The sequence below is a fragment of the Pan troglodytes genome, chromosome 13 (assembly GCF_028858775.2).
Source record: "Pan troglodytes isolate AG18354 chromosome 13, NHGRI_mPanTro3-v2.0_pri, whole genome shotgun sequence".
Taxonomy (NCBI): domain Eukaryota; kingdom Metazoa; phylum Chordata; class Mammalia; order Primates; family Hominidae; genus Pan; species Pan troglodytes.
This window is the reverse complement of record NC_072411.2, coordinates 60860215-60932303: the sequence shown is the minus strand read 5'-3', so window position 1 is coordinate 60932303 and position 72089 is coordinate 60860215. Positions and strand designations below refer to the sequence as shown.

Genomic DNA, 72089 nt, shown 5'->3' with positions numbered 1-72089 from the left:
TTGAAAACTGCTATAATTCATCCTCAAGAAATTACATGGACTGTATTACAATCTCAGATTGACTTTGACATGGAATTTTTATGAATCAATCTCACCTTGATGCTTAAGTTTTTTCTTAACTATTTGTGTTTGTATTGACTCATTTGAAAGCAGCTTTTCAAAATTAAAGTAATTAAAATATTATTTGTTTAATATGAGTGAAGAAGTTTGATTTTCACAGTTCTTGACAAATTTGTAGAAGGCTTGAAAATAGAAACCATAATCCTATTCATTAGTGCAACAGACCAAATGTACGTATGTGTTTGCCTTCTTTTTTTTCTATTTTTGAGACAGAGTCTTGCTTTGTTGCCCAGGCTGGAGGCAGTGGTGTAATCACTGCTCACTGAAGCCTTGACCTCCTGGGCTCAAGTGATCCTTTCACCTCAGCCTCCTGAGTAGCTGGGACTACAGAGGCATACCACCACACCCAGCTATTTTTTTTTTTTTTTAGAGATGGGGTCTCACTATGTTGCCCAGGTTGTTCTCCAACTCCTGGGCTCGAGTGATTCTTCCATCTCAACCTCCTAAAGTGATGGGATTACCTCTGTGAGCCATAATGCCTGGCTTGCCTTTTTTTTTTTTTTACATGAACGTGTTTTAAAGGTATCAATCCATTACATGTTTCCCTTTTTGTCCTGTATACTTTTTTATTAAAAAATTTAAAAATTGACTCAATTATATTGTTGGCTGCTGTGGAGGTTATGATCTTGATGAAATCTTAATAGCAGGGAAGCCAGAGGTGGGGATATTTATGAGGTTTCTGGGGTCTATGTTTAAGGTGGGTCTTTCAATGTCAGGCTTGACTGAGATGGGACAAAGTTCATAATAGTTTAGTATTGGTGAATACAGAGAGGATAGGCTTTTGAAATGAGTCTTCAAACAGTAAACAATCATTTGATAATTTCAGTTGAGCTTGCTATTGCTTTGAGAAGATGCTATTTACCTGTGTTATGTGCTGAATGTTTATGTCCCCCCAATTTCATATGTTAGAGTCCTAGTCCTCAATGTCATGGTACAGTTGACCCTTTAACAATGCAAGAGTTAGGTGCACTGATCCCCCACAAAGTAAAAAAAAAATCTGTGTGTAACTTTCGATTCCCCGAAAACTTAACTACTAGTAGCCTACTGTTAACCAGAAGCTTTACCAATAACATAGTCAATTAACACACACTTTGTGTGTTATGTGTACCATATCCTGTATTCTTACAATGAAGTAACCTAGAGAAAATAAAATATTATTAAGAAAATCATAAGGGTCCAGGTGTAGTCGGTCATGCCTGTAATCCCAACACTTTGGGAGACTGAGATGGGAGGATCACTTGAGCTCAGGAGTTCAAGACCAGCCTGGGCAACATAGTGAGGCTTTGTCTCTATAAAACATTTAAAAAAGAAGAAAATCATAACGAAGACAAAAATATTTACCATTCATTAAATGGAAGTGGGGCCAGGTGCGGTGGCTCACACCTGTAATCCCAGCACTTTGGGAAGCTGAGGTGGGCGAATCACGAGGTCAGGAGTTGGAGGCCAGCCTGACCAATGTGGTGAAACCCCATCTGTACTAAAAATACAAAAATTAGCCAGGTGTGGTGGCATGCACCTGTAATCCCAGCTACTTGGGAGGCTGAGGCAGGAGAATGGCTTGAACCCAGGAGGCAGAGATTGCATGAGCCGAGATGGCGCCAGTGCACTCCAGCCTGGGCGATAGAGTGAGACTGTGTTTCTAAATAAATAAATAAATAAATGGAAGTGGTTCATCATAAAGGTCTTATTCTTGTGGTCTTCACATCAAGTAAACTCAGGAGATGGAAAAAGGGGGTGGTTGGTCTTGCTGTTTCAGGTAGAGGTGGAGGAAAATCTATGTATATATGGACCTGCCCAGTTCAAACCTATGTTGTTCAAGGGTCAAGTGTATCTGGAGGTGGGGCCCTTGGATGTAATTAGGTTTAGATGAGGTGATGTGGGTGGAGCCCCCATCATGGATAGTGTCCTTATCAGAAGAGTACTACACACCAGAGCTTTCTCTCCATGTACACGCACTGAAGAAAGGCCATGTGAAGACACAATGAGAAGGCAGCAGAGAACCAAATCTACTAGCACCTTGATCTTGAACTTCTCATCATCCAGAGCTGTGAGAAGAAGAAAATCTGTTGTTTAAGCCACCCAGTCTATGGTATTTTGTTATAGCAGCTGGAACAGACTAAGACATCCCGCGGAGAGCAAATTGATAGCCTATGTAGAGAAATTGCTATTTCAGGAAATTCAATTTATCTTCTTGATCAAGAATATTCTGGATGAGTAGTGATGTTAATGCAGACAGTAAGCTGTATGACTGTAGACAGTTTTAGTTCTCAATATAGACAAAGTTCAATAAAAGAAAATGATCACTGTCTGCATTTCTTTTTAGACTATCATTATTATTCACTTCATTTCATGATTCTTTCTTTTTTTTCTTTTTTTGAGACAGAGTTTTGCTCTTGTTGCCCAGGCTGGGATGCAATGGCGTGATCTCGGCTCAGTGCAACTTCCACCTTCTGGGTTCAAGTGATTCTCATGCCTCAGCTTCCCACATAGCTGGGATTACAGGCACCTTCCACCATGCCTGGCTAATTTTTATATTTTTAGTAGAGATGGGGTTTTGCCATGTTGGTCAGGCTGCTCTCAAACTCCTGACTTCAGGTGATCCACCCACCTCGGCCTCCCAAAGTGCTGGGATTACAGGCGTCAGCCACTGTGCCCGGCCCATTTCATGATTATTTCTAAAAATAATTTTGTTGTACAGAGGAGGGCTCTTAAAATCTATCTGATTGCCAATTATGCTAGGAAGGCCAGCTAGAAGAATCATATAAAAAGAGCCTATGGCAGTCTGGGGTGGGAGCAGCAGGCCCATGTGGCCCTGGCCTCATACCCTCAAAAGAAAATAAAGTTATAGGAGCCATCCCAGGGATACTCTGAAAGGGCCAAATATTCATCATGAAATATTTTTGATGTGTTAAAAATGTTTATTTGTACACCCACATTCATACCAACATTATTCACAGGAGCCAAAGGGTAGAAGCAACTCAAGTGTTCATCAGCAGATGAATGGATAAACAAAATATGGTCTATACACACAATGGAATATTATTCAGCCTTAAAAAGGAAGGAAATTCTGACACATAATGCAACATAGGTGAACCTCGAGGTCATTGCTGAGTGAAATAAGCCAGTCACAAAAAGACAAATACTGTATGATTTCACTTATCTGAGCTACCTACAAGAATCATATTCATAGAGACAGAAAGTAGAATGGTGGTTGTCAGGGACTGGGTAGAAGGGAGAGTGGGGTGTTATGACTTAATGTGTATAGAGTTTCAGTTTGGACAGATGAAAAGGGTTCTAAAGATCGGTTGCACAACAATGTAAATGTATTTAATGTTTCTAGACTATATACTTAAAAATGGCTAAAAGGAGGCCGGGTGCAGTGGCTCACGCCTGTAATCCCAGCACTTTGGGAGGCCAAGACAGCGGATCATCTGAGGTCAGGAGTTCGAGACCAGCCTGACCAACATGGTGAAACCCTGTCTCTACTAAAAATACAAAATTAGCCAGGTGTGGCCGTGCATGCCCGTAATCCCCACTACTCAGGAGGCTGAGGCAGGAGAATCATTTGATCCTGGGAGGCGGAGGTTGCAGTGAGCCAAGATCGCGACATTGTACTCCAGCCTGGGCAACAAGAGCAAAATTTGGTCTCCAAAAAAAAAAAAAAAAGAAAAAAAAGAAAGAAAAAAGAAAAAAAAGAAAAGCCTAAAAGGGTAAATTTTATGTGAGATATATTTTTTTACCACAATATTAAAAATATTGATTTGTAACATGGAAACATTGATGTCTACCACAATTTGCATAATGCTATTTTGGCATAGGTTTCTTTCTTCTTTTCTTTTTTCTTTTTTTTTTGAGATGGAGTCTTGCTCTGTTGCTCAGGCTGGAGTGCAGTGGCACGATCTCAGCTCACTGCAACCTCCACCTCCCGGGTTCAAGCAATTCTCCTGCCTCAGCCTCCCAAGTAGCTGGGACTATAGGGGCATGCCGCCACACTCGGCTAATATTTTGTATTTTGTATTCGTCTCGAACTCTTGACCTCAAGTGATCCACCCGCCTTGGCCTCTGAAAGTGCTGGGATTACAGGCGTGAGCCACCTTGCCCGGCCTGGCCTAGTTTCCTTTTGAAAAAAAGTTAGCACTGGAGCTAACCTCCTAAGTACCTTTGTGCAGGTGAGAAAAAGCAACTTTTCCTCAGATACTTTGCTGCCATCTGCAAAAAAACGTATCCTAATGCACGTGCAAATCTACAATGACTTCAGTATGAAGGGAGCCCCCTAGAGTTGTGCAGTATACTACCTGCACAGTTGTTCAAAGAGTCCCCAACAAAACACAAGTGCCCAGGCCTCTCTATCTCTGTAAATAGTCTGGGGTGACTGGTGGTGGGAAAAAAATAAATATAAAATATAAAAAAATAAAAATATAAAAATATAAAAAATAAAAAATAAATTTTTTTTTAATATGGAAAGTTTGGATTATACTGGTTGTAGCTGTTGAAAATGCTGTTCTATCAACATTAATAAGCCAAAAACAAAGTCTCCCAAGGTGCCCAGCTGACAATTCAGGAGGTGGCTTTGAACAAGAAGTGGTGGGAATGATGTGTCAGGAAAGAAAGAAGCCACTGCCAGGGTCGGCCTTATTCATGGATAAACAGATTTATATTATGCGAACACTGAAGAGGCCCTGTGCACATTTCTATTCTCTAGTTTTGGGGATGCCTAAAATTCCAACGACTTTCTTCATGACTTATAGCTTGTCAGAACTACAAAGAGCCTTTGACGTCACCTGGTTCTAATCTCCAATTTCTCAGATGAGACACTGCAGTCTAGAAATGTTAAATGACTCAGCCACAGGCACACACTAGTTGGTATTTTGCTTTGCTCTCTACCTGAGAATCTGGCAGGGAAGAGGGTCCTCCAAGAGAAGAGAGAATATCAAAACTGGCAGGGACGTGGTTCTAGAGACAGGGGTGCTCCACTTCACAGTCATTATAATTTCCCTTTTCCCATAATCCCTAAGCCACAGGAGGGGTGAATGGGGAGGGAAAGGCAGAGGCTCGAGAACATTGATAACCCTGAGAAGCATACTAAAGCTTAAGAAGAATCTATAAGTAGTGTGTATTTGACTTTTCATTCATTTATTCACTAAATACATTGAGCATCAACTTAAGACAAGGATTATGTACTTGAGGGTCTTGTGAACTAGTTGGGGAGAGAGACATGTAAACAGATAAATTATAGTAAGACCTGTAATATGCTGATTTAGATGTATGAACCTAGTGCTGAGGGGACCCTGAGGTGGGGACAACTCTTTTTCCACAGAGGCCTTGGGGAAAGCTCTCCAGAGGAAGCAATATTGGAGTGGGTTTTGAAGGGTGAATAGGAGTTTAGCAGGTGGGAAGGGTGTGAGGGAAGGTTCTAAGAATTCCGGGTGGAAATAATAGCCTGTGCCCTGGGGTAGGGTCTAGAGAGTGTGATCCCTTTAGGAATGGCAGGAGCACCCTGTGTTTTAGTAGCACATGGGAGGTGACCTGGGCCAAGGTACCGAGTTGGCATTTTATCCTGTAGCCAAGCAAGTCAACAAAGGCTGTGAAGCAGAGTGTGACAGGATTCCTTGTGGAAGGAGAGAAGGACTCTGGCTTCCAAGGAGGATGAACAGCAGTGAGAGAGAGCAGAGTTGGGGAGACGGGGCAGGGGCTGTGAACACTCAGGCTGTGCTCCATCAGTGAACGAACTTGCCAGGACAAGCCGGGCAGCGGGGTGGAGAATGGCTCAGCCCCAACCCCCTGCAGCCATCTGTTCCTCCACACGCACACTGTGCCTCCTCCCACTCCTGAGCCGGCAGAACTTCTGCCACTGACATTTGAAACAGTGGGGGAGTTGAAAGAGGGAGGCCTGTGGTGAATGCCCCCCACCCCATCCCTCCTTGGGCTTGCTTGGTCTGAATGTGGGATATGATGTATGTGGTTACACGTGTGGCACCTACCTCTAGCAGTCAGGAGGTGAACAAGGAATGTCACTTTATTCCTTCCAATGGAAACGAACTGCCTCTGATTCTGAGCATAGCAGGAGAAACTGAGCATCTGGGTGTAAAGCAGAGAAGACTGCTAGTGGGAGAGGAAAGGGCTTTAGTCTGGTAGTGGCTGGTACCAGGAGAACTACATTAGAGCAAGCCTAAGGTTGTCACCAACTCCTGTAGGAACAGGCAGAGGGTTTGTGGCCAGGTAGTCGGCTCAACTCCAGAGGCTGAGCTGACATATTGGACCCTCAGCCTTTGGGCTAATGTAGCCTTAGTCTGAACCAGCTGAGGACATTTTCTAGCTGAGGGTTTGAGGAGAGTTCCTTGTTTGGTAGCCCCCAGCTCAGCACAATGCCGGGTTCAGTAAATGATTCCTAAATGGAATCAAACTCAAGTGAGGAACCTACTGAGAGTCTTCACTTGTAACTGTACACACCTGTATATAGCCCCATGGCTTGTAGCAACATGTTTTTTAAAAGCTGCACATTGGCCACACACAGTGGCTCAAGCCTGTGATCCCAGCACTTTGGGAGCCTGAGGTGGGTGGATTGCTTAAGCCTAGGAGTTGGAGACCAGCCTGGGCAACATGGTGAAACCCCATCTCTACAAAAAATACAAAAATTAGCCAAGCATGGTAGTGTGTGCCTGTAGTCCCAGCTACTCAGAAGGCTGAGGTGGGAGGGTCACTTGAGCCCAGGAAGTCAAGGCTGCAGTGAGCTGTGATGGTGCCACTGCACTGCAGCCTGGGTGACAGAGCGAGACTCTGTCTCAACAACAACAACAACAACAACAACAACAACAACAACAACAACAACAAATCTGCACACTATTATCTGGACAGGTGAATATTGAGAGAAGGAGGCGCAAAAAGCATGTGGGGGGGCAGGAACCATGAACAGAGGCAGGGAGCAGAGAGAGAATGGTGCTGAGCAGGGTCTTGGAGGCCCCTTGTGTAAACGCAGAAGAGATGTTTAACCTTTAGTTGCCTGACAGAGAAAATGGAATGTTCCAGGGAGCAGTGGTGGTGACAGTGGTAGAGGACACTTGAGGGGCTTGCACACCTAAAGAGAAGTTTCTCAATATTTTAAATAACCACTATGGCCATACTGGTGCATGTGGTTACTGAGGGCAAAAGATGAGGGGGCAGGAAAAGACCTAGGCAAGTGCCACAGCAGGACTTACCAAGACAGCTTCATGGCAGACAGACTGCTGCAGTGTCCAGGGTGGAGAAATTGGGAAATAATAATAATAGTAATACTTTCCAGGTTCTCCACACTTAGGTAAGTCATTTAATCCTCACCACAATTCCATGAAGTAGATACATTAATTTTCCTTATTTTACAGATGAGGAAAATTGAAGAGTGCTCCGGATCATAAAGTAATTGAAGAAAAACAATGGGTAAAACATAAGCCCCCTACTGTCTCGTAGGAATTTAAAAACCATAGCCACCCTATCACAACCTGCTCTCTACCCAAGGTCTCCCATGACTGCGACGCACACCAAAACCTTGTTTGTAACTGATGGATTTGAAGGTGGGAGATTCAAGTAGAATATGTGAGAAATAGCTTTAACATTTTACAACCAAATCAATAAAAGCTAAAAACACAGTTGCCTCTCCCTGTATTAACCAGTGCTGGGAACAGACAAAAATATGTGAGTTGCTTGCTCCCGGAAACTAATAGCCCCGGAAGACAGGAATATGAACCAACCAGCAGCTTGCCCATCGAGACATCCCTCAGGACCCTCATCTCATGGAGCCACCACGCAAAGCTATTATGTCATAAACTCTACCTCATTCCGACCAGTTCCCCACTTTGCAAGACCTGCCTGAAAATCCTCAACACTGGTCCTGAAAACCCGAAAACATCTCTCTGTACTTTCCCGTGATGAGACATTATGAAGACTTTGTCAAGGTGATGTTCTCCCTTAGCTTTGTTTGATCAACAGGTTTTTCTGGGTTTCTTTGGCGAGTTAAGAGTTGACGTTAAGCATGTATTTGACAAGACAGCCCTGGTAACATCGCGACCTTATCAGGGCAAGATATTAAAGCAGTATTATGGGTGTAAAACACACATGTTTGGATCCTTCCTGCTACAGCGATGTGTGCCCCAAAACCAGGGCAGGAGACTCAGACACTGGGGAGCTGAGGGGCACTGTTTCCCCATGACTGAACATGGTCATCACAATGACTCAGGAACCTTCAAGGGCTCAACCACCCTCACAGCCCCTGGAGTTCCTGCCTTCCACCCAAATTGCCATGAAGTGTGTCATGAGACCCTGCCACCCTGGCCATACAGACTGGACCAGAAATGGAGTTCTAACAAAGGCACCTCTAGATGTTATAAGCGAGGACAGTGGAGGCTTTTGAGATGGCAGGATATGAGACATCAGACCAATAGTCAGGGAATGCTAATTAACTCACCAAATCTTATTCTCTCTGGGGGTGAGAGAGAAGCATAGGAAAAATTACAATGGGAACCAAGAGAAGTAATGAGAGAGGCAGCAGGAGAAATAATTGGAGAGTCGAGAGAGAATCTGAGTCATGAGAACAGAGTCACTAGATGAGGGAACGGCAGATGCTCAGTTCTGATGGGACCACAAAATATTGGAGTCAGAGAGCTACTGATGTATCCTGAACAGCTGCAGGTCCTGTTCCCATTCTCCATGAGGCCTATGGCTTTGCTGATGATTTGTTGTAATCATGATAAGATAATAAGTAACATAAGTTATTTTACAGCAATGTATTATTTATTTATTTATTTATTTTTTGAGACGTAGTTTTGCTTGTTGCCCAGGTTGCAGTGCAATGGCACGATCTCAGCTCACCACAACCTCCGCCTCCTGGGTTCAAGCGATTCTCCTGCCTCAGCCTCCTGAGTAGCTGGGATTACAGGCCTGCACCACCATGCCCAGCTAATTTTGTATTTTTAGTAGAGGTGGGGTTTCTCCATGTTGGTCAGGCTGGTCTCAACCTCTAGACCTCGGGTGATCTGCCCACCTCGGCCTCCCAAAGTGCTGGGGTTACAGGCGTGAGTCACCGCACCTGGCCGTCAATGAATCATTTAACACAACAATATGCACAGATCTTAAATGTTCAGTTCTACGAATTTTGGAAATTATATACACCCATGTAACCACCAACGAAAACAGGATAGAACATTTTCCTGATCCCAGAAAGTTCTCTCGTGCCTCTTTCCAATCAATCCTTCTTGTTACCAAAAGCACCAAAGGTTAACGTGGCCTTTCTTGTGCTTCATCTGCAATGTCCTTTTTGTGTCTAGTTTCTTTCACTCAACATAATGGTTTGGAGAGTCATCATGTTGCAAGTACCGATAGTTGTTTTCTTATTATGACTAAGTAGTATTTCACTGTAGGAACATGCTGCTATTTGTTCATCTTTTCTCTGTTGAAGGGCATTTGGGTTGTTTCTACTTTGGGGCTACTAAAAATAAGGCTGCTACAAACATTCATGGACAAGTGTTCTTGAGGTTATAACTTTTAATTTTCTTGGATAAATACAAGGAGTGTAATTTCTGTTTATAGGCTTAATGTGTGTTTAAACTGATGGAAGTGCCAGGCCGGTTTTCAAAGCAATTGCACCTCTTTATACTCCTACCAGCCAGGTCTGAGAGTTCCAGTTGCTCTGCTTCATTGCTGATGTTTAGTGTTATCAGTCTTTCTTGATTTTAGTCATCCTATTGAGTGTGAAATGATGTCTCACTGTTGCTTTATATGCATTTCCTGGATGAATAATGATGTTGAGCACCTTTTCATATGCCTTTAACCATCTGTATATCCTCTTTTCTGAAGAGTCTGTCCAAGTTTTGTGCCCATGTTTTAAATGAGGTGATGGTTTTTATTGTTGAGTTGTGACAATTCTTTATATATTGAGGATATGGATTCCCTCCAACTTTTTTTTTTTTTTTTTGAGACAGGGTCTTGCCCTGTTCATTTAGGCTAGAGTGCAATGGTGTAATTATAGCTCACTGCAGCCTCAACCTCCTGTGCTCAAGTGATCCTCATGCCTCAGCCTCCCCAGTAGCTGGGACTACAGTCACAAGCCACTGTGTCTGGCTAGTTTTTTTTTTTTTTCCAGTAGAGATGAGGTGAGGTCTTGCTATGTTGTCTGTCCTGGTCTTGAATTCCTGGGCTCAATCTTCCTGACTTGGTCTCCTAAAGTGCTGGGATTATGGGTATAAGCCACCACACCTGGCTTTTCTTTTTCAGATGAATATGCTGTAATTTTTTTTTCCAATCTGTGGTGTGCCTATTAATTTTTTTTGTTTTGTTTTGTTTTTTGTTTTTTCACTCTTGTTGCCCAAGTTGGAGTGCAATGGCACAATCTCAGCTCACTGCAACCTCCACCTCCCGGGTTCAAGTGACTCTCCTGCCTCAGCCTCCCGAGTAGCTGGGATTAGAGGTGCATGCCACCACACCCAGCTAATTTTTTGTATTTTTAATAGAAATGGGGTTTCACTGTGTTAGCCAGGTTGGTCTTGAATTCCTGACCTCCGGTGATCTGCCTCGGCCTCCCAAAGTGCCGTGATTACAGGCGTGAGCCACCGTGCCTGGCTCTTCATGGTGTTTTTTGTTGAAAGAACTAACATTGTTTTGAGTACCAGCCACTTAAAACATTAAGTGCTTTACCAGCATTATTTCATTTAATCTCACATAAAATTAAAAGTTGGATATTAATCTTCCCTTTTTACAGATAACAAAAGGCCAAAGGAAGTTAAATAATTTGCACCCAGCTCAGGGATGGGCATATCAACATTTGAATCAGTCAGTTGTTTTAGCCTGAGGTTATCTTTTTAAACCTCTCCGGAGGTGGAGAGAATGATATTACTCCCAATATCACAGGGGGTGTACACCACCCCTGTTTGATATTGTTGGTAATATTCTGTTTGTCAGAGGATGATGTTACCTCCAATATCGCAGAGCGTGTAAACACCCGCTGTGATATTGTTCCTAATGGCCTGTGAAAGAGAAAATATTACTCCCATTATCGCAGGGGGGGTTCAGCCCTGATGATACTGTTTTCTAATATCCAGGGAAGGAGAGTATGATATTACTCCCAATATCGCAGGGGGGGTTCAGCCCTGATGATACTGTTTTCTAATATCCAGGGAAGGAGAGTATGATATTACTCCCAATATCGCAGGGGTTGTACACCTTTTGTGATATTGTGCCCAATATCCAGGGAAATAGAAGATGATATTACTCCCAATATCACAGAGGGTGGACACCCCCCTGGGATATTCTTCCTAATGTTCCAATGGGGAGAGGATGATATTACTCCTAATATCGAAGTAATTGTACAGCAACCCTGTGATGTTCTTCCTAATATCCAGAAAGGAAAAGAATATTACTCCCAACAGCGTAAGAAATGTATACCTGCACTGTGATATTTTCCCCAATATCCAGGTGGGGAGAGGATCATATTACTTCCAATGTCGCAGGGTGTGTACACCCCCTCTGTGATCTTGTTGCTAACATCCAGGTTTGGGGAGGATGACATTACTCCCAATATCGCAGGGGGAGTACACCCCCCATGACCTTGTTAGTCATTTCCTGGGTGGAGAGGATGATATTACTCCCAATATCGCAGGGGGTGTACACACCCTGTTAAAATCTTCCTAATACCCAGAGGGAGAGAGGATGATATTACTCCCAGTACCACAGGGGGTTTACACAGCCCTGTGATACTCTTCCTAATATCCACAGGGAGAGAGGATGATATTACTCCTAATATCGCAGGGGGTGTACACAACCCTGTGACATTGTTCCTAATATCCAGAGCGAAAGAGGATGATATGACTCTCAATTTCGCAGGGTGTGTACACCCCTCCTGTCCTATTGTTCTCAACACCCTGGGAGGTAGAGGATAAGGTGACATTGAATATTGCAGGGAATGTACACCCTCCCCCTCTGATACCCTTCCTAATGTCCAGGGGAAGAGAGGAAAATTTTACTCCCAATATCACAGAGGCAGTACACCCCACCTGTGATATTGTTGCCAATATGCAAGGGGGGAGAGGATGATACTACTCCCAATATCGCAGGGATGTTCACATCCCCAGTGACATTTTTTCCTAATATCTAAGGGAGAGACAATTATATGACAGCAAATGTCGCAGGGTCTGTACATCCCCTGATATTGTTCCTAATATCCAAGGGGGAAGAGGATGATATCAAATATCAAAGGGGGTGTATACCACCCCCCTGTGATACTGTTAATAATCACAAGGGGAGACGATGATATTACTCCAAATATTGCAGGGGTTGTTCACACCCCCTGTGATATTGTTTCTGATATCAAGGGGGGGGAGAAAATCATATTACTTCCAATATTGCAGGTGGTGTATACCCCACCTGAAATATGGCACCGAATATCCAAAGAGGGAGAAGATGGTATTAATACCAATATCGAAGTGTGTGTACACACCCCTTGTGATACGGTTTTTAATATCCAGGGGGCGGGAGGTTGATATTAGTCCCAACATCCCAGAGGGTGTGCACTACCCCTGTGATATTGTCCCTAACTCCCGGAGAGGAGAGGATGAGATCACTCCCAATATCTCAGAAGTTGTACTTCCCCCGTGATATTGTTCATCATATCCAGGGAGGCACAGGATGACATTCCATTGAATTTCGTGACAGGCGTACATGCACAGTGTGATATTGTTCCTAACATCCAAGAAAGGAGAGGATGATATTACTCCCAACAAAGCAGTGGGTATACATTACCCCTGTGTTATTGTCTCTAATATCCGGGGCCGGGGGACAGGGGGAGAGGATAACATTCCCTCAAATTTAACAGATGGTTTGACGCCCCTTGTGGTGTTGTTAATATCCAGCGGGGAAGACAATAATACTCTTTTTGATAGTCTGATTCATCCGCTCCACCTTTCCGGAACTCTGAGGCCGGGAGGCGGCATGCAGTTTCTGTGTGATCCCCAATACCTTTGCCGTCTTCTGTACCAAGGCAGCCAAAAACGCAGGCCCGTTATCTGAGCCAATCCGTAAGGCCAGTCGAAATCTCGGAATCAGATCTCGAAGAAGCACAGGAGTTACTTCACGAGCTTTCTCAGTTCGTGTTGGATAGGCCTCCACCCACCCAGAGTAGGTATGTGCAAGAACTAGTAAATACTTGTTACCTCCACACTTTGTCATCTCTGTGAAGTCTACCTGGAGATCTTCAAAGGGGGCTGCTCCATAAGCTTGTATGCCGGGCGGAATGGCTGGACCTTGCCTCGCATTATGCTGTCGACAGGTAACACACTGCTGCTTCACCGTTTTGGCGAGGGCTGACAAATGCGAGATGTAGAAATACTGGCCTAACAATTTTTCCAGTGACTCCTGACATTGATGGGTGGTTTCATGCACAGCCAGTACAACTGCAGCTCCTCGCAGCTGTGGCACAGCTACTCTCCCATCTGGTAACCGAATCCATCCTTCCTCCATCACTTGTCCTTCCCTCTACCTGGAGAAAGTCCTTTTCTTCTTTAGAAGAAGTAGGTCCAAGATCAGGTGCTTGAGGGAGCAGAGGAGCTGTGACTGATGCCTGGAAAGGGGCAGATGCTGCTTTTTGAGCCTCTGAGTCAGTGCGGGAATTCCCCAAACCCAGCAAGGTGGAAGCTCTCTGGTGTCCTCTGCAATGCATAACTGCCACCTTGTGGGGTTTCCATACTGCTTCTAATAATTGCAAGATTTCTTGTTGATATTTTCTGTCTTTTCCCCCAGAGTTCAATAGGCCCTTTTCTTTCTATCATGCTCCACGCACTTGAAGGGTTAAAAAGGCAAACCCAGAATCAGTGTAAATGTGACAGTCTCAGCCTTACTGAGTTCTAAGGCCCGAATGAAAGCAATGAGTTCAGCTTTCTGGGCTGAAGTGCCCTGGGGCAACCATTTGGCTTCAGGGTTACCACTGAATACCCTGTGCATCTCTCTCCTTGTGGGTTGAAGAAGCTGCTCCCATCCACGTATAGTTTCCAGTCTACTGATGCCCAAGGCTGGTCCTGGAGGTCAGGTCTGCTAGAGTCAATTGAGTCCAACACTTCTACACAATCATGCTCAACAGGGCTCTGTGATACCGGGACCAAGGTGGCGGGGTGTAGGGTGTTACAAACTTCAATGGTTATACGGGGATTTTCACAAAGCAAACTTTGGTACTTGGTAAGTCTAGTATTCATTAGCCAATGATGTCCTTTAGTATTCATTAAAGTCACCACAGCATGGGAGGCCTTTATGTTCAGGTTTTGCCCAAGAGTCAGCTTATTTGCTTTTTGTACTAGTAGGGCAGTTGCTGCCAAGGCCTTCAAACAGGGGGGCCATCCTTTAGAAACCCCGTCTAGTTGTTTAGAGCGCTAGGCCACCGGCCTCAGCCAGGGCTGCACAGTTTGGGTTAAAAGTCCACCTGCCATCTTTTCTCTCTCTGACACATACAATGTAAAAGGCTTTGTCAGATTGGGTAGCCCCAGGGCTGAAGCTGCCAGAAGTTTTTCCTTTAACTAAGGAAAGGCTTGCTGTTGTCGGGGTCCCCATTCTAAAGATTCCCAGTCCCCACCCACTCTGTGACCTCTTACAAAGTCTTGGCTAATACTGCAAAGTTTGGGATCCACAGTCTACAAAACCCCACAGCTCCTAAGAATTCTCTCACCTGCCTTCTGCTCTTAGGCTCTGCTAGATTGCAAATGACCTGCTTTCTTTCTGATCCCAGGCTGTGTTCCCCCTGTTGGATAGTAAATCCCAAGTAACATACCTGCTGTCGGCAGATCTGAGCTTTTTTTCTTGGACACCTTATACCCGCAGACCTCCAGGTGCTGGTGTAGGGCATCTGTTCCGTTGGCGCACCCGACTGCCGTGGGGTGTCCCAGCAAAAGATCATCAACCTACTGGAGCAACATGCAGCCTAGGTCTCTGGTGGGAAACTTCTGGAGGTCTCGAGCCAATGCCTCCCCGAAGATGGTGGGGGAGTTCTTGAACCCTTGGGGAAGCCCGGTCCAAGTGTGCTGAGTAGAGACACCTAACTCTGGATCTTCCCACTGAAAGGCAAACAGATTCTGCCTCTCAGGGGCTAATCTGATAGGAAAGAAAGCGTCTTTCAGGTCCAAGGTGTCCTCAGCTGGCAGCAACCCCAACAATGTGGACTGGTTAGGTACTGTTGGATGTAAAGTCAATGTAGCTTGATTAAGCAAGCGCGAATCCTGTACCGGCCGGTAGTCCTTGGTCTGTGGCTTGGGAACAGGCAGGAGGGGAGTGTTCCATGGAGACTGACAAGGAACAATAATTCCAAAAGTTCTTAGGTGCTTGAGATGGACCTGGATACCTTGAAGAGCTTCTCTGGGGACTGGGTCCTGTTTTCGCCTAACCAGCTGGGCCCCAGGCTTAACTTCTATGAGTACAGGGGCTTGGTTGACTGCCAATCCCAGAGGGTTGTCTTCTGCCCATACTCTTGGCCACCGCTTACTCAGAGCTGGTCTTCCCTCTTGGCCCGGCTCAGTTAAGAAAAGTCTCCATTCCTTCTCTTGGGGGACCATAAGGGTCATAATGACTCCCGTTCTGGGTAACTTTAGTAGGAAAGAGCCATGCTCTGTCAAACAGATAGTGGCTCTCAGCTTGCTAAGCAAGTCCCTTCCCAACAAGGGCAAGGGACAGTCAGGCATGTACCAAAAGTGATGAATGACTTTATGTCCTCCCACAGTACAAGTCCGAGGCAAGCAGGAAGCTTGCTTTGCTGAAACCCCTGTGGCTCCGATGATGTCAATAGTCTTTTTGGATAAGGGGGCGACCGGGGCGGTTACTAGCGAATGTTCAGCACCGCTATCTACAAGAAAGTCAATGTCTCTACCCCCAACTGTCATTCTGACCAGAGGCTCTTTGGGGACGCTTGAGCCCAATAACCCTTCTGCCAGGTTGAGTAGGGCCCCTTCTTCCTTGTCTGGGGCCTCCTGCTTGGAGTCACCTTGTTTTCTTTTGAGCTGAGGGCATTTGTTCTTCCACTGTCCTATTTCTTTCCAATAAGCACACTGGTTACGCTGCAAACTCTGACAGCCAAGCTGAGTTTCTTTCCCAGGGCCCCCCTTCCCTTGCCTCTTTGGGGGGGCCCCTCTGATTGCTGCAGCTAACAAACAGGTCAGCATTTCACCGGGCCTGACGTTCATTCTCTTTGCCGTTTTCCTTATGGCCTACTGCATCCCTGTTTACAAACACCTGGCTAGCTATTTCTAGTAATTGTGATGTATTCATCCCTGCAAGCCCAGCCTGTTTCTGCAGTTTTCTTCTCATGTCTTCTGCACTTTGACAGACTAAAGCCATGTTAATCATGTGCTGATTTCAGGGCTATCGGGATCAAAGGGAGTATACATACCATAGGCCTCACACAGTCTCTCGTAGAATTGTGCTGGACTTTCTTCTTTTCCCTGAATGACCTCAGAGACCTTGCTAATGTTTGTAGCCTTCTGAGCTCCCCTCTTTAATCCTTCCAAGAGAGCTTCCCTGTCTCCGTGTAGCTTTTGTATATCCTCTCTTTCATGTGGGTCCTACTGCCGGTCGGTTCCTGGTAACTGGGTCCTTCCATACTCTTGCGGGTTTTGATAATCAGCTGGTGCATGTTCCTCTAGCCACTTAGTTGCCGCTTGGAGCACGCTCTGCCTTTCATCTCTGTTAAAGAGGAACATAAGCAACTGGTGGCAATCAGCCCAGGTGGAGTTGTGGGTCTGGATAACAGTTTGGAGCAAGTCAATTAGAGCTTGTGGCTTTTCGGTATAGGATGGGGTATTGTTTTTCCAGTCAAGAAGGTCGGCAGAGGTGAAGGGCTGGTACCTAAAAACACGCCTCTCCACCACGTTACCATCCTCGTCTATCCCAGTATACCGCTGCTCTCTCAGGGGCATTTGTATCCCCGTTTTGAGTCATAAATGAGCTGCCAAGGGAGGGGTTTCTCCTGAATCTTCACCTCCTCTCTTGTCTACTCTGGGTAGCCTAGGGATATGCTTGTCTTGCAGAGGTGCAAGCACTGTGGGCTCAAGAGTGGGGAGCCTCTTTCCCTGGTAAGGGGGGGCACCACTGGGATCTCTGGTGCCATCTCCTGCAATGGATCTTCTGACATTGGGTCAAACAGAACTTCAGGAGTTGATTTCCCTGGGTGGGTGGAGAGGGATCCTTCCTTAGCTATCTGTCCCTTTGCTACTAGTATTGCTGCTGCCTGCCCTCTTAGCCACTGTGGGGGGGCTAGCACCAGCTGTCACCAAGTGTCTATGTATGGGAACTGGTCTAGGTATCCTTTACCAGTTACCTTGTGCGACACCTTGGAAACAAGGGACCTGTCCAGGCTTCCTTCTGATGGCCAACCCACTTCTAATGTTGGGCAATCTATTTCCTACAAGATTCTAAGTTCCCCTGGTGGTCTAGTGCTTAGGATTTGGCACTCTCGCCACCGCTGCCCACGTTCAATTCCCGGTCAGGGAACCAAGAAATGGAGCAGGACTAGCCACGGACAAAACCCCTCAGATAGCGGAATAAAGAAGGAAGAAGTTTTTTAATTTGGCTGGGAGCGTCGGCACACTTGCATCTTAAGAGTCAAGCTCCCTGAAGGAAGACAGAGTTCCTGGCCTGTTTAAGGGCTTACAACTCTAAGGGGTTCCACGTGAAAGGGTCGTGATGGATTGAGAGCACATGTGCTTAGAGTGGGGGAGGGGGTGGTTAATATTTTCACCTCAGGCGGGCTCCTCAGTGCCACCGGCTGGTCTTGCCACTGACTTCATTCCTGTTGTTTTTCAACTTTTACTTCCTCCTCCTCTTCAGAGACAGAAGGCAGTAGAGAAATGGCTTCTCTCCTCAGGGCGACAGGATGATATTACTCCCAATATCGCAGGGGGTGTACACACCCCTGTGAAACTCTTCCTATTATCCAGAGGGAGAGAGGATGATATTACTCCCAGTACCCCAGGGGGTGTACACAGCCCTGTGATACTCTTCCTAATATCCACAGGGAGAGAGGATGATATTACTCCCAATATCGCAGGGGGTGTACACAACCCTGTGACTTTGTTCCTAATATCCAGAGCGAAAGAGGATGATATGACTCTCAATATCGCAGAGGGTGTACACCACTCCCGTAATATTGTTCTTAATACCCTGGGAGGGAGAGTATAAGATTACATTGAATATCGCAGGGAATGTACACCCTCCCCCTCTGATACCCTTTCTAATATCCAGGGTAAGAGAGTATAATTGTACTCCCAATATCGCAGAGGCAGTACACCTCCCCTGTGATATTGTTCCTAATATCCAAGGGAGGAGAGGATGATACTTCTCCCAATAAAGCAGTGGGTGTACTTTATCCCTGTGTTATTGTCTCTAATATCCGGGGCAGGGGGGAGAGGATAAAATTCCCTGAAATTTGGCAGGTGGTTTGGCACTCCTTGTGGTATTGTTTTTAATATCCAGCGGGGAAGACAATAATACGACTCTCAATATCACAAGAAATGTACATCTTCCTGTGATATTGCTACTAATATCCAGGGGTAGAGAGAATGACGTTACTCCCTATATCGTCAAAGTGTCCACCCCCCTTTGATATTGTTCTTAATATATGGAAGGCAAGTATGATAAGACTCCCAATATGGAAGGGGGAATACACGCCCTTGTGATATTTTTCCCAGTATCGAACTGGGTGTACATCCCTTCTGTGATGCTGTTGCTAATATCCAGGTGGGGAGAGGACAGTATCAATCCCAATTATCCAGAAGATGTAGACCTCCCCTGTGATGTTGTCCCTAGTATCTAAAAGTGGAGAGGAAGATATATCTTCCAATTTCGCAGGGTTGTACACCACCCCTGTGATATTGTTTCTAATGTCCAGGGGTAGAGAAAATGACATGACTCACAATATGGCAGGGGGTGAACACCCCCTCCATGATACAGTCCCTAATATTCAGGGGGAGAAGAGTATGATACTACTCCCAATATCACAGGGGTTGTACTCCCAATATCCCAGGGGGTGTATAGTATCCCGACCTCGGATAGACTCCGCCACCATGCAGGTAGTAATATCATCCCCCTCTCCTTCACTGGATATTACGATACACATCGCAGGGGGGCAGGCGACCAGGGGGGCAGGCGACCCCCGCGATGCGGGGAGAAATATCACCCCCCCACCCCCGATATTACGAGCCACATCGCAGGGGGGTGGACATCAACAGTGACGCGGGGAGTAATATCTACCCCCCTTCCCCATGGATATTAGGAGCTACATCGCAGGGGCATGGGCACCCCCCACTGATGCGCAGGTGTCCTCTCCCCGCCTGGATATTAGCAACAACATCACAAAAGGGATGTACACTCAGTTCGATATTTGGAGTAATCTCATCGTCTACCCCTGGCTGTCAGGAACAACATCACAGGGGGGTGTATATTTTCTGCGATATTGTGAGGAATGTCGCAATATTACGTATCACAATTAATAATATCATTATTAATTGATACTAATAATTATCAATATTAAAAACTGATAATATAATTTTAAAAATCAATACCGATAATAATAATTAATATTAAATAGTTATACTAAAGATAACAATAAATGATTAATATTAATGATAAACAATGCCCGAAATTAATAACTGATACTGATCTTATTCATTAGAAAACAGTAATAGTAGCTCCTAATAATTAATACTAATATTAATAATCTGATAACTTTATTAGCAATTATTTCTTAATATTAATATTGGTTATTCATAGTCATGTTACTAATGAGTAATAATTAATACTAATATTACGCCTAATATCTCAGTGGGTGTACACCCACGTGTGATATTGTTCCTAATGACCAGGGAGTGAGAGAGCATGATATTACGTTCAATATCGCAGTAGGTGTACACCCACTCCGTGATATTGATCCGAACATAACATCCAGGGGTGGAGTATGACGTTACTCCCAATATAGCAGTGGGTGTACATCCACTCGGTGATATTGCTCCTAATATTCACAGAAGAAGAGAATGCTTTACTCCCAGTATCGCAGGCAGTGTACACCCCTTCTGTGATATTGTTCCTAATATCCGGAGGGGGAGAGGGTGATATTACTCCCAATATCGCAGGCTGTGTACACCCACCCTGTGATATTGTTCCTAATAGCCAGGAAGGGAGAGGACGATATGACTCCCCATACAGCAGAAGGTGTACACCCATCCTGGGATATTATTCCTAATATCCATGGAGAGGAGAGGCGGATATGACTCCCAATATCGCAGGGGGTGTACATCCAGTCTGTGATATTGTTCTTAATATTCAAAGGCAGAGAGGTTATTACTCCCAATATCACGGAAATTGTACAAACCCGTGTGATATTGTTCTTAATATTCAAAGGCAGAGAGGTTATTACTCCCAATATCACGGAAATTGTACAAACCCGTATGATATTGTTGATACTATCCAGAGGAAGAGAAGATGATATTACTCCCCATATCGCAGGAGGTTTACACCCACTCTGTGATATTGTTCCTAATATGAAGGGCGGGAGAGGATAATATTCCTCTTAATACGGCCGGGTGTGTACATCGGCCTGTGATACTGTCCTTAATATTCCAAGGCGGAGAGGATGATCTTACTACCAATACCGCAGAAAGTGTACACCACGCCACTGATATTGTTCCCATGATCCATGAGACAAGAGGATATTACTTTCAACATCGCATGGGGTGGACACGCCCCCAGTGATATTTTTCCTAATTTCAACGTGGGAGAGGATGATACTACACCCAATGCCACTAGGGGTAGAAACACTCCTGTGATATTGTTCTTAATATCCAGAGGGAAGAGGATGCTATTACTGCAAATAGTGCAGAGGATGTACACCCGTCTGTGATATACTTGGTAATTTCCAGAGGTGGAGAAGATATTACTGAGAATAACGTGAACAGGCTACGTGACCACCCTGGATCGTAATATCCGGGGGGGAGGGGGGCGTGATATTACTCGACGCATCGCGGAGGGCGCCCGCCCCCCTGCGATGTGGATCGTCATATCCGGGTGGGAGAGGGGGGTGATATTACTCCCCGATTTGTCCTAGGATCTTTTCCCTACTGCCACCCTCGGTTCACACCCTGGGACATTATCTTCCATATTGTAGCAAGATGCGGCTGCTAAAGTCACAGAGGGTATACACCCTTCAATACTATTCCTAATTTTGTAGGAGAATGTTAAACCTGATGTCACAGGACTCTGTACACTGTGATGTTATTCCCAATATCCTAGCTTTACCTTAATAATAATGTCACATTGTGTGTTCACCTTGTGGTGTTATTCTTATTCTCCTAAGGGGAGGTTGCATTTATTGTCACATGGGGTATGTTCCGTTTGATATTATTCTTAATATCCTAGAGGGATGTCACTCCTTATGTCACAGGGTTTGTACACCTTGTCCAGTTACTCGTATTATCCTCATAAGATGTCACTCCTCATATCACAGAGGGTGTACACTCTGTGATCTTGTCGTCATATTCTAGGGAAATGTTACTTTTAATGTCACAGAGGGTGCACACCTTGTGAAATTATTCGTTATAATTTTGTGGGATGTCACCCCTAATGTCACACAGCGTGTACACACAGTGATGTTACGTGCAATACGCTATGGAAATGTTACTCGCAATTCACAGGTCCTGTACACCCTTTAATAATCTTCATAATCTTAAAGGTTGCTCATTGCAACCACCTCCGCTTCCCGAGTTCAAGTGCTTCTTGGGCCTCAGCCCTCCGAGTAGCTGAGACTACAGGCACGTGTCACCACGCCCGGCTAATTGTTTGTGTTTTCAGTAGAGACGGGGTTTCACCATGTTGGCCAGGCGGGTCTCGAACTCCTGGCCTCAAGTGATCCGTGCGACTCGGCCTCCCACAGTGCTGGGACTACAGGCCTGAGCCACCACACCTGGCCAAGATTTTGTTTTTTGTTCCTACATAGAAGTGAGGACATGAAATATTTGTCATTCTGTGCCTGGCTTCTTTCACTTAATATACAGACCTGCAATCTCATCCATTTTGTCTGCAGTGGAGAGGATTTTGTTTATTCCTTTTTTGGCTGAATAATACTTCATTGTGTGTGTATACCACAGTTTCTCAATGGAAACAAATTTCTAAAAAGCAAATATTTTTAACATGTCTCGGACGGTGAAACTTCAGGGATACGGTGCCCATTTTATTCTTTTCTATTTCCCATCTTATGTATATGCAAGTGTATAACAAAGCAGCAATCAAAGTGTGTATAAATCTATAATTTCAACAAATGTAAAATGTAAATGCTAAGTGGTGGCTGGGCGAGGTCGCTCCCGCCTGTAATCCCAGAACATTGAGAGGCGGAAGCTGGCGGATCACCTGAGGTCGGGAGTTCAAGACCAGCCTGACCAATAGGGAGAACCACTGTCTGTACTAAAAATACCAAAAAAAAAAAAAAAAAAGAAAAAGAAAAAAAGAAAAAAAAGAATCAGCCGGGCATGGTAGCGCATGCCTGTAATCCCAGCTACTTGGAAGGCTGAGACAGGAGAATCGCTTGAATACGGGAGGCAGAGATTGCAGTGAGCTGAAATCATGCCATTGCACTCCAGCCTGGGCAACAAGAGTGAAACTCTGCCTCAAAAAGAAAAAAAGAAAAAAGAAAAAGAAAAAAATAGAAAATGCTAAATGGTAAGAAACAACCGCATAATAAACATTGGTATGGTGTTGATGGACAATGCATTTGAAGATAATATTTGAAGAAATCATATTACAATTAACTTCTGTTCTTACTCATTGGAGCTTGATGCCTCTAAAAACTTCGTCACTGCAACCACCTCTGGTGCTTTAAAAAAAAAAAAAAATCCACATACTCACACAGCTGCAAGGAAATCAGAACCTCAGGTATTGAGACCCAGGCCTCATCATTTGTAAGCTCCCCAGGTGATTTGACTCAAAGCCAAGATTGAGGACCGGTGACTTGGATCTCTACACATAACCTGCCTAAATTGATTCTCTAGAAGCAGTTTATAAAGAAATTCCACATGAACTCTGGAAGAGGATATGAATTTGATTTACAGTATGTCCTCACTTAACATCTTTGAAAGTCTCTTGGAAACTTCACCTTTAAGCAAAATTAGATATAGCGAAACCACTTATTCCTCACCAACAGTATAACTACACAACTTTGAAAACACCAATGGTGTTGCAGGACCTGCTGTACATTGTTTCCATAAAGTCAATTTTCAGGGAATTCCAAAATGAAGAGAGGACTTCACATATATAAAAAGATGGTTGTGATTCCACCTGGATGACAGGGTTATTGCTCAGAAACTAAAGGAGGCCGCCTAGGTATAGAGGATTCTGTCATGAGTTTCCTGCTAAACAGAGGATCCCAGAATACTCACCCATTCCAGTTAAAGGCATAACGAAGAAAGCAATGTTCACAAAGGAAATGCAGAAAGGAATAAAAGCCATCAAGCCACAGAAAGAATGTGACTAAGGGGCAGGATTTGCAGATGTAGGGATTTAATGTGGTTGCCCTTTCTCACCCACACAAGAAAAAGGATGGAACAGATCATGAGATTCCACTGTTCTTCTGCGCAGCCTCCGCAGGGCACTTTGAATGTCCCTGTTTCTCAGGCTGTAGATGAAAGGGTTCAGCATGGGGGTGACCACAGCGTACATCACTGACGCCGCCACACCATTCCTGGGGGGTGGTGACACAGCTGAAGTCAGGTACATGCCAATGCCTGTTCCATCAAATCAGCAAACAACTGCTAGGTGAGAGCCACAGGTGGCGAAGGCTTTATACTTCCCATCTGACGATGACATCCTTAGAATGGAGGGGACAATTTTATAGTAAGACAAAGGATCCCTGAAATGGGAAGAAAACCAAACATAGTACTATCGAAATATATAAATATGCTATTGATGACGGTGTCAGAACAGTCAAGGTTGAGAAGTTGAGATGGCTCACAGACAAAATTAGCGATTTCCACATTATTGAAGAAAGTGAATTGTAACACAATCTAACTGTGCAGCTAGGAATCCAACAGGCTAAGGAAAAAGGACACCAAAACTAAGAAGACACAGAGGTGAGGATTCACAATGACTGGGTAGTGCAGAGGGTGACAGATGGCTACAAAGCAGTCATAGGCCATCACAGTCAGGAGCATGTCTCCTATACATGCAAAAAGGACCAAGGAAGACATCCGTGTCAGGCAGCCCGCATGAGAGATGACTCTGCTATGCGACTGCATGTCCACGATCATCTTGGGAACCATGGGCGAGGTGAAACCGATGTCAGCCCAGCACAGGTTGGAGAGGAAGAAGTACATGGGGGTGTGGAGTTGGGAGTCAGAGCTGACAGCCAGGATGCTGAGCAGGTTCCTCAGCACCGTGACCAGATACATGGACATGGACAGGGACAGGGACAGCAAAGCGAGGACCGGCTGCAGTTCTGGATCCTCTGAGAGTCCCAGAAGGAGGAATTCTCAGACACCTGTGAGATTCCGTGGCTCCGTGTGTCTTGGACACCTTGAGAAGGAAAGAGGATTGGAAAAATAAAAGATAAAAACCAGCCCTTAATGCTGTGTGTATATTTTGGATGCAAGCAATTCACAAGGAACATTTTCACACTTGAGGACCATACGCCATCAGCAATATTTCTCAGTTGTGACAAACCCAAAAATCTCAGAGTTATTACATGATTTACTTTTTTGCTATTCAACTCCTTCTGTACATACTACTTTAGAGAAAATCCACTGAAGAATGTTGGAAGACCAAAACTTAATATATAACAAATCCGTGATCTCAGTAAAATACGGCCTACTCTTTTCAGAAAAAATAAAATGCAATGAAAATGTCCTTCTCTCTTTAAGAAAAAGATCTCAGTCTAATTGAAAGAAATTAAGAAGCAGTGAAATACGCTCTATTTTATTCTGACACCGTGCTACAAATTCCTTTGACATAGAATATGTAAAAGGACGACACAAGAGCTAGGACCCCATTATCTAAAAACGAAATCGAACCTTAGAGTTCTCAATCGGAACACCTTTTCACATGCCTGTTACTTTTCATATTTATTATCATCCTTAGGTTTTCTGACATCATTTCTTCATAGAAGTACATGCACACTCAAATATGGGAGTTGTGTTTCCAAATTAATTGAATATATAACTCTTGGCCGAGCGCCATGGCTCACACCTGTAATCCCAGCACTTTGGGCGGCCGAGGCCGACGGATCACCTGAGGTCAGGAGTTCCAGACCAGCCTGACCAACGTGGTGAAACCCCGTCTCTAGTGAAAATTAAAAAAAAAATTAGCCGGGCGTGGTGGCGGGTAACCCTAGCTACTCAGGAGGCTGAAGCAGGAGAATCCCTTAGAACCTGGAAGGCAGAGATTGTACACCCTGTGATATTATTTTGGATATCCTGGGGAGATATTGCTCCTGACAGCGGAGTGAGCGTACACCCTGTGATATTGTTTGTAATATCCTAGAAAGATGTTGCTCCTAATATCACAGTGGCTGCACACCCTGTGATATTAATTGTAATATCCTACAGAGATATCACTCCTAATAATACAGCGGGTGTACGACCTGTGATATTATTCATAATATATTATGGAGATACGACTCCGAATATCACAGTGAGTGTACACCCTGTTCGTACACCCTGTGATATTATTTGTAACAACTTAGAAAAATATTACAGCTAATATCAAAGTGGGTGTACACCCTGCGATGTTCTTTGTTATCTACTCGGTAGATATTACTCCTAATATCACAGTGAGTGTACACCATGTGTGTACACACTGTGAAATTATTCCTAATACCCTAGGAAGATATTACTCCTAATATCACAGTGGGTGTACACCCTGTGATAGTATTTGTAATCACCTACGGAAATACGATTCCTAATATTACAGTGGGTGTACACTCTGCGATGTTATTTGTAATGTCCTAGGAAGATATTACTCCTAATATCAAAGTGGATGTACACCATGCGTGTACACTCTGTGATATGATTTGTAATATCCCAGAGAGATATTTCTCCTAATATCACAGTGGGTGTACACTCTGTGATATTATTCGTATTATCCTAGAGAGATATTGCTCCCAGTATCACAGTGGGGGTACACCCTGTGATATTATTCATAATATCCTAGAGCGATATTACCTCTAATATCACAGTTTCTGTACGCCCTGTGGTATTATTCATCATATCCTAGGGAGTTATTATCCCTAACATCACAGAGCGTGTACACCATGGGTGGACACCCTGTGATGTTTTTCATCATATCCTAGGGGGACATTACCCTTAATGTCACAGTGGGTGTTTACCATGTGTGTACGCACTGAGATGTTACTTGTAATATCCTAGGGAGAAATTACACCTTGTGTTGCAGTGGGTGTACACCATGTGTTTATGTTCTCTGATGCTATTCGTAATATCTTAGAAAGTTATTAGTCCTAGTGCCACAGTGGGTGTATACCATGTGTGTACACTCTGTGATGTTATTGGTATTATCCTAGGGAGATAGTTCTTATAACATCACTGTGGGTGTACATCATGTATGTACTCCCTGTGGTGTTATTGGTTATGTCCTGGGTTGATATTACTCCTAATATCACCGTGGGTGCACATCATTGGTGTACATTCTGTGATATTATTCGTAATATCCTAGGGAGATATCACTCCCTGTGTCATAGTGGGTGTACGGCCTTGGGATATTATTGGTAGTATCCTTGCGACGTATTACTCCTGTTATCACAGTGGGTGTACACCCTGTGATAGTATTTGTAATATCCTAGGGAGACATCAGTGTATACCCTGTGGTATTATTTGTGACATTTGAGGGAGCTATTTCTCCTAAAGTCAGAGTGGGTGTACACCCTGTAATATTCTTCCTAATATCACAGTGGGTGTACACCATGAGTGATATTTTTTCTAATATCCAGCGGGGGAGAGGATGATATTGCTTCCAATATCACAGAAGGTGTACACCCCCCTGTGATATTGTTCCGAATATCCAGGGAAGGAGAGGATGACATTATTCCCAATATCACTGGGGGTGTACCACCTCCCGCCAGGATATTGTTCTTAATATCCAGAGGTGGAGAGAATGATGTTACTCCCAATATCCCAGGGGGTGTACACCACCCCTGTTTGTAAACACCCCCTGTGATATTGTTCCAAATGGCCTGTGAAAGAGTCACTATCACTCCCATTATCGCGGGGGGTGTTCAGCCCTGATGATATTGTTTTCTAACATCCAGGGAAGGAGAGTATGCTATTACTCCCAATATCGCAGGGGCTGTACACCCTTTTGTGTTTTTGTGCCCAATATCCAGGAAAATAGAGTATCCCAATATCGAAGTAATTGTACAGCACCCCTGTGATATTCTTCCTAATATCCAGAAAGGAAAAGAATGATATTACTTCTAACAGCGTAGGAAATGTATACCCACGCTGTGATATCTTTCCCCATACCCAGGTGGGGAGAGGATCATTATTATTTCCAATGTCGCAGGGTGTGTACACCCCCTCTGTGATCTCGTTGCTAACATCCAGGTTTGGGGAGGACGACATTACTCCCAATATCGCAGGGGGAGTACACTCCCCCGTGACCTTGTTAGTCATTTCCTGGGTGGAGAGGATGATATTACTCCCAATATCGCAGGGGGTGTACACACCCCTGTGAAAATCTTCCTAATATCCACAGGGAGAGAGGATGATATTACTCCCACTATTGCAGGGGGTGTACACAACCCTGTGATATTGTTCTTAATATCCAGAGCAAAAGAGGATGATATGACTCTCAATATCGCAGGGTGTGTACACCCCTCCTGTCTTATTGTTCTGAATACCATGGGAGGGAGAGGATAAGGTGACGTTGAATATCGCAGGGAATGTACACCGTCCCCCTCTGATACCCTTCCTAATGTCCAGGGGAAGAGAGGAAAATTTTACTCCCAATATCGCAGAGGCAGTACACCCCACCTGTGATGTTGTTCCCAATATGCAAGGGTGGAGAGGATGATACTATTCCCAATATCGCAGGGCTGTTCACATCCCCAGTGACATTTGTCCTAATATCTAGGGGAGAGACAATTATATGACAGCAAAGGTCGCAGGGTCTGTACATCCCTTCCTGATATTGTTCCTAATATCCAGGGGGGAAGAGGATGATATCAAATATGAAAGGGGGTGTACACCCCCCACCCCTACGATATTGTTCTTAATATTCTTGAGGAGAGACGATGATATGACTCCAAATATCGCAGGGGTTGTTCACACCCCCCTGTGATATTGTTTCTGATATGTGGGGGGTGGAGAAAATCATATTACTTCCAATATTGCAGGTGGTGTATACCCCACCTGAAATATGGCACCGAATATCCAAAGAGGGAGAGGATGGTATTCATACCAATATCAAAGTGTGTGTACACGCCCTTGTGATATGGTTTTTAATATCCAGTGGGCGGGAGGATGATATTAGTCCCAACATCCCAGAGGCTGTACACTACCCCTGTGATATTTTCCCTAACTTCCAGAGGGGAGAGGATGATATCACTGCCAATATCTCAGAAGTTGTACATCCCCCATGATATTGTTCGTCATATCCAGGGAGGCAAAGGGTGACATTCCATTGAATTTCACGACAGGCGTTCACGTGCAGTGTGATATTGTTCCTAACATCCAAGAAAGGAGAGGGTGATATTACTCCCAACAAAGCAGTGGGTATACATTACCCCTGTGTTATTGTCTCTAATATCCGGGGCCCTAACTTCCAGAGGGGAGAGGATGAGATCACTCCCAATATCTCAGAAGTTGTACTTCCCCCGTGACATTGTTCATCATATCCAGGGAGGCACAGGATGACATTCCATTGAATTTCGTGACAGGCGTACATGCACAGTGTGATATTGTTCCTAACATCCAAGAAAGGAGAGGATGATATTACTCCCAACAAAGCAGTGGGTATACATTACCCCTGTGTTATTGTCTCTAATATCCGGGGCCGGGGGACAGGGGGAGAGGATAACATTCCCTCAAATTTAACAGATGGTTTGACGCCCCTTGTGGTGTTGTTAATATCCAGCGGGGAAGACAATAATACTCTTTTTGATAGTCTGATTCATCCGCTCCACCTTTCCGGAACTCTGAGGCCGGGAGGCGGCATGCAGTTTCCGTGTGATCCCCAATACCTTTGCCGTCTTCTGTACCAAGGCAGCCAAAAACGCAGGCCCGTTATCTGAGCCAATTCGTAAGGCCAGTCGAAATCTCGGAATCAGATCTCGAAGAAGCACAGGAGTTACTTCACGAGCTTTCTCAGTTCGTGTTGGATAGGCCTCCACCCACCCAGAGTAGGTATGTGCAAGAACTAGTAAATACTTGTTACCTCCACACTTTGTCATCTCTGTGAAGTCTACCTAGAGATCTTCAAAGGGGGCTGCTCCATAAGCTTGTATGCCGGGCGGAATGGCTGGACCTTGCCTCGCATTATGCTGTCGGCAGGTAACACACTGCTGCTTCACCGTTTTGGCGAGGGCTGACAAATGCGAGATGTACAAATACCGGCCTAACAACTTTTCCAGTGACTCCTGAACTACATGGGTGGTTTCATGCACAGCCAGTACAACTGCACCTCATAGCAAGTGTGGCACAGCTACTCTCCCATCTGGTAACCGAATCCATCCTTCCTGCATCACTTGTCCTTCCCTCTACCTGGAGAAAGTCCTTTTCTTCTTTAGAAGAAGTAGGTCCAAGATCAGGTGCTTGAGGGAGCACTGATGCCCGGAAGGGGGCAGATGCTGCTTTTCGAGCCTCTGAGTCAGCGCGCGAATTCCCCAAACGCAGCAAGGTAGAAGCTCGCTGGTGTCCTCTGCAATGCACAACTGCCACCTTGTGGGGTTTCCATACTGCTTCTAATAATTGCAAGATTTCTTGTTGATATTTTCTGTCTTTTCCCCCAGAGTTCAATAGGCCCTTTTCTTTCTATCATGCTCCATGCACTTGAAGGGTTAAAAAGACATACCGAGAATCAGTGTAAATGTTTACAGTCTCACCCTCACTGAGTTCTAAGGCCTGAATGAAAGCAATGAGTTCAGCTTTCTGGGCTGAAGTGCCCTGGGGCAACGATCTGGCTTCAACAACAGTGTCCAGGGTTACCACTGCATACCCTGCATCTCTCTCTCCTTGGGGGTTGAAGAAGCTGCTCCCATCCACATATAGTTCCAAGTCTACTGATGCCCAAGGCTGGTCCTGGAAGTCAGGTCTGCTAGAGTCAACTGAGTCCAACACTTCTACACAATCAGGCTCGACAGGGCTCTCTGATACCAGCAGCAAGGTGGCGGGGTGTAGGGTGTTACAAACTTCAATGGTTATATGGGGATTTTCACAGAGCAAAATTTGGTACTTGGTGAGTCTGGCATTCGTTAGCCAATGATGTCCTTTAGTATTCATTAAAGTCACCACAGCATGGGAGGCCTTTATGTTCAGGTTTTGCCCAAGAGTCAGCTTATTTGCTTCTTGTCCTAGCAGGGCTGTTGCTGCCAAGGCCCTCAAACAGGGGGGCCGTCCTTTAGAAACCCCGTCTAGTTGTTTAGAGAAGTAGGCCACCGGCATCAGCCAGGGCCCCACAGTTTGGGTTCAAAGTCCAGCTGCCATCTCTTCTCTCTCAGATGCATACAATGGAAAAGGCTTTGTCAGATCGGGTAGCCCCAGGGCTGGGGCTGCCAGAAGTTTTTCCTTTAACTCATGAAAGACTTGCTGTTGTTGGGATCCGCATTCCAAAGGTTCCCAGTCCCCGCCCCCTTTGTGACCTCATACAAAGGCTTGGCTAATACTGCAAAGTTTGGGACCCAGAGTCTACAAAATCCCACAGCTCCTAAGAATTCTCTCACTTGCCTTCTGCTCTTAGGCTCCGCTAGATTGCAAATGACCTGCTTTCTTTCTGATCCCGGGCTGCGTTCCGACCCCTGTTGGATAGTAAATCCCAAGTAACATACCTGCTGTCGGCAGATCTGAGCTTTCTTCTTGGACACCATATACCCACAGTCCTCCAGGTGCCGGAGTAGGGCATCTGTTCCCTTGGCACACCCGACTGCTGTGGGGTGTCCCAGCAGAAGGTCATCAACCTACTGGAGCAACACGCAGCCTAGGTCTCTGGTGGGAAACCTCTGGAGGCCTCGAGCCAACGCCTCCCCGAAGATGGTGGGGGAGTTCTTGAACCCTCGGGGAAGCCCGGTCCAAGTGTGCTGAGTAGAGACACCTGACTCCAGATCTTCCCACTGAAAGGGAAACAGATTCTGCCTCTCAGGGGCTAATCTGATAGGAAAGAAAGCATCTTTCGGGTCCAAGCAGGTGAAGCAGCTGTCCTCAGCTGGCAGCAACCCCAACAATGTGGATGGGTTAGCTCCTGTTGGATGGAAAGTCAGTGTAGCTTGATTAAGCAAGCGCAAATCCTGTACCGGCCTGTAGTCCTTGGTCCATGGCTTGGGAACAGGCAGGAGGGGAGTGTTCCATGGAGACTGACAAGGAACAATCATTCCAAAAGTTCTTAGGTGCTTGAGACAGACCTGGATACTTTGAAGAGCTTCTCTCGGGACCGGTTCCTGTTTGTGCCTAACTGGCTGGGTGCCGGTCTTAACTGGCCAATCCCGGAGGGTTGTGTTCTGCCTGTACTCTTGGCCACCTCTTAGCCAGAGCTGGTCTTCTCTCTTGGCCCGGCTCCGTTCAGAAAAGTCTCCATTCCTCCTCTCAGGGGACCATAAGGGTCATAATGACTCCTGTTCTGGGTAACTTTAGCAGCAAAGAGCCATGCTCTGTCAGAGATAGTGGCTCTCAGCTTGCTGAGCAAGTCCCTTCCCCAAAAGGGCAAGGGGCAGTCAGGCATGTACCAAAACTGATGAATGACTTGATATCCTCCCACAGTACAAGTCCGAGGCAAGCAGGAAGCTTGCTTTGCTGAAACCCCCATAGCTCCGATGACATCAATAGTCTTTTTGGATAAGGGGGCAACCGGGGCAGTTACTAGCGAATGTTCAGCACCGCTATCTACAAGAAAATCAATGTCTCTTCCCCCAACTGTCATTCTGACCAGAGGCTCTTTGGGGACGCTTGAGCCCGGTCTCCGTCAGTCCAATAACTCTTCAGCCAGGTTGAGCAGGGCCCCTTCCTCCTTGTCCAGGGCCTCCTGCTCTGAGTCACCTTGTTTTCTTTTGAGCTGAGGGCATTTGTTCTTCCACTGTCCTGTTTCTTTCCAATAAGCACACTGGTTATGCTGCAAACTCTGACAGCCAAGCTGAGTTTCTTTCCCAGGGCCCCCCTTCCCTTGCCTCTTTGGGGGGGGCCCTCTGATTGCTGCAGCTAACAAACAGGTCGGTGTTTCACTGGGCCTGACCTCCATTCTCTTTGCCATTTTCCTTACGGCTTACTGCATCCCTGTTTACAAACACCTGGCTAGCTATTTCTAGTAATTGTGATGTATTCATCCCCGCAAGCCCAGCCTGTTTCTGCAGTTTTCTTCTCATGTCTTCTGTGTTTTGACGGACTAAAGCCATGTGAATCATGCGCTGATTTCAGGGCTATCGGGATCAAAGGGAGTATACAGACGACAGTCCTCACACAGTCTCTCGTAGAATTGTGCTGGACTTTCTTCTTTTCCCTGAATGACCTCAGAGACCTTGTTAACGTTTGTGGCCTTCTGAGCTCCCCTCATTAATCCTTCCAAGACAGCTTCCCTGTCTCCGTTTAGCCTTTGCATATCCTCTCTTTCATGTGGGTCCAACTGGGAGTCGGTTCCTGGTAACTGGGTCCTTCCATACTCTTGGGGGTTTTGATAATCAGCTGGTGCATGTTCCTCTAGCCACTTAGTTGCTGCTTGGAGGACTCTCTGCCTTTCTTCGCTGTTAAAGAGGAACATGAGCAACTGGTGCCAATCAGCCCAGGTGTGGTTGTGGGTCTGGATAACAGTTTGGAGCAAATCAATTAGGGCTTGTGGCTTTTCGGTAGAGGGCAGTGTATTGTTTTTCCAGTTGAGAAGGTCGAGGGAGGTGAAGGGCTGCTACCCAAAAACACGCCTCTCCACCACGTGACCATCCTCCTCTATCCCAGTATACCGCTGCTCTCTCAGGGGTATTTGTATCCCCGTTTTGGGTCGTAAAAGAGCTGCTGGGGGGGGGGGTGGAATGGCGCAATGTGACTTACCGCAATTAATCATCTCAATTATTAATTGATGCTAATAATTATCAATATTAATAACTCATAATATAATTTTTAAAATCAATACCGATAATAATGATAATTAATATTAAATAGTTATACTCACGATAACTATAAATGATTAATATTAATGATTAATGACGCCTGATATTAATAACTGATATTGATCTTATTCATTAGAAAACAGCAATATTAACTTCCAATAATTAATATTAATATTAATACTCTGAAAACTTTTTATTAGCAATTATTTCTTAATAGTAATATTAATATCAGTCATTCATATTCATGTTAATAATAAATGAGGAATAATTCATACTACTATTAGGCCTAATACCTCAGTGGGTGTACACCCACCTGTGATATTGCTCCTAATGTCCAGGGAGGGAGAAAGCATGATATTACGTTCAATATCGCGGTAGGTGTACACCCAGCCGGTGATATTGATCTGAATATCATCTCCAGGGGGTGGAGTATGACGTTACTTCCAATATAGGACTGGGTGTGCATGCACCCGGTGATTTTGCTCCTAATATTCACGGAAGAAGAGAATGCTATTACTCCCAGTATGGCAGGAAGTGTACACCCCTTCTGTGACATTGTTCCTAATATCCAGAGGGGGAGAGGGTGACATTACTCGCAATATCGCAGGCTGTGTACACCCACCCTCCGATATTGTTCCTAGTAGCCAGGAAGGGAGAGGACGATATGACTCCCCATACAGCAGGAGGTGTACACCCATCCCGGGATATTCTTCCTAATATCCATGGAGAGGAGAGGCTGATATGACTACCAATATCACAGGGGTTGGACATCCAGTCTGTGATATTGTTCTTAATATTCAAAGGTGTAGAGGTTGATATTACTCCCAATATCACAGAAAGTGTACAGAACCATGTACTATTGTTGCAATTATCCAGAAGAAGAGAAGATGATATCACCCCCCCATCGCCGGAGGTGTACACCCACTCTGTGATATTTTTTCCAATGTACAGGGCAGGGGAGGATTATATTCTTCTTAATAGCAAAGGGTGTGTACAGCCCCACTGTGATATGGTCCTTAATACTCCAAGGCGGAGAGGATGATCTTACTCCCAATACCACAGAAAGAGTACACCACCCCAGTGATATGGTTCCCATGATCCAGGAGAGAAGAGGATGATGTTACTTTCAATATCACACGGGGTGGACACACCCCCAGTGATATTGTTCCTAATTTCAACGTGGGACAGGATGATACTACACGGAATGCCCCCAGGGGTAAAAACACTCCTGTGATATTGTTCTTAATATCAAGGGTGAAGGGGATGCTATTACTCCAAAGAGTGCAGAGGATGTGCACCCGTCTGTGACATAGTTGGTAAATTCCAGAGGCGGAGAAGATATTACTGACAATAACGTGAACACGCTGTGTGAACACCGTGGATCGTCATATCCAGGGGCGGAGAGGGGGGTGATATGACTCCCCGCATCGCGGGGGCCTCACCCCCTTGCGATGGGGGTCCTAAGAGCCAGGGGGCGATAGGGGCTGGCTCTTACTCCCCGTACCGCCGGAGGGGGGGGTTCCTCAGCCCCTGCAATGGGGCTCCTAAGAGCCAGGGGGAGAGAGGGGCTGGCTCTTACTCCCCGTACCGCCGGGGGGTGGGGGTTCCTCAGCCCCTGCAATGGGGCTCCTAAGAGCCAGGGGGAGAGAGGGGCTGGCTCTCATTCCCCGTATCGCAGGAGGTGTGTACAACCGCTGCGATATTGGGAGTAATATCATCCTCTCCCCCGAATATAAGAAACAATATCACAGGAGGATGTACACCCCCTGCGATATTGGAGGTAACATCATTTTCTCCCCCTCGGGATATTCGGAACAATATCACAGTGGGTGTGAACAGCCCCTGCGACATTGCCGCTAGTATCTTCCTCTCCCTGCCAGGATATAAGGAAGAATGTCACAAGGGAGTGTACACCCCCTGCGATATTGGCTGTAATATCTTCCTCTCCCCTGCTGCCCTTTAGGAGCAATGTCACAGAAGGGGTGTACACCCCCTGCTATATTGGGAGTGATATCATCCTCTCCGTCCCTGGATATTAGGAACAATATCCCTAGAGAGTGTCCACCGCCTGCAATATTCAGACTAATATCATCCTCTCGCCGCCTGGATATTAGGATCAATATCACAAGGGTGGTGTGCACCCCCTGTGAAGTTGGAAGAAATATCATCCTGTCCGCCTTTGGATGTTAGGGACAGTATCACGGGGGAGGTCTCCGCCCCCTGCGATATTGGGAGTCATATCATCCTCTCCCACCCAGGATATTAGGAACAAGATGACCGAAGGGATGTACACCCACTGCAATATTTTCAATAATGTCATCCTCTATCCCCTGGCTATTGGGAGTAACATCATACAGGGGTGTACACTTTCTGCGATATTGGGAGTAATATCCTCTCCCTCACGGATATTGGGAACAGTTATATTAATTATTAATATTAATAAATATAATAACAATTAATAGTAATCGATATTAATAATTACAGTAGAGACAGTAAAACTTAGTACGGATGAAAAATATTAAGGGTTATTATTAATTAATAGCAATATCACTATTAATAATAAAATAATTGTATCAGTAATTAATGTTACTTCAATCAATCATAAGTGATGTGGGTAATAAAACAATAATTAATATTAAGAATAATAACTAATATTAAAAGTGACATTAATATTAATAATTAATTTTAATCACGCATAATCATATCTTGAAAATAATCGTTAATGATTAATAACGTTAAATTATTAATTAATATTACCATTGATAATTATTAACCAGACTGATGTTTAATAATTCATAATATTATTACTGCTAATAACGCAGGGTGTGTACACCTACCTGTGATATTGTTCCGAATATCCAGGGATGGAGAGCATGATATTAGTTTTCATATGGCAGTAGGTGTACACTCACCCTGTGACACCGATCCTAATACCCAGCGGGTAGAGTATGACATGACTGCCAACATAGCAATCAGTGTACAGCCACCCGGTGATATTGCTCCTAATATTCACGGAAGAAGCGTATGATATTACTCCCAAAATCGCAGGGAGTGTACACCTCTTCTGTGATATTGTTCCTAGTATCCCGAGGGGGAGAGGATGATAATAATTCCAGCATCGCAGGCTGTGTTCACCCAGCCTGTGAAATTGTTATTAATATCCTGAGAGGGAGAGGATGATATTACTCCCCATAATAGATAGATATGACTCCCCATAATAGAGCAGGAGGTGTACACCCACCCTGTGATATTCTTCCTAATATTCAGAGGCCGAGAAGATGATATTACTCCCAATATCACAGGAAGTGTACACCCCCTTGTGAGATGGTCCTCAATAATATTCGAAGGCGGAGGGGGCGATATGACTACACATAGGGCAGAAAGTGGACACCCCCCAGGGATATTTTTCCCATGATCCTGGAGGGAAGAGGATGATATTACCTTCAATATCACAGAAGGTGGACACGCCCCGACTGATATTGCTTCTAATTGCAACGTGGGAGTGGAGGATATGACACGCGATATCCCAGGGAGTAGAAACACCCCTGTGATACTGTTCTTAATATTCAGGGAGGAAGAGGATGACATTACTCCCAATAAAGACGGGTGTACACCCTCTGTACACGCAGGGTGTACACCCGTCTGTGAAACAGTTCATAATCTCCAGAGGGGGAGATGATATTACTCACAATATGGTAAACAGGCTGTGAGTCCACCGCGGATCCTAAAAACCAGGGGGGAAGAGGGGCTGGCTCTTACTCCCCGCATCGCGGGGGGCGCCTCACCCCCCTGCGATGGGGGTCCAAAGAGCCGGGGCGGAAGAGGGGCTGGCTGTTACTCCCCGCATCGCGGGGGACGCCTCGCTCCTCTGCGATGGGGGTCCTAAAAGCCAGGGGAGGAAAGAGAGGCTGGGTCTTACTCCCTGCATCGCGGGGGGCGCCTCGCCCCTCTGCGATGGGGCCCCAAAGAGCCAGGGGGGGAATAGGGACTGGCTCTTAATCCCCGCATCACGGGGGGCGCCTCGCCCCCCTGCGATGGGGATCCTCATATCCAGGAGGCGAGAGGGGGATGATATGACTCCCCGCATGGCGGGGGGCGCCCGCCCCCTGCGATGTGGATGGTCATATCCAGGGTGGGAGATTGGGGTGATATTACTCCCCGAAAGGGGTGGGGCGCCAGCCACCCTGCGATGTGGATCGTCATATCCGGGGGGGAGTGGGGTGTGATATTTCTCCCCTCATGGGTGGGGGCGCCCGCCCCTCGGCGATGTGGGTCTTCATATCCAGGGTGGGAGTGGCGGATGATTTTACTCCCTGAATCGCGGGTGTTGCCGCCCCCATGCGTTGTGGATCATAATTTCCACGGAGGATAGGTGGGTGATATTACTCCCCGCATTGAGGGGGGCGCCCGCGCCCCTGCGATGTGGATCGTAATATCCAGGGGGAGAGTGGGGTGTGATATTACTCCCCGCATCTCGGGGGCCACCTACCCCCCTGCGATGTGGATCGTAATATCCAGGGGGGAGAGGGGGGGTGATAATACTCCCCGATTTTTCCTAGGATCCTTTCTATACTGCCACCCTCGGTTCACACCTGGGACATTATCTTCCATATTCTAGCAAGATGTGGCTGCTAAAGTCACAGGGGGTATACACCCTTCAATATTATTCATAATTTTGTAGGGGAATGTTAAACCTGATGTCACAGGACTCTGTACACTGTGATGTTATTCCCAATATCCTAGCTTTACCTTAATAATAATGTCACATTGTGTGTACACCTTGTGGTGTTATTCTTATTCTCCTAAGGGGAGGTTGCATTTATTGTCACACGGGGTATGTTCCTTTTGATATTATCCATAATGTCCTAGAGGGATGTCACCCCTTATGTCACAGGGTTTGTACACCTTGTCCAATTACTCGTATTATCCTCATAAGATGTCACTCCTCATATCACAGAGGGTGTACACTCTGTGATATTGTCATCATATTCTAGGGAAATGTTACTTTTAATGTCACAGAGGGTGCACACCTTGTGAAATTATTCGTTATAATTTTGTGGGGCATTACCCCTAATGTCACACGGCATGTACACACAGTGATGCTACGTGCAATATGCTATGGAAATATTGCTCGTAATTCACAGGTCCTGTACACCCTTTAATATTCTTCGTAATCTAGGAAAACGTTACTGCTAATGTCACAGGGCGTGTAGACCCTGTTATCAAATTCCTAATATCCTAGCGGGAGTTCACTAGTCATTTCACAATGCGTGTACACCCTTTGATATTATTCGTATTGTCTTGAAGAGATGTTACTACTGATGTCCCAATGCGGGTACATTCTCTGATCTTATTCATTATATCCTAGGGGGATCTTACTTCTAATATCACATGGGGTGTACTCCCTCTGTTCTACTTCATAATATCCTAGGGCAATTTTACTTTTAATGACACAGGGGGTATACACATTGTGATATTATTTGTGATATTTTAGAAAGATGTTACTCCTAATGTCACAGGGCTGTACACCCTGTGATAGTATTCATAATTTCCCAGGGGTCTATACTCCTATTGGCACAGACAATAACACCCTGTGACATTATTTGTAATATTCTAGCGAGATGATACTCCTCATGTCACAGGTGTTGTACACCCCGTGTTGTTATTTTTACTATTCTAGGGGGATGTTACTCCTAATGTCACAGGGATATACACCCTATGGTATTATTCATAGTGTACCAGAGGGATATTAGCACTAATGTCATGATGCGTGTACACTTTGTGATATTATTTGTCATATCCTAATCTCAAAAAGGCTTGGTCAGATCGGGTAGCCCCAGGGCTGGGGCTGCCAGAAGTTTTTCCTTTAACTCATGAAAGACTTGCTGTTGTTGGGATCCACATTCCAAAGGTTCCCGGTCCCCACCCCCTTTGTGACCTCATACAAAGGCTTGGCTAATACTGCAAAGTTTGGGATCCACAGTCTACAAAACCCCACCGCTCCTAAGAATTCTCTCACCTGCCTTCTCTCTTAGGCTCCGCTAGATTGCAAATGACCTGCTTTCTTTCTGATCCCAGGCTGCGTTCTGACCCCGGTGGGATAGTAAATCCCAAGTAACGTACCTGCTGTCGGCAGATCTGAGCTTTCTTCTTGGACACCATATACCCACAGTCCTCCAGGTGCCAGTGTAGGGCATCTGTTCCCTTGGCACACCCGACTGCCGTGGGGTGTCCCAGCAGAAGGTCATCAACCTACTGGAGCAACACGCAGCCTAGGTCTCTGGTGGGAAACTTCTGGAGGCCTCGAGCCAACACCTCCCCGAAGATGGTGGGGGAGTTCTTGAACCCTTGGGGAAGCCCGGTCCAAGTGTACTGAGTAGTGACACCTGACTCCGGATCTTCCCACTGAAAGGCAGACAGCTTCTGCCTCTCAGGGGCTAATCTGATAGGAAAGAAAGCGTCTTTCAGGTCCAAGCAGGTGAAGCAGCTGTCCTCAGCTGGCAGCAACCCCAACAATGTGGACGGGTTAGCTCCTGTTGGATGGAAAGTCAGTGTAGCTTGATTAAGCAAGCGCAAATCCTGTACCGGCCTGTAGTCCTTGGTCCGTGGCTTGGGAACAGGCAGGAGGGGAGTGTTCCATGGAGACTGACAAGGAACAATCATTCCAAAAGTTCTTAGGTGCTTGAGACGGACCTGGATACCTTGAAGAGCTTCTCTGGGGACCGGGTCCTGTTTTGGCCTAAGCAGCTGGGCCCCAGTCTTCACTGGCCAATCCCGGAGGGCTGTCTTCTGCCCGTACTCTTGGCCTCCGCTTACCCAGAGCTGGTCTTCTCTCTTGGCCCAGCTCCATTCAGAAAAGTCTCCATTCCTCCTCTCGGGGGACGAAAAGGGTCACAATGACTCCCGTTCCGGGTAACTTTAGCAGCAAAGAGCCACGCTGTGTCAAAGAGATAGTGGCTCTCAGCTTGCTGAGCAAGTCCCTTCCAAAAAAGGGCAAGGGACAGTCAGGCATGTACCAAAACTGATGAATGACTTGATGTCCTCCCACAGTACAAGTCCGAGGCAAGCAGAAAGCTTGCTTTGCTGAAACCCCCGTGGCTCCGATGACGTCAATAGTCTTTTTGGATAAGGGGGCGACCGGGGCGGTTACTAGCGAATGTTCAGCACCGCTATCTACAAGAAAGTCAATGTCTCTACCCCCGACTGTCATTCTGACCAGAGGCTCTTTGGGGACGCTTGAGCCAGGCTCCCTCAGTCCAGTAACCCTTCTGCCAGGTTGAGCAGGGCCCCTTCCTCCTTGTCCGGGGCCTCCTGCTCGGAGTCACCTTGTTTTCTTTTGAGCTGAGGGCATTTGTTCTTCCACTGTCCTATTTCTTTCCAATAAGCACACTGGTTATGCTGCAAACTCTGACAGCCAAGCTGAGTTTCTTTCCCAGGGCCCCCCTTCCCTTACCTCTTTGGGGGGGCCCCTCTGATTGCTGCAGCTAACAAACAGGTCGGTGTTTCGCCGGGCCTGACCTCCATTCTCTTTGCGTCTTCCTTACGGCTTACTGCATCCCTGTTTACAAACACCTGGCTAGCTATTTCTGGTAATTGTGATGTATTCATCCCTGCAAGCCCAGCCTGTTTCTGCAGTTTTCTTCTCATGTCTTCTGCGCTTTGAGGGACTAAAGCCATGTGAATCATGTGCTGATTTCAGGGCTATCGGGATCAAAGGGACTATACATACCATAGGCCTCACACAGTCTCTGGTAGCATTGTGCTGGACTTTCTTCTTTTCTCTGAATGACCTCAGAGACCTTGTTAACGTTTGTGGCCTTCTGAGCTCCCCTCATTAATCCTTCCAAGACAGCTTCCCTGTCTCCGTTTAGCCTTTGCATATCCTCTCTTTCATATGGGTCCAACTGGGGGTCGGTTCCTGGCAACTGGGTCCTTCCATACTCTTGGGGGTTTTGATAATCAGCTGGTGCATGTTCCTCTAGCCACTTAGTTGCTGCTTGGAGGACCCTCTGCCTTTCTTCGCTGTTAAAGAGGAACATGAGCAACTGGTGCCAATCAGCCCAGGTGTGGTTGTGGGTCTGGATAACAGTTTGGAGCAAATCAATTAGGGCTTGTGGCTTTTCGGTAGAGGGTGGTGTATTGTTTTTCCAGTTGAGAAGGTCGAGGGAGGTGAAGGGCTGCTACCCAAAAACACGCCTCTCCACCACGTGACCATCCTCCTCTATCCCAGTATACCGCTGCTCTCTCAGGGGCATTTGGATCCCCGTTTTGGGTCGTAAAAGAGCTGCTGGGGGGGGGGGTGGAATGGCGCAATGTGACTTACCGCAATTAATCATCTCAATTATTAATTAACGCTAATAATTATCAATATTAATAACTGATAATATAATTTTTAAATCAATACGATAATAATGATAATTAATATTAAATAGTTATGCTCACGATAACAATAAATGATTAATATTAATGATTAATGACGCCTGATATTAATAACTGATATTGATCTTATTCATTAGAAAACGGTCATATTAGCTCCTAATAATTAATATTAATATTAATAATCTGAAAACTTTTTGTTAGCAATTATTTCTTAATATTAATATTAATATCGGTCATTCATATTCATGTTAATAATAAACGAGGACTAATGCATACTAATATTACGCCTGATACCTCAGTGGGTGTACACCCACCTGTGATATTGCTCCTAACGTCCAGGGAGGGAGAGAGCATGATATTACGTTCAATATCGCGGTAGGTGTACACCCAGCCGGTGATATTGATCCGAATATCATCTCCAGGGGGTGGAGTATGACGTTACTCCCAATATAGCACTGGGTGTGCATGCACCCAGTGATTTTGCTCCTAATATTCACGGAAGAAGAGAATGCTATTACTCCCAGTATCGCAGGCAGTGTACACCCCTTCTGTGACATGGTTCCTAATATCCGGAGGGGGAGAGGGTGATATTACTCGCAATATCGCAGGCTGTGTACACCCACCCTGTGATATTGTTCCTAGCAGCCAGGAAGGGAGAGGACGATATGACTCCCCATACAGCAGGAGGTGTACACCCATCCCGGGATATTCTTCCTAATATCCATGGAGAGGAGAGGCTGATATGACTCCCAATATCGCAGGGGGTGTACATCCAGTCTGTGATATTGTTCTTAATATTCAAAGGTGGAGAGGTTGATATTACTCCCAATATCACAGCAAGTGTACAAACCCGTGTACTATTGTTGCTATTATCCAGAAGAAGAGAAGATGAGGTCACACCCCCATCGCAGGAGGTGTACACCCACTCTGTGATATTTTTTCCAATGTACAGGGCAGGGGAGGATAATATTCTTCTTAATAGCACAGGGTGTGTACAGCTCCACTGTGATGTGGTCCTTAATATTCCAAGGCGGAGAGGATGCTCTTACTCCCAATACTGCAGAAAGTGTACACCACCCCAGTGATATGGTTCCCACGATCCAGGAGAGAAGAGGATGATGTTACTTTCAATATCGCACGGGGTGGACACGCCCCCAGTGATATTGTTCCTAATTTCAACGTGGGACAGGATGATACTACACGGAATGCCCCCAGGGGCAAAAACACTCCTGTGATATTGTTCTTAATATCAAGGGGAAAGAGGATGCTATTACTCCAAAGAGTGCAGAGGATGTGCACCCGTCTGTGACAGAGTTGGTAATTTCCAGAGGTGGAGAAGATATTTCTGACAATAACGTGAACACGCTGTGTGACCACCGTGGATCGTCATATCCAGAGGGGGAGAGGGGGTTGATATGACTCCCCGCATCGCGGGGGCCTCACCCCCTTGCGATGGGGGTCCTAAGAGCCAGGGGGCGATAGGGGCGGGCTCTTACTCCCCGTATCGCAGGAGGTGTGTACAACCCCTGCGACATTGGGAGTCATATCATCCGCTCCCACCCAGGATATTAGGAACAAGATGACCGAAGGGATGTACACCCACTGCGCTATTTTCAATAATGTCATCCTCTACCCTCTGGCTATTAGGAGTAACATCATAGAGGGGTGTACAGTTTCTGCGATATTGGGGGTAATGTACTCTCCCCCACGGATATCGGGAACAGTTATATCAATTACTAATATTAATAAATATAATAATTAATAGTAATCATCCATATCAATAATTACAGTAGAGACAGTAAAACACTAGGGATGAAAAATATTAAGGGTAATTATTAATAATTAATAGCAATATCACTATTAATAATAAAATAATGTTATCAGTAATTAACGTGACTTCGATCAATCATAAGTGATATTGGTAAGAAAACAATAATTAATATTAAGATTAATAATTAATATTAAAAGTGACCTTCATAGTAATAATTTTAATCATGCATAATCATAACTTGAAAATAATCATTAATGATTAATAACATTATACTATTAATGAATATTACCATTGATAATTATTAATAAGCCTGATGTTTAATAAATTATAATAGTATTACTGCTAATATCGCAGGGGTTGTACACCTACTTGTGATATTGTTCCTAATATCCAGGGATGGAGAGCATGATATTAGTTTTCATATGGCAGTAGGTGTACACTCACCCTGTGACACCGATCCTAATACCCAGCGGGTAGAGTATGACATGACTGCCAACAGAGCAATCAATGTAGAGCCACCCGGTGATATTGCTCCTAATATTCACGGAAGAAGCGTATGATATTACTCCCAATATCGCAGGGAGTGTACACCTCTTCTGTGATATTGTCGCTAGAGTCCCGAGGGGGAGAGGATGATAATAATTCCAGCATCGCAGGCTGTGTTCACCCAGCCTGTGAAATTGTTATTAATAACCTGAAAGGGAGAGGATGATATTACTCCCCATAATAGATAGATGTGACTCCCCATAATAGAGCAGGACGTGGACACCCACCCTGTGATATTCTTCCTACTATTCAGAGGCCGAGATGTTGGTACTACTCCCAATATCGCAGGAAGTGTACACCCCCGTGTGAGATGGTCCTTAATAATATTCCAAGGCGGAGGGGGTGATACGACTACATATATGGGAGAAAGTGGACACCCCCCAGGGATATTTTTCCCATGATCCTGGAGGGAAGAGGATGATAGGACTTTCAATAACACAGAAGGTGGACACGCCCCCACTATTATTGTTTCTAATTGCAACGTGGGAGAGGAAGACATGACACGCGAAATCCCAGGGAGTAGAAACTCCCTTGTGATACTTGTCTTAATATTGAGGGAGGAAGAGAATGATATTACTCCGAATACAGACGGGTGTACACCCTCTGTACCCCGAGGGAGTCCAACTCGCCTGGGAAACAGTTCATAACCTCCAGAGGGGGAGAAGATATTAGTGACAATATGGTAAACAGGCTGTTGAGACCAGCGCGGGTCCTAAGAGCCAGGGGGGCAAGAGGGGCTGGCTCTTTACTCCCCGCATCGCGGGGGGCGCCTCGCCCCCCTGCGATGGGGGTCCTAAGAGCCAGGGGGGCAAGAGGGGCTGGCTCTTTACTCCCCGCATCGCGGGGGGCGCCTCGCCCCCCTGCGATGGGGGTCCTCATATCCAAGAGGGGAAGCGCGGGGTCGTGTGGCTCACCGTACCGCCGCGGGCGCCTCTCACCGCTGCGATGTGGATCGTCATATCCCGGGGGGATTGAGGGGTGATATTACTCCTCGAATGGGTGTGGGCGCCCGCCCCCCGGCGATGTGGGTCTTCATATCCAGGGTGGGAGTGGGGGATGATTTTACTCTCCGAATCGCGGGTTTTGCTGCCCCCATGCGTTGTGGATCGTAATATCCACGGAGGTAGGCGGTTGATATTACTGCCCGCATCGCCGGGGGCGCCCGCGCCCCTGCGATGTGGACCGTAATATCCAGGGGGAGAGTGGGGTGTGATATAACTCCCCTCATCTCGGGGGCCGCCGGCACCCCTGCGATGTGGATCGTCATATCCAGTGGGGAGAAGCGGGTGATAATACTCCCCGATTTTTCCTAGGATCCTTTCTATACTGCCACCCTCGGTTCACACCTGGGACATTATCTTCCATATTCTAGCAAGATGCGGCTGCTAAAGTCACAGGGGGGTATACACCCTTCAATATTATTCGTAATTTTGTAGGGGAATGTTAAACCTGATGTCACAGGACTCTGTACACTGTGATGTTATTGCCAATATCCTAGCTTTACCTTAATAATAATGTCACATTGTGTGTACACCTTGTGGTGTTATTCTTATTCTCCTAAGGGGAGGTTGCATTTATTGTCACACGGCGTATGTTCCTTTTGATATTATCCATAATGTCCTAGAGGGATGTCACCCCTTATGTCACAGGGTTTGTACACCTTGTCCAATTACTCGTATTATCCTCATAAGATGTCACTCCTCATATCACAGAGGGTGTACACTCTGTGATATTGTCATCATATTCTAGGGAAATGTTACTTTTAATGTCACAGAGGGTGCGCAACTTGTGAAATTATTCGTTATAATTTTGTGGGGCATTACCCCTAATGTCACACGGCGTGTACACACAGTGATGCTACATGCAATATGCTATGGAAATGTTGCTCGTAATTCATAGGTCCTGTACACCCTTTAATATTCTCCGTCATCTTCTAGGAAAACGTTACTGCTAATGTCACAGGGCGTGTAGACCCTGTTATCAAATTCCTAATATCCTAGTGGGAGTTCACTAGTCATTTCACAATGCGTGTACACCCTTTGGTATTATTCGTATTGTCTTGAAGAGATGTTACTACTGATGTCCCAATGCGGGTACATTCTCTGATCTTATTCGTTATATCCTCGGGGGATCTTACTTCTAATGTCACACAGGGTGTACTCCCTGTGTTCTATTTCGTAGTATCCTAGGGCAATTTTACTTTTAATGACACAGGGGGTGTACACATTGTGATATTATTTGTGATATTTTAGAAAGATGTTACTCCTAATGTCACAGGGCTGTACACCCTGTGATAGTATTGGTAATTTCCCTGGGGTCTATACTCCTATTGGCACAGACGATAACACCCTGTGACATTATTTGTAATATTCTAGCGAGGTGATACTCCTCATGTCACAGGTGGTGTACACCCCATGTTATTATTCTTACTATTCTAGGGGGATGTTACTCCTAATGTCACAGGGATGCACACTCTGTGATGTTATTCATAGTGTACCAGAGGGATATTAGCACTAATGTCACGATGCCTGTACACTTTGTGATATTATTTGTCATATCCTAATGTCCCAGGAGGTGTGTTCCGTGTGATATTCTTCCTGACATCCTAGACGGATGTTGCTCCTAACGTCACAGGTTGTGTACACCTTGTCACATCATTCACAATATCCTAAAACTACGTTATTCCTCAGGTCACAGGGGGTGTTCACCCTGTGATATTTTTCATCATAGTTTTGTGGGATGTTTCTCCTAAAGTCACACGGGGTGTACACAGAGTCACACAGTGATATGAGTTGTAATATTCTGTAGACATGTTACTCGTAAATCACAGGGGCTGTACCGCCTGTGATATTATTCATAGTATTCTAGGAGAATGTTGATACTATTGTCATGGGGGTGTACACCCTGTGATGTGACTCGTCATATCCCAGCGGGATGTTACCACTTATGTCACAATGCCTGTACACCCTGTGATACTATTTGTAATATCCTAAAGAGATGTTACTGCTAAGGTCACAGTGCATGTACACCCTCTGATATTATCCGTTATATCCTTTGGGGATGCTACTCCTAATGTCACACGGGGTGTACTCCCTGTCATATTATTCGTAATATCCAAGGGGGATGTTATTTTTAATGTCACCGAGGGTGACATTATGCATTAAAAATGCGTATTCAACGCCTGTGATACTATTCCTAATATCCTAGGGGCATGCTCTTCCGAATGTCACATGGGGTGTACACCATGTGTGTACACCTGCTGTGATATTATTCGTAATATCCTAGGGAAATGTTACTCCTGAAGACACAGGCGGTGTACACCATGTGGGTACCCCTCCTGTTTTATTATTCATAATATCCTAGCGGGATGTTTCTTTTAATGTCACAAAGAGTGTACAAAACGTCACAGGAGGTGTACACGTTGTGGCGTGATCTGCAATACCCTGGAAGGATGTTACTCCTAACATGTCACAGGGGTGTACAAGCTTTGATGTTATTTATAATCTCATAGAGAGATATTACTTCAAATATCATAGTGGATGTACACACATAGTGTATACCCTGTGATAGTATTCATAATATCCTAGGGAGATACAACTCCTGATATCACAGTGCGTGTACCCCGGGTGTGTACACCCTTGATATGTGTCGTAATATCCAGGGTAAATATTACTCCTCATATCACACAGTGTGCACACCCTGTGATATTTTTCATCGTACTTTAGGGAGATATTACTTCTAATATCACAGCGGGTGTACCCCATGTGTGTATACTCTGCGACAGTATATTCTGTATCCTAGGGAGGTATTACTCCTAATATCACAGTGGGTGTTCACCCTGTGACATCATTCTTATTTGACCTTGCTGCCTTTTTTAACCCACACTACAAAAGGAATGGAACACATAAGAAGATATTGAGATGAGACCGTGCTGCCGTGCGGCTGCCGCAGGACACTTTTAATATCCCTGTTACTCAGGCTGTAGATGAAGGGGTTCAGCATGGGGATGGCCACCGTGTACATCACTGAGGCCACTGCAGCCTTTCTCGGGGAAGATGACACATCTGAACTGAGGTAGCCTCCAATGCCTGTTCCATAAAATCAGCAAACAACTGACAGGTGAGACCCCCTGGTGGAGAAGGCCTTATGCTTCCCACCTGATGATGAAACCCTCAGAATGGAGAAAACAATTTTATCATAAGAGAAAAGGGTCCCTGAGATGGGAAGAAAACCAAATATGGCAGCGGGGAAATACATGATTATGTTATTGGTGAAGGTGCCACAACATGCAAGATGGGGAATTGAGAAGGGTCACAGAAGAAATTAGGAATTTCCACATCCTTGAAGCAGGTCCTTTGTAAGGCAATCAAGTTGTGCAGCTGGGCATCTAAAAGACTGAGAAAAAAAAAGACAACAAAACTAGAAAGCCACAGAAACACGGGTTCATGATGGCTGAATGACATAGAGGGTGACAGATGGCTACAAACCGGTCATAGGCCCTCACACTCAGGAGCATGTCTCTCTTCCATGCCTCCAAAAATGGCAAAGAGAGACATCTGAGTCAGGCAGCCTGCATAGGAGATGACTCTGCTGTGAGACTGGATGTCCACAGTCATCTTGGGGACCGTGGTGGAGGTGAAACCGATGTCAGGCAAGGACAGGTTGGAGAGGAAGAAGTACATGGAGGTGTGGAGGTGGGAGTCAGGGCTGACGGCCAGGATGATGAGCAGGTTCCCCAGCACCGTGACCAGGCACATGGACAGGAACAGCCGTTCTGGATCCTCTGAGTTTCTAGGAGGAGGAATATAGAGACATCTGTTAGATTCTGTGGGTCTGTAGAGATTGGACAACTTTTGCCTAGAAAAGAGGGTTAAGAAATCGGAAACAAGTAAACCGACCCCCAGCATCGTGTCTGCGTTTTGGATAGAAGCAATTCACAAGTCATGTTTTCAGATTTCAGAGCAATCCACACTCAGCAATAGTTTGCAGTTCTGACAAACTCAATTGTCTTCTAATGCTTTCATCATTGATTTCTGTGTTATTCACTTCTTGTTGTACACACCTGTCTCAGAGACACCAGATTCAAGAATGTTCCAAGAACCAGATCATCCTATATAACAAATTCGTAATTGCTAGAAAATACAGCCTGTCTTTACCGAAGGAAACTATGTAATAAAACCATTCTCTTCACTTTAAGAAAAAGGTTATCCTAATTAAAGGAAATTAAGAACTCAAATATTTTATGTTATTCGAATAGATTGATACAAATTCCCTTGATTTAGAACATCTGTAAACACCGTATAACTGCTGAGCCCATGCCATCTGGAAATGAAATTAAAGTTGATAGTTCATAAGCAGAGAATAGTTCCACAGACCGGTTGGATCCTAGTGATTTCATCATTCTGTTTTCTGGCTTTTCTCCTTCAAGAGAGGAATTGCTTACTCAAATCGGTGGGTCTTGTTTTAAAATTCATGGAAGCTATAACTCCTGTCCTTAGCTTCGGTGGACTTAGCGTTTTCATCAGAACGTTTGGCCGGACGCGGTGGCTCACGCCTGTGATCCCAGCACTTTGGGAGGCCGAGGAGGGCGGATGACGAGGTCAGGAGATCAAGACCATCCCGGCCAACATGGTGAAACCCCGCCTCTACTGAAAACACAAAAACTTCGCCCAGCATTGGCGGCGCGTGCCTGTAGTCCCAGCTACTCGGGAGGCTGAGGCAGGAGAATGGCTTGAACCTGGGAGGCAGAGGCTACAGTGAGCCGAGATCACACCACTGCACTCCAGCCTGGGCAACAAGAGCAAAACTCCGTCTCAAAAAACAATAAACAAAAAACACACGCTCTGTCACACTGACGTCACACTGATGACAGCCAATTTTTATGAACCAGGAAGTGTCAATTCAATAATTCACGTAGATGTTTACTCTGGCTATCTCCTATGTGCCAAGCAAGATATAGGCTCTGGGGAATCAGAAACAAAAGAGACTCACTTGTTCCTCTCACAATACTCAGTACTTACTGAGATAAGGACAAAAGAAAATGTCCGGTCTGGAATGCAGGGAAACCAGAACTTCAGGTCAGGGGATATTTCCGTCGAACCGTATGGAGTTTAAGCTGAAAATATTAACGAATGTATCTAAAATTCACTTTGCCTTGACTTTACGCATCCATCACACAGAGATCACGCAGCGGGCAGCCACGATCGGTTTCATCATCGCTCACTTCCATTGGATCAACTAGAAATCAACTCAGATGAGAGTGCTGAGTCTCAGAGGATGGACGTCTCAGCCCTTGCCATACAGATAAGTAGGAAGGGTGGTGTTGAAAATTAATGGCCAGACTCTAAGTCCCGGGCACTAAACTTGATGGTCTCCCAACCCTCAAAATGTTGTGGGTTCTTTTTTGTTTTTGTTTTTGTTTTTGAGACGGAGTCTCATTCTCTTGCCCAGGCTGGAGTGCAGTGGAGTGATCTCGGCTCACTGCAACCTCTGCATCCCAGGTTCAAGCTATTCTCTTGCCTCAGCCTGTCGAGTAGCTGAGATTACAGGCACCCGCCACTACGCCTGGCTCATTTTTTTCTCTTTTTAGGAGAGACGGGGTTTCACCATGTTGGCCAGGCTGGTCTCGAACACCTGACCTTGTGATTCGCCTGCCTCAGCCTCCCAAAGTGCTGGGATTACAGGCGCGAGCCACCGCGCCCAGCTTCCAAAAGTTTTCAACAGAGCTCAGAGGTCTTAACCACAGGCACATCTGAGGAGCATTTTTGAAATGGTTTCCAGCTTCCTCAATAGGAATGGAAGCCAAACCCCGAATTGATGACTCCTTGGAGGAAGTCGAGAGCTGTAAGGAAAGCCAGGAACAGGGGCAAGGGAGAGATGCATCCCGAATGATCCTGTGCCAATTCTTTCTGGAATCTTTGATGTGATCTCAGCTGCCCTTTCCATACTTGACACAGTGCTTATGGCACCCACTGGTCTAGCTGTGGTCTACAAGGAACCCCCAAAGGGAAGGGCACAGTGAGCAGGCGCATCGGCCTGAGTGACAAGGATTGGAGGGGGCAGGTTGGATGCAGGGAGAGGAATGGCCAAATGCCATGTGTCTGGCCTTAGACTGCCTGGTTCAAATTGGACTTCACCGTTTTTGACTTCATGATCTGGTACAAGTTACATGAAAATGTGTTGCTCCTTTTCTAGTCTGCAAAATAATCACGAAATGTGCACTAATAACTGGGAGACTATGCAGATGAAATGAAACAAGTAGCATAGACCACAGAGCTCAGAGCCTGGCCTTTAGGAAGCCCTCAGTAAGGGTTCATGTTGCCGTGGTGTCTGTCATCATCCTCTTTATCCTCATCATCACCTTCATCATCTTTTTGTTGTTCTCAGGGAATAGTTTAGAGGGACTCATTCCCTGCTCGCGTGGGTGAGATATCTATGAAAAGGACAACCAGTGGGGGAGGGAAGCACAGTTTTGAATAAGATTTCTGAGAGAGACCCCCCACCCCAACCAAGAACAGAAACTCCACGGTCTGCTGAGCTGACAGTTTGCACATTGGTCTCCTCCCATCTGCCCACGGCACTCTCCCGTTTGTCCTGAGGATGAGGAAACAAACAAGGCTCCCGACCGTCCCTCGGCACTCACTGAACTGCCCTTCCCCTCTGCTGGGCCATGACCACGGAGAACAGGTCCACTGTCCTCCCTGCGTGGTGCACATGGGAGGCTCAGCCTCCGTCCTCAAGGCTGGCAAGAAGACAGGCCGAGACATGAGCCTCCTGATACAGGTGACGGGTGTGGAGCCCACAGGACTGCAACCTCACACTGCGGGGCTGGAGGCACAGACTGAGTATTTACTATTCTATGGCCTGGGGGTCTCAAGGCATAGAGCTCCTCATTAGCCGGAGTCGCCCAAGTTCCCCAACCTCTAAGGATTTCCTCATAATCATGCAAGAAGAAGAAGGGAAAAGTCAGTGTCCACAGAAGTTTTGGGGCTCTTCCTCTAATCAGGAGAGAGCTTGTGTGGATTCTTCGCTTCTTTCTTTTCTTTTTCAAGATCCAAGTGCTTTAATTTTCATCTTTTAGTATGGGAAAATATAACACGTATAAATCCTAAAAATTATAAATAGAGATTCTTGCATATAGAATGGCCAGTATGAACATTTACAATTTCCACTAGTTTTCAGTTTAGAGTTTAATCACATTAGGTACATTCACGTTGTTTTGCAACCATCACCGCCATCATCTCCAGAACGGTTTTAGCTTTCCAAATGGAAATTGCACCCATTAAGCAAACTCTCCATTCCTCTCTCTCGCCCACCCCGGGGGCCACCATTCTATTTTGCAACTCTATGAGTTTAACTACTCTAGACACTTGATAGAAGGGGAATCATACCATGTTTAATTTTCTTTGTTTCTTTGTTTTGGAGACAGTCTTTCTCTGTCACCCAGGCTGGAGTGCAGTGGCATGGTCTCGGCTGACTGCAACCTCCACATCGTGGGTCCAAGCGATTCTTGTGTCTCAGTCTCCCGTGTAGCTGGGGTTACAGGCGTGCGCCACCACGCCCAGCTAATTTTTGTAGTTTTAATAGAAACGAGGTTTCACCATATTGGCCAGGCTGGTCTCGAACTGCTGACCTGAAGTGATACGACTGCCTCGGCCTCTCAAAGTGCTGGGTTTACAGGTGCGAGCCACGGAGGCTGGTCGTGTTTATCCTTTTGGGATGTATTTGTTTCACTGGAGATAATGTCTTCAAGGTTCATCCATGTTGCAGCCTGTGTCAGAAGTGCCTGCCTGGCTTTTTCGGTTTTTTATTATTTATTTATTTATTTATTTGGTTCTGTTTTGTTTTGTGTTTACATGGAGTCTCACTCTGTCACACAGGCTGGAGTGCAGTGGCACAATCTGGGCTCACTGCAACCTCCGCCTCCCGGGTTCCAGCGATTCTTGTGCTCAGCCTCCCGAGTAGCTGGGAGTATAGGCACGCGCCACCACACTCGTCTAATTTTGTGCATATTCAGTAGAGATAGGGTTTCACCAAGATAGCCAGGCTGGTCTCGAATTCCTGACCTAGGGTGATCCGCCCACCTCGGTCTTCCAAGATGCTGAGATTACAGGCGTGAGCCACCACACCGGCCAGAAGTGCCTGCATTTTTATGGCTGAATAGTCTTCCGTTGTATGAATGAACTGCACTGTGCTTTTTCATTCATCTGCCCACGAACCCTTGGGTTGCTTCCACATTTTGGCTGTTTTGAGTAACGCTGCTATGAATATGGGTGTACAAATCTCTCTTCCACGCCTGGCTTCTAATTCTTTTTGGTGGGTACCCACAAGTGCAACTGCGGGAACATCTGATCATTCTGTTTCTACTTTTTCCAGGACAGGCCATACTATTTTCCCCATTCCTTCACGGTTTTACATTCCCTCCAATCAGATTCGAGCATTCCTACTTCCCTCTAGTTTCACCAAGGCTTGTTCGTTTATCATATCCATCCTAATATGTGGTATCACATTCTTGGTTTGATTTGCACTTCCCCATGATTAGTGATTTTGAACATCATTTTAGACGCTTATTGGCCATTGCTCTATCTTCTTTAGGGACACGTCTACTCGAGTCTTCTGACCATTGTTAACGGGGTGCTTTGGGTTTCTTGTTGTTTAGTTCTAGCTCTTCTTTATATATGATGGATATCAGCCTCTTTTCAGAGATATGATTTGCAAATCTTTTTCCTAATCCAGGGGTTATCTTTTCACTGAGTTCACAGTGTTTGCTGATGCACGAAAGTGTCTGTCATTTAGATGTCATCCAAGGAATCCAATTTTCTTTTGTTGCCTATGCTTTTGGTGTCATATCCCAGAAAGCATTGCCCAATCTGATGTCGTGAAAGTGTGGCCAATGTTTTCTTTGAGGCATTTTATACTTTCAGCACTGGGGGTGAGGTCTTTGATCCAGTTTGTGTTCATTTTTGCACCTGGTGTGACATAGGGTCCACCTTCCTTCTTCTGCATGTGGAAATCAAGTTTCTCCAACACCATTTCTTGAAAAGGCTACTTTTCCACCAATGAACTTTCTTAGCACTCCTGTGAAAAATCATTTGAACATATAGGGGAGAAGTTATTTCTGGGCTCAAAAACAAACAAACAACAACAGACAACAGACAAGGATACAGCATGGGCCGGACGCGGTTGCTCACGCCTGTCATCCCAGCCCTTTGGGAGGCCGAGACGTTTGGATCACCTGAGGTCAGGGGTTCAAGACCAGCCTGACCCACAGGAAGAAACTTCCATCTCTACTACAAATACAACATTAGCTGGGCGTGCTGGGGCATGCCTGTAATCCCAGCTGTTTGGGAGGTGGAGGCAGGACAATCGCTTGAACCCAGGAGGCAGAGGTTGCGGTGAGCCAAGATTGCGCCATTACACTCCAGCCTGTGAAACAAGCGCAAAACTCTGTCTCAAAACAAAAAACCAAAAACAAAAAAACCAGCATGATTTCAAGAGCAGAAAGAGAATAGCTGAGAAACCAGCATAAGGAGAAAGTTAGGAAGCTTCTTACCAAAGCATCTGGAAATATGCAAGAAATTCTTGTGAACTAAAATTTTCATACTGTGCTGTCAAACACTAGAACTCACTTATTCCATCTTTCTGTATTTTGGGACCCAATTATCCCCTTCTCTTCATTCCCCATCCCACCCCTTTTCTTCCTAGCGTCTGCTAACCACCTTTAGACTTTCCACCTTCCTGAGATTCCTTTTGTGTGTAGGTGTGTGATGGCGTCTCTTTCTATTGCTCAGGTTGGAGTACACAGGCACAATCCGGGCCCACTGCCACCTCCGCCTCCCGAGTTCAAGCGCTTCTTGGGCCTCGGCCCTCCCAGTAGCTGAGACTACAGGCACGCGTCACCACGCCCGGCTAATTGTTTGTGTTTTCCATAGAGACGGGGTTTCACCTTGTTGGCCAGGCAGGTCTCGAACTCCTGGACTCAAGTGATCCGTGCGACTCGGCCTCCCAAAGTGCTGGGATTACAGGCCTGAGCCACCACACCTGGCCAAGGTTTCCTTTTTTCTTTCTACATAGAAGTGAGGACATGAAATATTTGTCATTCTGTGCCTGGCTTCTTTCATTTAATATACAGACATGCAATCTCATCCATTTTGTCTGCAGCAGAGAGGATTTTCTTCCTTTTTAGGCTGAATAATACTTCATTGGGTGTGTATACCACAGTTCCTTAATTGAAACAAATTTCTAAAGAGCAAATATTTTTAAAATGTCTCGGAATGTGAAACTTCAGGGATACTGTGCCCATTTTATTCTTTTCTATTTCCCATCTTAGGTATATGCAAGTGTATAACAAAGCAGCAATCAATGTGTGTATAAATCTATAACTTCAACAAATGTAAAATGTACATGCTAAGTGGTGGCTGGGCGCGGTCGCTCACACCTGTAATCCCAGCAATTTGGGAGGCGGAAGCAGGCGGATCACCTGAGGTCGGAAGTTCAAGGCCAGCCTGACCAAAACGGAGAAACACTGTCTCTACTAACAATACAAAAAAAAAAAAAAAAAAAATTAGCCGGGCATGGTAGCGCATGCCTGTAATCCCAGCTACTTGGAAGGCTGAGACAGGAGACTTGCTTGAATACGGGAGGCAGAGGATGCAGTGAGCCGAGACCTTGCCATTGAACTCCAGCCCTGGCAACAAGAGTGAAACTCTGACTCGAAAAAAAAAAAAAAAAAAAAGAAAGGAAAAGAAAGAAATAGAAAATGCGAAATGGTAAGAAAAAACAGCATACTAAACATTTGTATGCTGTTGATGGACAACGCATTTGAAGATAATATTTGAGGAAATCATATCACAATTAATTTCTGTTCTTACTCATTGGAGCTTGATGCCTCTGAAAACTTCGTCATTGGAACCACCTCTGGTGGTTTAAAAGAAAAAGAAAAAAAATCCACATACTCACATAGGTGCAAGGAAATCAGAACCTCAGGTATTGAGACCCAGGCCTCACCATTTGTAAGCTCCCCAGGTGATTTGACTCAAAGCCAAGATTGAGGAACGGCGACCTGGATCTGTACACCTAACCTGCCTAAATCGATTCTCTAGAAGCAGTTTATAAAGAAATTCCACATGAACTCTGGAAGAGGATATGAATTTGATTTACAGTATGTCCTCACTTAACATCTTTGAAAGTCTCTTGGAAACTTCACCTTGAAGCAAAATGATGTATAGTGAAACCACTTATTTTTCATCAACAGTATAACTACACAACTTTGAACAACCAGTGGTGTTGGAGGACCTGCTGTACATTGTTTCCATAAAGTCAGTCTTCAGGGAATTCCAAAATGAAGAGAGGACTTCGTGTATATAAAAAGATGGTTGTGATTCCACCTGGATGACAGGGTTATTGCTCAGAAACTAAAAGAGGCCGCCTAGGTATAGAGGATTCTGTCATGAGGTTCCTGCTAAACAGAGGATCCCAGAATACTCACCCATTCCAGTTAAAGGCATAACGAAGAAAGCAATGTTCACAAAGGAAATGCAGAAAGGAATAAAAGCCATCAAGCCACAAAAAGAATGTGACTAAGGGGCAGGATTTGCAGATGCAGAGATTTAATGTGGTTGCCCTTTCTCACCTACACAAGAAAAAGGATGGAACAGATCATGAGATTCCACTGTTCTGCTGCGCAGCCTCCGCAGGGCACTTTGTATGTCCCTGTTTCTCAGGCTGTAGATGAAAAGGTTCAGCATGGGGGTGACCAGAGCGTACATCACTGACGCCGCCACACCATTCCTGGGGGGTGGTGACACAGCTGAAGTCAGGTACATGCCAATGCCTGTTCCATCAAATCAGCAAACAACTGCTAGGTGAGAGCCACAGGTGGCGAAGGCTTTATACTTCCCATCTGACGATGACATCCTTAGAATGGAGGGGACAATTTTATAGTAAGACAAAAGGATCCCTGAAATGGGAAGAAAACCAAACATAGTACTATCAAAATATATGAATATGCTATTGGTGACGCTGTCAGAACAGGCAAGTTTGAGAAGTTGAGAGGGGTCACAGACAAAATTAGAGATTTCCACATTCTTGATGATGGTGAATTGTAACACAATCCAACCGTGCAGCTGGGAATCCAACAGGCTAAGGAAAAAGGATACCAAAACGAAGAAGACACAGAGGTGAGGATTCATGATGACTGGGTAGTGCAGAGGGTGACAGATGGCTACAAAGCTGTCATAGGCCATCACAGTCAGGAGCATGTCTTCTATACATGCAAAAAGGACCAAGAAAGACATCTGTGCCAGGCAGCCCGCATGAGAGATGACTCTGCTATGCGACTGCATGTCCACAATCATCTTGGGAACCATGGGTGAGGTGAAACCGATGTCAGCCCAGCACAGGTTGGAGAGGAAGAAGTACACGGGGGTGTGGAGGGGAGTCAGAGCTGACAGCCAGGATGCTGAGCAGGTTCCTCAGCACCGTGACCAGATACATGGACAGGGACAGGGACAGCAAAGCGAGGACCGGCTGCAGTTCTGGATCCTCTGAGAGTCCCAGGAGGAGGAATTCTCAGACACCTGTGAGATTCCGTGGCTCCGTGTGTCTTGGACACCTTGAGAAGGAAAGAGGATTGGAAAAATAAAAGATAAAAACCAGCCCTTAATGCTGGATGCAAGCAACTCACAAGGAACATTTTCACACTTGCAGACCATACACCGCCAGCAATGTTTCTCAGTTGTGACAAATCCAAAAATCTCAGAATTATTACGTGGTTTACTGTTTTGCTATACAAGTCTTTCTGTGCATACTACTTTAGAGAAAATCCACTGAAGAATATTAGAAGACCAAATCCGTGATCTCAGTAAAATACGGCCTACTCTTTTCAGAAAAAATACAATGCAATGAAAATGTCCTTCTCTCTTTAAGAAAAAGATCTCAGTCTAATTGAAAGAAATTAAGAAGCAGTGAAATACACTCTGTTTTATTCTGACACCGTGCTACAAATTCCTTTGACGTAGAATATGTAAAAGGACGACACAAGAGCTAGGACCCCATTATCTAAAAACGAAATCGAACCTTAGAGTTCTCAATCGGAACACCTTTTCACATGCCTGTTACTTTTCATATTTATTATCATCCTTAGGTTTTCTGACATCATTTCTTCATAAAAGTACATGCACACTCAAATATGGGAGCTGTGTTTCCAAATGAATTGAATATATAACTCTTGGCCGAGCGCCATGGCTCACACCTGTAATCCCAGCACTTTGGGTGGCCGAGGCTGATGGATCACCTGAGGTCAGGAGTTCCAGACCAGCCTGGCCAACGTGGTGAAACCCCGTCTCCAGTGAAAATAAAAAAAAATTAGCCGGGCGTGCTGGCGGGTAACCCTAGCTACTCGGGAGGCTGAAGCAGGAGAATCCCTTAGAACCTGGAAGGCAGAGATTAGACACCCTGTGATAGGATTTTTGATATCCTAGGGAGATATTGCTCCTGACAGCAGAGTGGGCGTACACCCTGTGATATTATTTGTAATATTGCTCCTAATATCACGGTGGCTCTACACCCTGTGATATTAATTGTAATATCCTACAGAGATATCACTCCTAATAATACAGTGGGTGTACGACCTGTGATATTATTCATAATATATTACAGGGATACGACTCCTGATATCACAGCGAGAGTACACCATGTTTGCACACCCTGTGATCTTATTTGTAACAACTTAGAAAAATATTACAGCTAATATCAAGGTGGGTGTACACCCTGCGATGTTAGTTGTTATCCACTAGGTAGATATTACTCCTAATATCACAGTGAGTGTACACCATGTGTGTACACACTGTGAAATTATTTGTAATACCCTAGGAGGATATTACTCCTAATATCACAGTGGGTGTACACCCTGTGATAGTATTTGTAATCACCTAGGGAAATACGATTCCTAATATTACAGTGGGTGTACACTCTGCGATGTTATTTGTAATGTCCTAGGAAGATATTACTCCTAATATCAAAGTGGATGTACACCACGTGTGTACACTCTGTGATATGATTTGTAATATCCCAGAGAGATATTTCTCCTAATATCACAGTGGGTGTCCACTCTGTGATATTATTTGTACTATCCTAGAGAGATATTGCTCCCAGTATCACAGTGGGTGTACACCCTGTGATATTATTCATAATATCCTAGAGCGATATTACCTCTAATATCACAGTTTCTGTACACCCTGTGGTATTATTCATCATATCCTAGGGAGTTATTATCCCTAACATCACAGAGCGTGTACACCATGGGTGGACACCCTGTGATGTTTTTGGTAATATCCTAGGGGGATATTACCCTTAATGTCACAGTGGGTGTTTACCATGTGTGTACGCACTGAGATGTTACTCGTAATATCCTAGGGAGAAATTACACCTTGTGTTACAGTGGGTGTACACCATGTGTTTCTATTCTGTGATGCTATTCGTAATATCTTAGAAAATTATTAGTCCCAGTGCCACAGTGGGTGTATACCATGTGTGTCCACTCTGCGATGTTATTCGTATTAACCTAGGGAGATAGTTCTCATAACATCACTGTGGGTGTACATCATGTATGTACTCCCTGTGGTCTTATTGGTTATGTCCTGGGTTGATATTACACCTAATGTCACCGTGGGTGCACACCATAGGTGTACATTCTGTGATGTTACTCATAATATCCTAGGGAGATATCACTCCTGTTATCACAGTGGGTGTACACCCTGTGATAGCATTTGTAATATCCTAGGGAGATATCAGTGTGTATCCTGTGGAATTATTTGTGACATTTGAGGGAACTATTTCTCCTAAAGTCAGAGTGGGTGTACACCCTGTAATATTCTTCCTAATATCACAGTGGGTGTACACCGTGAGTGATATTTTTTTCTAATATCCAGTGAGGGAGAGGATGATATTGCTTTATTGCTTCCAATATCATGGAAGGTGTACACCCCCTTGTGATATTGTTCCGAATACAGGGAAGGAGAGGATGACATTATTCCCAATATCACTGGGGGTGTATCACCTCCCGCCAGGATATTGTTCTTAATATCCGGAGGTGGAGAGAATGATGTTACTCCCAATATCCCAGGGGGTGTACACCACCCCTGTTTGTAAACACCCCCTGTGATATTGTTCCAAATGGCCTGTGAAAGAGTCAATATGACTCCCATTATCGCAGGGGGTGTTCAGCCCTGATGATATTGTTTTCTAACATCCGGGGAAGGAGAGTGTGCTGTTACTCCCAATATCGCAGGGTTTGTACACCTTTTTGTGTTTTTGGGCCCAATATCCAGGAAAATAGAGGATGATATTACTCCCAATATCGAAGTAATTGTACAGCACCCCTGTGATATTCTTCCTAATATCCAGAAATGAAAAGAATGATATTACTTCCAACTGTGTCAGAAATGTATACTCGCGCTGTGATATCTTTCCCAATATCTAGGTGGGGAGAGGATCATTATTATTTCCAATGTCGCAAGGTGGGTGTGTACACCCCCTCTGTGATCTTGTTGCTAACATCCAGGTTTGGGGAGGATGACATTACTTCCAATATCGCAGGGGGAGTACAACCCCCGTGACCTTTTAGTCATTTCCTGAGTGGAGAGGACGATATTACTGCCAATATCGCAGGGGGAGTACACACCCCTGTGAAAATCTTCCTAATATCCAGAGGGAGAGAGGATGATATTACTCCCAATACCGCAGGGGGTTTACACAGCCCTGTGATACTCTTCCTAATATCTACAAGGAGAGAGGATGATATTACTCCCAATGTCGCAGGGGGTGTACATAACCCTGTGATATTGTTTTTAATATCCAGAGCAAAAGAGGATGATATGACTCTCAATATCGCAGGGGGTGTACATCCCTCCTGTCCTATTGTTCTGAATACCCTGGGAGGGAGAGGATAAGGTTACGTTGAATATCGCAGAGAATGTACACCCTCCCCCTCTGATACCCTTCCTAATGTCCAGGGGAAGAGAGGATAATTGTACTCCCAATATCGCAGAGGCAGTACACCCCACCTATGATGTTGTTCCCAATATGCAAGGGGGGAGAGGATGATACTACTCCCAATATCGCAGGGCTGTTCACATCCCCAGTGACATTTGTCCTAATATCTAGGGGAGAGACAATTATATGACAGCAAAGTTCACAGGATCTGTACATCCCTTCCTGATATTGTTCCTAATATCCAGGGGGGAAGAGGATGATATCAAATATGAAAGGGGGTGTACACCCCCCACCCCTACGATATTGTTCTTAATATTCGTAAGAGGAGACGATGATATGACTGCAAATATCGCAGGGGTTGTTGACACCCCCCTGTGATATTGTTTCTGATATCCGGGGGGTGGAGAAAATCATATTACTTCCAATATTGTAGGTGGTGTATACCCCACCTGAAATATGGCACGGATTATCCAAAGAGGGAGACGATGGTATTAATACCAATATCAAAGTGTGTGTACACGCCCCTTGTGATATGGTTTTTAATATCCAGTGGGCGGGAGGATGATATTAGTTCCAACATCTCAGAGGCTGTACACTACCCCTGTGATATTGTCCCTAACTTCCAGAGGGGAGAGGATGATATCACTGCCAATATCTTAGAAGTTGTACATCCCCCGTGATATTGTTCGTCATAGCCATGGAGGCACAGGATGACATTCCATTGATTTTCGGGACAGGCATTCACGCACAATGTAATAATGTTCCTAATATCCAAGAAGGGACAGGATGATATTACTCCCAATAAAGCAGTGGGTGTACATTACCCCTGTGTTATTGTCTCTAATATCTGGGGCCGGGGGAGTGGGGAGAGGATAACGTTCCCTCAAATTTAGCAGATGGTTTGACGCCCCTTGCTTGTGGTGTTGTTTTAAATATCCAGCGGGGAAGACAATAGTACTATTTTTGATAGTCCGATTCATCTGCTCCACCTTTCTGGAACTCTGAGGCCGGGAGGCGGCATGCAGTTTCCGTGTGATCCCCAATGCCTTTGCCATCTTCTGTACCAAGGCAGCCAAAAACGCAGGCCCGTTATCTGAGCCGATCCATAAGGCCAGTCGAAATCTAGGAATGAGATCTCGAAGAAGCACAGGGGTTACTTCATGAGCTTTCTCAGTTTGTGTTAGATAAGCCTCCACCCACCCAGAGTAGGTACGCCCAAGAACTGGTAAATACTTGTTACCTCCACACTTTGGCATCTCTGTGAAGTCTACCTGGAGATTTTCAAAGCGGGCTGCTCCGTAAGCTTGTATGCTGGGTGGAACGGCTGGACCTTGCCTCGCATTATGCTGTTGGCAGGTAACACACCATTACCTCACCGTTTTGGCGAGGGCTGACAAATGCGAGATGTACAAATACCGGCCTAACAACTTTTCCAGTGACTCCTGAACTACATGGGTGGTTTCATGCACAGCCAGTACAACTGCAGCTCCTCGCAGCTGTGGCACAGCTACTCTCCCATCTGGTAACCGAATCCATCCTTCCTGCATCACTTGTCCTTCCCTCTACCTGGAGAAAGTCCTTTTCTTCTTTAGAAATAGGTCCAAGATCAGGTGCTTGAGGGAGCACTGATGCCCGGAAGGGGGCAGATGCTGCTTTTCGAGCCTCTGAGGCAGCGTGGGAATTCCCCAAAGGCAGCAAGGTGGAAGCTCGCTGGTGTCCTCTGCAATGCACAACTGCCACCTTGTGGGGTTTCCATACTGCTTCTAATAATTGCAAGATTTCTTGTTGATATTTTCTGTCTTTTCCCCCAGAGTTCAATAGGCCCTTTTCTTTCTATCATGCTCCATGCACTTGAAGGGTTAAAAAGACATACCGAGAATCAGTGTAAATGTTTACAGTCTCACCCTCACTGAGTTCTAAGGCCCGAATGAAAGCAATGAGTTCAGCTTTCTGGGCTGAAGTGCCCTGGGGCAACGATCTGGCTTCAACAACAGTGTCCAGAGTTACCACGGCATACCCTGCACCTCTCTCTCCTTGGGGGTTGAAGAAGCTGCTCCCATCCACGTACAGTTCCCAGTCTACTGATGCCCAAGTCTGGTCCCAGAGGTCAGGTCTGCCAGCGTCAACTGAGTCCAACACTTCTACACAGTCAGGCTCCACAGGGCTCTCTGATACCGGGAGCAAGGTGGCGGGGTGTAGGGTGTTACAAACTTCAATGGTTATACGGGGATTTTCACAGAGCAAAGTTTGGTACTTGGTGAGTCTGGCATTCGTTAGCCAATGATGTCCTTTAGTATTCATTAAAGTCACCACAGCATGGGAGGCCTTTATGTTCAGGTTTTGCCCAAGAATCAGCTTATTTGCTTCTTGTCCTAGCAGGGCAGTTGCTGCCAAGGCCCTCAAACAGGGGGGCCATCCTTTAGAAACCCCGTCTAGTTGTTTAGAGAGGTAGGCCACCGGCCTCAGCCAGGGCCCCACAGTTTGGGTTCAAAGTCCAGCTGCCATCTTTTCTCTCTCTGATGCATACAATGGAAAAGGCTTTGTCAGATCAGGTAGCCCCAGGGCTGGAGCTACCAGAAGTTTTTCCTTTAACTCATGAAAATCTTGCTGTTGTTGGGATCCCCATTCCAAAGTTTCCCGGTCCCCACCCCATTTGTGACCTCATACAAATTCTTGGCTATTACTGCAAAGTTTGGGATCCACAGTCAACAAAACCCCACAGCTCCTAAGAATTCTCTCACCTGCCTTCTGCTCTTAGGCTCCGCTAGATTGCAAATGACCTGCTTTCTTTCTGATCCCAGGCTGCGTTCTGACCCGTCGGATAGTAAATCCCAAGCAGCGTACCTGCTATCGGCAGATCTGAGCTTTCTTCTTGGACACCTTATACCCACAGTCCTCCACGTGCTGGTGTAGGGCATCTGTTCCCTTGGCGCACCCCACTGTAGTGGGGTGTCCCAGCAGAAGGTCATCAACCTCGGGGAGCAAAACGCAGCCTAGGTCTCTGGTGAGAAACTTCTGGAGGTCTCGAGCCAACGCCTCCCCGAAGATGGTGGGGGAGTTCTTGAACCCTTGGGGAAGCCCGGTCCAAGTGTACTGACTAGTGACACCTGACTCCGGATCATCCCACTGAAAGACAAGCAGCTTCTGCCTCTCATGGGCTAAGCTGATAGGAAAGAAAGCACCTTTCAGGTCCAATCAGGTGAACCAGCTGTCCTCAGCTGGCAGCAACCCCAACAACGTGGACGGGTTAGGTACTGTTGGAATTTGAAAGCAGGATATTTAAGCTTTTTTCGCTGACAATCTGAAAGAGCCGCTACTCAGGTTGGCGTGAACTCCATCCCTGGATAATGCAGACCTGCTTCTGTAAACCTCAAGTCTGTATATTACCCACTTTGATGGTAAATAGCCACTGGGGATGAGTTTTTCCATGATCCCAGGGAAAAACTCCATCATCAATTGCTCTGAAGGGCATGACGTTATTATTATCATACTGACCAGAATAATTTATGCTGTAAAATTGCTTTGAAGTGATGTTATAGAGCTCAGAGAAGAGAGGTTTCCTTGTGGGGAATTGTGGAGATTTGAAGCTTACCTTGTCTTTTTTTTACTTCTTCCCCATTATAATCACCACCTCAATCTCTTAGATAGGGTCCTCTGAATAGTATTAACCAGTCTTTGCCACTTTGGGTGCTAATGCTAAATACTTTGCCCTTAAGAATCTCCTGTGACCAGTAAAACATCATCATCTGAATGTGCATTACACAGTTGGTTTCCATAACTCAGTGATTTATAAAGCCTGGATAGTAGTAGTATTTGAATGTACATAAAGGCAACAAAGAACACAGCTTTATGAAGTGCTAGACAGGGTAGAAGAGTGAAGAAGAGCTATAAAACTTCAGGTACAAAGGACTAGGGGAAGTCTGAGTACTCAGGCAGAACATAACTGTAACAAATGGAGCTAAGGGCTTTCCAAAAACTAAAGGTAAAGAGAGAAATCCTCGGTAGAAGGTCTCACCCAGCAGGAGGTCTGCAAAGGAAGAGGCTCCTTGGGCTGAGAAAGCTGTTTAATGTGCAGTTGACAAAGGGCAGGGGAGGTCTCTGGAAATGTTTATGGGAATGCTCCAGAATTTAATCTGACACCACCAGTCCTGTGAGCTTTGTGCTCTGGGCTCCTAATTAGCAAAATAGAGACACGGGGATTGTGTTTGTCTCACTTGAAATGATTCAGTGTTTATCTTGGCTTGATTGGTCCCAAAGTACTCATTTCACAAAGACCTGTGATGCCTCGTGGGAAGACTTGCACTGCTATTTCCTCAAATTCATGTTCCTATTCACTTGCCCTTCAATGCCAAAATTGAGAACCATAAAAAACTACTCCTTTTGGCCATCTGGCTTTCTGCTGGCATTAACATTCAATAAAACAGAGAGACCCAAACCTTTCCTTTCCCATATAGGGTGAATATTAAAGTGTTTTATGAGCAACTGATCAGGTTCTAGTTCAAGAGAGAAGGCTAGATGTATGGCACAGCAAGAAGGGCATGTATCTTGAGGGCACACTTACTGGCTGTGTGACTTTGGGTAAATCACTTAACTTTTCTGAGCCTTAGTTTCTTGGGGATGATAATAATACCTACTTATTTGTCCACTGTGAACACTTCATCTATAAAATAAGACTTGCCTCCTCTTTACCTCAAAAAAGAAAATCTAAAAAGAAAATCAAAAAAGAAAATCTATGTGTAGATGTGTTGTAAGCAGTGAAATGCTACATGTAGAAGCAAAACAGGTCATTATATTTTCATCAGATTTGAGTCATTCACTCTTCTATGTTCCAGACATTTTAAAATGCTTTTTTAAAGTCAGAAAACAACATGAATGAGAAGTTACCTGTGGGTCCCCAAATCTCCATTTTGAGGGGACTGGAAAATAAAGCAGCAAGGTTAAGAAAGCTTTCAGAATTCATCACAGTGAGAACAGAGTCAAAACTGGAGAAAAAAAATGTCTTACACATTCTTCCAGACAAAAGGGCATTTCAAGTATTGTCTTCAAAATTCAGTTTGGAAAGTTATTAGCTTATAAAAGTGAGTTGTATGTACTTGACAATGCTGTGGAAACTCAGACACCCAGAGGTCCTCAGTCATGGAAGAATCAGCTATAAATGATTTGTTTTGAAATAATTGTCTTAATTCTTGACTACAATAGAATGTTAAAATGGAAGTTTCCACTAGGTAACAAGCTGCAATAGATGTGATATTCCAAAGTGAGCCTCTGGGCTGCCATACGCAGAATGAAGAAGCAGTGTCCTGACTTCTGAACTCCCTACCCTAGAGGGGGGTGAGGCCTGTGTGTGGGATGGGGTGGGGTACCACGGAACCAGGGGTCAAGCGGGCATGGCCTTGAGGGTGGATGCATTCTCAGTGATGGGACTCTAAAAACCCACAAAACTTTCCACAAAAGAAAAAGTGGTTTGTGATCAAGCCATCAATAAGAAACTCAGAAACTTCTCTGATTCCGTTTCCCCAGTTTTGCCCACTCAGGTGAGTAAGCAGGGATGAGGGAGTGGGCTAACTTTGAAAGTTCCCTTCCCTCCTGCGGATATTCCCCAACAGCAGCCCTAAACCCCTGGGAGTTTTGGGTTTCACACTGGATCAGGTATTCTAATGGCTGAGTAAAGACCTGCTGGGACCATGAAACAATTACTCCCTGAGGACCTGAGAATGAACGAAGTCATGGGGCTGCCCGGGTTTTCTGGCAGTACCACCTCCCTAGAGATCATTCGGAAATATGTTGGAGTGTGTTTTGATTGTCACAATGATTGGCAGGGAGGATACTCTTGGCATTTAGAGGACAAGGGCCTGAGATGCTCTATATCCCAGTAACCCAAGAACTCTCCTGCTTGAAATATTAACAGTGCTCCCAGTTGAGGCCTACACTCATGGAGGCAGGGGCAGGATCACCCCTTCCCTGAACAAGTTTTAAAAAGACAGTGGAACCTATGCCAGGCAGGTAAACCAGAACTGTAATTGATGACCTGCTGGAGGCTCTGTGTGAACAAGTCTGAGAAGAAAACTCCAGAGGGACCCAGTTACTTTTGTGAATTTTACCTGCTGGAGGTCAACCAGGTTCTCAGAGTAAATATCTGAGAAAAATAATAATAATAATAAAAAAAAGACAGTGGGAGACAAAAATAGAAATACATTTTCATTATGTTGCCCTTTATGCTTATTCACCATATCTATTACGCTGAGGCTACAAGTATTTTGCAGTGACTTGAGAGCTCTTTCCCACAGCTGCTTAATTACATTCCAGCTGCTTGGATGCATTAGAGCCAGAAGCAGGCCATGAAGTGGGTGAAGGACCTAGCAGAAGGTGCTATGGTGTGCTGCGGTAGCCTGAACCCCTAAAAGCCCTAGCCCAGGTTAAACTTGCTCTGGTGACTGAAGACCAGGATCAGCCCCAGGTTTGAGAAAACCTGGCTGGTCTTGGTGTGGTAGCCTGAACAATGTCTACGTTCTTAGCCCTGAAATCTGTGACTATGTTACCTTCCATGGCAAAAGAGACTTTGCTAACATGATTAAATTAAGATGTTGACATGGCAAGATTATACAGATTGTCCAGTAGGCCTGCTTTATTCACGGGTGTCTTTTGAAGAGGGACAAGGGGATCAAAGTCAGAAAAAGGACACATGATAACAGAAGCAGGAGTTGGAGTGATGCTTGTTGGAAATGGGGGCATGAGGCCAGGGCGGCAGCTCACGCCTGTCATCCCTGCACTTTGGGAGGCTGAGGTGGGCAGATCACCTGAGGTCAGGAGCTTGAGACCAGCCTGGCCAACATGGTGAAACCCCATCTCTACTAAAAATACAAAAATTAGCTGGGCATGGGGATGTGCACCTGTAATCCCAGCTACTCAGGAGGATGAGGTGGGAGAATTGCTTGAACTTGGGAGGTGGAGGTTGCAGTGAGCCAAGATTGCACCACTGCACTCCAGCCTGGGAGACAGAGCAAGACTCTGTCTCAAAAAAAAAAAAAAAAAAAAAAAAAAGAAAGAAAGAAAAGAAAATGGGGCATGCATGTGGCACTAGAAGCTGGAAAAGGCAGGAAGATAGATCCTCTTCTAGAGCCTCCAGAAAGGAACACAGACCTGCCAACACCTTGATTTTAGCCTGCAAGACCCATTTTGGGCATCTGATCTCCAGAACTGTAAGATATCCAATATGTGTGTTTTTAAAAGCCATTATATTTGTGGCAATTGGTTACAGCAACAATAGGAAAATAATTTACCTGGTTTAAAGTGTAATATAAACGTTTCTACTCAAGAGACCTTAGTAGTTCTCTCAAGTTCACCCGAAGAACCCCCAAATCCCAACACAACCCTCTCTCCCCTCTCTGAAGATTCCAAGGAGAAACGAAAGCAGTCCTGGCAAAATCCTCCTCCGGACCCGGTAAACAACCTGCAACCATGGCACATTGCTGTGTGATATAAACGTGTGTGTGTGTGTGTGTGTGTGTGTGTGTGTGTGTGTATGAGAAGCCAAAAGAAATAAAAAGGATTTCTATATTATCTGCGGTTTTCTTCACTAACCTTTCCCTTTCTAGCTACATAGATAATTGAGGACTCACTCCATTCTATCAAGGACCGCCACTGCTTGCTTTCAAGGGCTTCCCTCACCCCACAGATTTCTAGATTAGATCCAATGCAGTCTCTGATCATGCTGAAGCCTTGATTAGCAAAGTAGAATAAAAATTAGAGAAAATTAAGTGGACATTGTTGGAAAAACAAATAAATCCTCCTTCATTGGCAGACTTGAGCATTTACTAGAGCAATAACTATAGCACCATTTTCAACACTTTCTGCTGATGGGTGTGGAAACACTTTCTATCACAACCGACTTGACTTTTCCCTCTTTCTTCAGACCATAGATAAATATTTAGTTACAAACTTCCAAACAGAATAAAACCAGACTTTTAGTTTATTTGACAGGAAAGCTTAGTATGGGATACTTAAATCATTAAGGAGAAAAGACAGCTTAACTCACTGTAAAGCTAAAGATTAACTAGGAACCAACATGAATTCTCTTATAGGCTGTTTTCTACTCCCCTTGGTAGGAAAAAAATGTTAATTCACTCAGTATTAGATATCATGAGCCAAGTCTGGATTCCTTGGGAAGGTTTGTTTTCTCTCAGGAATACTTAGTTTGGCCCAGGGAAAATGAAAACAAGTTTAAAAAAAAATCTTTCCTGGTTAGTCATTTTCTCTGGAGACTTAAAAGAAAAAAGACACTGATGTTGAGTAGAAAGCTTTCTCTGCAAGCTTTTACTGCAATGTCAAATAAAAAATGCACAGAATTGGCTCCCCTGGCAGCTTGTGCCTACTTTCAACTTTTTTTTTTTTTTTTTTTTTTTTTTTTGAGACGGAGTCTCACTCTGTCACCCAGGCTGGAGTGCAGTGGTGTGATCTCGGCTCACTGCAACCTCCACCTCCTGGGTTCAAGTGATTCTCCTGCCTCAGCTTCCCGAGTAGCTGGGACTATAAGCATTTGCCACCATACCTGACTAATTTTTTAATATTTTTAGTAGGGAAGGGGTTTCACCACATCAGCCAGGCTGGTCTTGAACTTCTGACTTCAGGTGATCCACCCATCTTGACGTCCCAAACTGCTGGGATTACAGGTGTGAGCCACCGCGAATGGCCCCTTCAACTTCATGTCTAAAACACCAAAAGCAATGACAACAAAAGCCAAAATCGACAAATGGGATCTAATTAAAATAAAGAGCTTCTGCACAGCAAAAGAAACTATCATCAGAGTGAACAGGCAACCTACAGAATGGGAGAAAATTTTTGCAATCTAGCCATCTGACAAAGGGCTAATATCCAGAATCTACAAAGAACTTAAACAGTGGCCAGGCACGGTGGCTCACGCCTGTAATCCCAGCACTTTGGGAGGCCAAGGCAGGTGGATCACGAGGTCAGGAGATCAAGACCATCCTGGCTAACATGGTGAAATCCTGTCTCTACTAAAAATACAAAAAAATTAGCCAGGGTTGGTGGCGGGCGCCTGTAGTCCCAGCTAATTGGGAGGCTGAGGCAGGAGAATGGTGTGAATCGGGCAGGTGGAGGTTGCAGTGAGCCAAGATTGAGCCACTGTGCTCCAATCTGGGTGACACAGCAAGACTCTGTCTCAAAAAAAAAAAAAAGATAACTTAAACAAATTTACAAGAAATAAAAAATCAACCCCATCAAAAAGTGGGTGAAGGATATGAACAGACACTTCTCAAAAGAAGACATTTATGCAGTCAACAAACATGAAAAAAAAGCTCATCAGCAGTGGTCATTAGAGAAATGCAAATCAAAACCACAATGAGATATGATCTCATGCCAGTTAGAATGGTGATCATTAAAAAGTCAGGAAACAACAGGTGCTGGAGAGGATGTGGAGAAATAGGAATGCTTTTACACTGTTGGTGGGAGTGTAAATTAGATCAACCACTGTGGAAGACAGTGTGGTGATTCCTCAAGGACCTAGAACTAGAAATACCATTTGACCCAGCAATCCCATTACTGGGTATATACCCAAAGGATTATAAATCATTCTATTATAAAGACACATGCACACATATGTTTACTGTGGGCTATTCACAATAGCAAAATCTTGGAACCAACCTAAATGTCCATCAATGATAGACTGGATAAAGAAAATGTGGCACATATATACCATGGAATACTATGCAGCCATAAAAAAGATGAGTTCATGTCGTTTGCAGGGACATGGATGAAGCTGGAAACCATCATTCCCAGCAAACTAACACAGGAACAGAAAACCAAACACCACATGTTCCCACTCATAAGCGGGAGTTGAACAATGAGAACACATGGACACAGGGAGGTGAACATCACACATTGGGGCCTGTTGGGGGGTGGGGGGCTAGGGGAGGGATAGCATTAGGATAAATACCTAATATGGGTGACGGGTTGATGGGTGCAGCAAACCTCCATGGCACGTGTATACCTATGTAACAAAACTGCATGTTCCCACATATATCCCAGAACTTAAAGTATAACAAAAAATTTTTTTTCTAAAGTTAACTTGTTGCCTTTTGTTAGCTGGAAAATGGGAAAGGAGAAATTTATATGTGTGTTTAACAGGAAACAGTAGAGCACAGAGTTAATATCACACATGTGAATCCCAATTTTGCTAAAATCTGACCAATGTGAGGAAAATAACTAATGTGTCATGCCTTAGCACACTTTACAGAGTTTTATCAAGTTAGGAAGTGTTATGTTAGTCCCTCATATAAACTTACTACTTCATGTAACATGACTATGGGCTACATTGGATGAAGGTCCAATAGTAGAAGGTCCAAGGTTAGGCTCAGTAAACTGAACACATCCAGTATCTGTTCAGCACTGGAAAGTTCTCTGGCTTTCACTGAAGACTTTGGCACCCGACTCATGGTTCTATTTTCCATCCTATGACTTGCTTCATCCTTGATGACCTTTTCAACAACTTTGTCCCCTTTTCTTGCTCCACATAGCTACCCACCTCCATGGCCATAGCCCAGAGCCTGTCCTCAGAGAGGCTCTGGCCACACCCTGTTTTACATCCTCCCAGTGGCCCTGAGGGCTCTTGGAGCCCATGGAGACCTCCAACACTTTGTTACTGGCAGAATGTATCCATATCCATACGGGGCTACAGCAACCTCAATTCTTGCCTCCTCAGAAGAAAGAATGGGACTGAGGGGCATAAGGTAGAGGGAGAGACCAAAGCAAGTTTCAGAGCAGGAGTGAAAGTTCATTAAAACGATTTAGAGAAGGTTGACATTTAGAGAAGTCCAAATAAGAAGTTGGACTTATACTTTTGGAATTACCTCTAGAGACAAGGGGTCCAAAATTTTTTCAGCACCTAGGGCATTGACATTTTGTCAGCACCAATACAGCTTGACATTTTGACTTGGGGTTTTATATGTTGGCATACTTCCAGTGTCTTGTGTTACTTCTCAC

General features: G+C 45.2%; 3 pseudogenes; all 3 read right to left on the bottom strand.

The window, feature by feature from the left end:
* Positions 1 to 23143: 23143 nt before the first annotated feature.
* On the bottom strand, positions 23144 to 25558 carry LOC738466 (olfactory receptor 7E24-like; annotated as a pseudogene).
* Positions 25559 to 47951: 22393 nt separating this feature from the next.
* LOC134808029 (olfactory receptor 7E24-like) lies at positions 47952 to 50818 on the bottom strand (annotated as a pseudogene).
* A 5889-nt stretch (positions 50819 to 56707) lies between these two features.
* On the bottom strand, positions 56708 to 62664 carry LOC100608416 (putative gustatory receptor clone PTE01; annotated as a pseudogene).
* Positions 62665 to 72089: the final 9425 nt, after the last annotated feature.